At 39.3% G+C, this 72089-nt stretch overlaps 1 protein-coding gene across 1 annotated transcript; it reads right to left on the reverse strand.

Annotated features, from left to right (window-relative positions):
• Positions 1 to 9725: 9725 nt before the first annotated feature.
• LOC109112261 (NLR family CARD domain-containing protein 3-like) lies at positions 9726 to 38045 on the reverse strand. The gene is made up of 9 exons (XM_042723473.1): positions 38031 to 38045; positions 37836 to 37990; positions 37497 to 37595; positions 28238 to 30052; positions 26323 to 26493; positions 25847 to 26017; positions 19982 to 20152; positions 11734 to 11912; positions 9726 to 11391 (listed from the first exon to the last, which is right to left on the reverse strand). Exons 1-9 carry the CDS (start codon positions 38043 to 38045, stop codon positions 11345 to 11347), a joined length of 2823 nt encoding a protein of 940 aa, XP_042579407.1. The 3' UTR covers positions 9726 to 11344.
• Between the last annotated feature and the right edge of the window lie 34044 nt (positions 38046 to 72089).

A 72089-nucleotide genomic window follows, 5' to 3' on the forward strand; every position in this document is an offset into this window, starting at 1 on the left:
TTATCTGGAAGATATATGGCAGAAAATGGTACCCCCAGGGCAGCATCATAAGTCCAATACCCTTTTCAATTAAGATAAATAATGTATTTTCTCAAGTTCAAGGAGACATTGGGCGATCATGGTTTGCTGATGATGGGGCATTGTGGAAACAGGGAAGGAATATAAATAACATTATAGGAAAGATACAAGAGGCAATTGAAGTAGTAGAAAAATGGTCATATGCATGGGGATTCAGGTTTTCAGTAGATAAAACAAAAACAATAATGTTTACTCGGAAAAGAGGCATTGACACACAGATAAAGATGTATGGACAAACTACTGAACAAGTTCTGGGTGTGTGGTTTGATGCAAAATTAACATGGAACGAACATATTCAAAAGATTGACAGTAAATGTAACAAGATTTTAAATATGATGAGATGTCTAAGAGGATCAGAGTGGGGAGCGATTAGAGCTGCAATGAAAAGTATTTATATAGCAATGATTAGATCAGTGTTAGATTATAGAAGTACTATTTACGACTCAGCAGCAAAAGCGTTATTGAAGAAGCTGGATGTGATACAACCCTTACCAAAAAGTAGTATACTTCAAGTTTATTTTATTAAGTATACTTAAGTAAAGTTCAAGTATATTTAGACTTTTTGTAAGTAAAAGTCAAGTATACTTAAATGTCATTTTAAGTATATTTCTGAGAAGTACATAAAGCCCATTTCTGAGAAGTACATAAAAAGTAAACTAAAAGCATACTTTCCTATTTTTAATTTAAAAGAAGTATACTAATAGCACACTTGAATAAACTTCTTTTTCGTAAGGGAAGCTCAAGCTTTGAGACTTTGTTGTGGTGCTTGTAAACGACTCCTGTATCTGCTCTTCAGGCTGAAGTGGGTGAAATGCAGTTACAAATCAGAAGAAAGCAGTTAATGATGAACTATTGGGTAAATCTTCAAGGTCATTCAGAAGACTGCCATCCAACAGTAAAGGTACTCCTTCCGTGCTGGGAAAAGGAAAGGTCTAAACAGAAGTGTTTTGCATGGAATAGTGAAAAAGAAGCATGAGAAATGATTTTAAGTCAGAAACGATACATTCCTGCAGTACCGTTATCAATAATGCCACCTTGGATGTTTCCTCCAGTATTCATAGATTTTTATATGCTGGAGTTAAGGAAAGAACCTGAAAACATTGTAGCTGTTGTTGAAGATAGACTACAAACTGTATACCAAGTATTTGCTCCAGTATATACTGATGGATCTAAAGATCCTAACACAGGGAGAACAGGTTTTGCTTTCAGTATTCCATCCTTAAACATTTTTGTAAATAGGAGAACAACAGATCATGTATCAGTATACTGTACACAGTGGAAATGATGGCAATAGCAACAGCACGACAGTAGATAGAGGAAATCAAATCAAAAATGTTATACTTTGTTCAGATTCATGTTCGGCATTAAAGTCATTGCAGTGATTCACATCCCATAGTAGACAGGATATAGCAAATGAGATATATGAGAATCTGTATAGATTTAAGAATATGAATATCATGATAATATTTATGTAGATACCAGCTCATAGGGGTATAAAGGGTAATGAAAGGTTGATGGATTAGCAAAACAGGCATTGGAAAACGAGGAGATCATGAATATCTCACTTAGTAAATATGAAGCAAAAGCAGTAATTAAACATATACCACTAAGGAGAGGCAACATAAATAGGATACAGGAAATACAAGACGTCAACTTTATGAAATACAACAAGAGGTAGGAGTAGTGAGAATAACTAAAAGAAGCACCATAGAGGAAAATATTTTAACAAGATTAAGTGTTGGGCATACTATGCTGCATAAAAGGGATCATTCCCAAGATGGCGGCGTGGCCACACGCAGCGGCTTCTCTCTGTCCCGACAGAACGGTGTTTTCGTGTTTTTTGTCTTGTGAATCGCAGTGTTTTTGCACGTTGTCGTCACGTCTACCTGTCTGTAAGCGCAAATACAGTCGCGAGTTTCTGCTCGATGTCGGCAGAACCGCATTTTTACAGTTAAACTCCGCGCAAGCGGAACAGCTGCGGGATCTCGATCTGCTACGGAGGCCTTCACCATCATCGACCCCCACTACTGCATCTCGCCCGCAGCGGAGGCGCCACAAGCGGCGTGAGAGGAAGCAGAAGAGGGGAAGCGCGGAGGTATCCGGGCTAGGCTAACGGCTAACCCACACAAGCCATCTGTCCCCACCATCGTACTGGCTAACGTACGCTCGTTGGACAATAAACTGGACTACATTCGTTTACTACGCTCAACTCAGAGGACTGTAAGAGACTGTTGTGTTTTTGTGTTCACGGAAACATGGCTCAGCAACAGCGTTCCAGATGGCGCTATTCAGCTCGACCAGCTGACGTGCTATCGAGCGGACAGAGCTCTCGTCGCGGGAGGAAAAACCCGCGGCGGCGGGCTTTGTGTTTACATCAATGACGCGTGGTGCCGCGATACTGTTGTGATCAGCAAACACTGCTCAACCCTGGTGGAGTTTATGATTATTAAGTGCCGGCCGTTCTATCTGCCGAGGGAATATACTGCTATACTGCTCATTTCAGTGTACATTCCCCCATTCAACATCACCAGCAACAGGAACGACGCACTTAATGAACTGTACCAACACATCAGTGGAGCAGCAGACAGCACACCCGGATGCTTTTCTCATAATAGCTGGGGATTTCAACCATGCTGACCTTAAGAGTGTGTTTCCAAAAATACACCAGCACATCAACTTTCCAACACGAGGTAATAACATTTTAGACTTTGTTTACACCACACAGAGAGGAGCTTACAAAGCCCTCCCCCTCCCCCACCTCGGTGCCTCAGATCACATCACTGTTATGCTAATGCCTGCATACAGACCGCTCGTTAAAGTCGCCAAACCAGTTTACAAACAGATTAAAGTGTGGCCAGAAGGATCATCAGAGATTCTTCAGGACTGCTTCAACACAACTGACTGGGACATGTTTAAACAGGCTGCCACATGCAATAACACCACTGACCTCCAGGAGTACTCAGAGACTGTTACTGCCTACATCAATAAGTGTATTGATGATGTAACGATCACAAAAACTATCACTGTCCGGGCCAACCAGAAGCCATGGATGACGGGGGAGGTCTACAGACTCCTGAAGACACGGAATGCTGCCTTCAGAGCTGGAGATGAGGTGGGCCTGAGAACAGCTAGGGCCAACCTGTCCCGCGGCATCAGAGAGGCTAAGAGACAGCACTCCAGGAGGATAGCTCACCAATTCAGTAACAGCAGAGACACTAGGAGCCTGTGGCAGGGGATACAGACCATTACGGACTACAAGCCCCCACCACGGACCTGTGACAACAACATCTCTCTGCTGAACGAGCTGAACACCTTCTTCGCTCGCTTTGAGCAACAAAACAGCACCACTGCACAGAAGACTCCACCTCCTCCCGGCGACCAGGTGATGACTCTGACCCCAGACAGTGTGAGGAGATCCTTCAGCAGGATCAATGCCCGCAAAGCTCCGGGTCCTGACAACATCCCTGGGCGTGTACTGAAAGACTGTGCAGCAGAACTCACTGATGTCTTCACAGACATTTTTAACATCTCACTGAGTCAGGCTGTTATTCCCACATGCTTTAAAACTACCACTATCATCCCAGTCCCGAAGAAGCCATCTCCATCCTGCTTCAATGACTACCGTCCTGTTGCACTTACCCCCATCCTCATGAAGTGCTTTGAACGGCTAGTCATGCACCACATCAAGTCTGCCCTCCCCCCCTCCCTGGACCCATTCCAGTTTGCATATCGGTCCAACCGGTCGACCGATGATGCCATCTCCACTGCCGTCCACTCAGCACTCACCCATCTGGAAAAAAAAGGACTCTTATGTCAGAATGCTGTTCATAGACTTCAGTTCAGCATTCAACACAATCATCCCTCAACAGCTCATCTACAAGCTGAGTCAGCTGGGGCTCAACACTTCACTGTGCAACTGGCTGTTGGACTTTCTGACTGGAAGACCTCAGGCAGTACGGGTCGGCAGCAACACATCCAGCACCATCACACTGAACACTGGGGCCCCCCAAGGATGTGTGCTGAGCCCCCTCCTCTTCACTCTGCTGACCCATGACTGCACACCGTCACACCAGCTCCAACCTCTTCATTAAGTTTGCGGATGACACGACTGTGGTGGGTCTCATTAGCAACAGAGATGAGACAAACTACAGGAGCGAGGTGAGCCGCCTGGCCGGGTGGTGCAGTGACAACAATCTCTCTCTGAACGTGGAGAAGACGAAGGAGATTGTTGTAGACTTCAGGAGAGCACACACTCAGCACGTTCCTCTGACCATCAACGGTGCGACTGTGGAGAGAGTGAGCAGCACCAAGTTCCTGGGTGTGCACATCACAGAGGACCTCTCCTGGACTGAAAACACTGCAGCACTGGCCAAGAAAGCACAGCATTGTCTCTACTTCCTCCGCAAACTGAGGAGAGCCAGAGCCCCACCCCCCATCATGTACACATTCTACAGAGGCACCATCGAGAGCATCCTGACGAGCTGCATCACTGTGTGGTATGGCGCCTGCAACGCGTCCTGCCGAAAGACTCTACAACGCATAGTGAGAGCAGCTGAGAAGATCATTGGTGTCTCTCTACCCTCCCTCCAGGACATTTATGGAACACGTCTCACCCGCAAAGCCCTCTGCATCACAGGTGATCCCACTCACCCATCACACAGCTTCTTCAGCCTGCTACCATCAGGGAGGAGACTGCGGAGTCTCCGGGCCAGGACCAGCAGACTGAAGGACAGCTTCATCCACCAGGCTGTCAGGAAGCTGAACTCCCTCCCGAACCTGCCCCCCCTCCCCTCTTCTTCCCCAGGCACCACTGAACTATCTCATTCGGCATGGAACTACCTCACTAATTATATGATGACATGCACGAGTCACTTGTGCAGCATTGGTCTGCTCACTCACCGCTCACTACCTCATTCGGCATGGAACTACCTCATCAGTCAGTTAAATAACTGCTCTTGGTCACTTGTCACTTGTCACTTTAAATCAGACTTAAGATATTTTTAATAAGTGATTTTTTTGCACTAAAAAATCTTTTAACTGCACTGTTGTTCACTTCATTGATTTGCACTATATCTGTCATTTACCTTGCGCTGCTTTATTTAACTTTATTTTAAAATTTTATTTTTATTATATGTCTTTTTTTATAATTCCCTTATTGTATAATTGTATCTACATTTTATATTTGATCTAGTTATTTTTTTAGGCTTTAATGTTAATGTTATCTGTATGCACCGGAGTCTGAGAGTAACGCAATTTCGATTCTCTGTATGTATGTACTGTACATGTGGAAATTGACAATAAAGCAGACTTGAACTTGAACTTGAATAAAACCTTAAAAATAATAAGTAAACATCCAACAAGATTATGTGAGCACTGTGGAATGGAGGAATCAGTAGAACATGTTATTTGTGTTTGTCAAAAGTATACTAATGAACGAGAAACAATGAAAAATGAACTTAGAAAGATGGGAGTGAATATCCTAAAGCTTAAAAATATATTTACTTATGGATTAGGGAGTTTATTTTTGTATCTTAAGAGAGCCAAAAACCTTTAGAGGGCAATTTTTTAATTGATTTAAAGAAAATGTTTTTTTGTTTGTTTTTTTTCTCTTTCTCATTATAAAAGGATAGACTCTGGTCCACACTCCAATACAGTAGGTGGCGATAATGCACCTAACAGTGGTGCTACCCACCATAAAACCGAAGAAGAAAAAGGAGACAGAGGGAAAAGAGTATAATGCCCCCCCCCCTTTTTTTTTTTTTTTTTTTTTTTGAAGTAATAGAAGCCTAGACTCTATGATGTTCATGGTATTAAACACTCCTGTACAGTTGGTGGCGGTATACTACAAAATAGTCATCTGCCAAGAATCAAAAGAAGAAGAAGAAGAGACAGAGGGAAGTTTGCGAGTGAAGGGCACAAGAAAACAGACTGGAATGCAGCCTTCTTCTTCTTGTACGATTTAATGCCGGTTGACCACGCAACACTGATCGCAGATCTGCTTATTCTTTTATTTAAACGATTTTCTACATTTACTATCAATTTCATCATCTAAGTTTATGTATATCAAACCAGATATTTAAATGCTTCCACTTCTTCTAAGACTTTATCATATACAAACCCGATTCCAAAAAAGTACAAATTGTGAATAAAAACAATGCAATGATGTGAAAGTTTCAAATTTCAATATTTTATTCAGAATGACATATCAAATGTTTAAACTGAGAAAATGTATCATTTTAAGGGAAAAATAAGTTCATTTTAAATTTCATGGCATTAACACATATCAAAAAATGTTGGGACAAGGTCATGTTTACCAATGTGTGGCATCCCCTTTTCTTTTTATAACAGTCTGCAAACGTCTGGGGACTGAGGAGACAAGTTGCTCAAGTTTAGGAATAGGAATGTTGTCCCATTCTTCTCCAATACAGGCTTCTCAGTTGCTCAACTGTCTTAGGTCTTCTTTGTCACATCTTCCTCTTTATGATGCGCCAATGTTTTCTATGGGTAAAAGATCTGGACTGCAGACTGGCCATTTCAGTACCTGGATCCTTCTACGCAGCCATGATGTTGTAATTGATGCAGTATGTGGTCTGGCATTGTCATGTTGGAAAGTGCAAGGTCTTCCTTGAAAGAGATGATGTCTGGATGGGAGCATATGTTGTTCTAGAACTTGGATATACCTTTTAGCATTGAAGCTGCCCATGCCACACGCACTCATGCAACCCCATACCATCAGAGATGCAGGCTTCTGAACTGAGCGCTGATAACAACTTGGGTTGTCCTTGTTCTCTTTATTCCGGATGATATGGCGTCCCAGTTTTCCAAAAAGAACTTCAAATTGTGATTCGTCTGACCACAGAACAGTTTTTCACTTTGCCACAGTCCATTTTAAATGAGCCTTGGCCCAGAGAAAACACCTGCTCTTCTGGATCATGTTTAGATATGGCTTCTTTTTTTACCTATAGAGTTTTAGCCGGCAACGGCGAATGGCATGGTGGATTGTGTTTACCGACAATGTTTTCTGGAAGTATTCCTGAGCCCATGTTGTGATTTCCATTACAGGAGCATTCCTGTATGTGATGCAGTGCCGTCTAAGGGCCCGAAGATCACTGGCATCCAGTATGGTTTTCCGGCCTTGACCCTTACGCACAGGGAATGTTCCAGATTCTCTAAATCTTTGGATGATATTATGCATTGTAGATGATGATAACGTCAAACTCTTTGCAATTTTTCTCTGAGAAACTCCTTTCTGATATTGTTACTACTATTTTTTGCCACAGCATTGGGGGAATTGGTGATCCTCTGCCCATCTTGACTTCTGAGAGACACTGCCACTCTGAGAGGCTCTTTTTATACCCAATCGTGTTGCCAATTGACCAAATAAGTTTCAAATTGGTCCTCCAGGAGTTCCTTATATGTACATTTAACTTTTCCGGCCTCTTATTGCTGCCTGTCCCAACTTTTTTGGAATGTGTAGCTCTCATGAAATCCAAAATGAGCCAATATTTGGCATGAGATTTCAAAATGTCTCACTTTCAACATTTGATATGTTATCTATATTCTATTGTGAATAAAATATAAGTTTATGAGATTTGTAAATTATTCCATTCCTTTTTTACTCACAATTTGTACAGTGTCCCAACTTTTTTGGAATCGGGTTTGTAAATCAGGCAGGTTATTTGCGAATCTGTCTTTGGTGGCTGGAACAATAGTTCTGCCAGGATGATAATGTGGAGCCATATAGTTAATCAAATCTGTAAATGGATGGTGGTCTATACACATTATTCAGAGCAAGAGATACAATAGATTTCTTTTGCATATCTGACAGTGTAACATTAAGCAGAAGTATTTCGAATGATTTAAACCTGTATTCTGTTTTCTGGGTAACACTGAGAATATCACTATATATTGTTGCAACACCTCCCCCACCACCAGTCTGATGGGGCTCATGCTTATAGCAGTAGTTTGGTGGACTAGACTCATTTAGACCAATATAATAATTTGGTTTTAGCCAGGTTTCAGTCAAGCAGAGTACATCAAAACTATTATCTGTGATGCTTTTGTTTACAATAACTGCTTTGGGTGTGAGTGATATAATGTTTATGAGCCTAAACTTTAAAAATAGTTTTTGTTCATTTGTTTTACATTTTTCTGGTTTAATCACAATCAGATTTTTTCTCGATCCTGCAAAAAATTTATATTTTGACATCACTATTTGGGGAACAGACACAGTTTTAATAGATTGGACAGCGCAAGTACTTCTATAATTTAAATGGGTATAACAAAAGCCATCATAGCAGTTATTTGAGAATTGGTTTACTAGTCATATGGAGCGCAGCATCCTGGAGATGTTGTTTAACAGGAGTTCTGCTTCGACTCTGCTGGGGAGCAGGCCATCAGCGCAAAAAGGCCAAGAACACTCCAAGGAAAGATTCCAATTATTAACAAAGAGCAGTTTCTGTTCTTTGCACCATGACAATAACCAGTAATTTAAAGTTTAAATTCTACTTAACCTTTTGTGTCCTTGTCGATATGTGGCAAGCATCAAACTGGCTGTTATTAAGCCTGTTATTAAAAAAAAAAAAAAAACTTGACCCCAAAGATCTTGTTAACTACAGACCAATCTCGAACTTCCCTTTTCTGTCAAAGATACTAGAAAATTGAAAGTGAAAGTGACGTGTCATACAGCCAAGTATGGTGACCCATACTCAGAATTCATGCTCTGCATTTAACCCATCCAAAGTGCACACACACAGCAGTGAACACACACAAACCATGAACACACACCCAGAGCAGTGGGCAGCCATTTATGTTGCGGCGCCCAGAGAGCAGTTGGGGGTTCGGTGCCTTGCTCAAGGGCACCTCAGTCGTGGTATTGCCAGCCCGAGACTCGAATCCACAACCTTAGGGTTAGGAGTCAAACTCTCTAACCATTAGGCCACGACTTCCCTGAAGGTAATATCCTCACAATTATATTCCTTCTTAGAGAAAAATTATATCTTATAAATTATATGAGGATTTCCAGTCAGGATTTAGACCATATCATATTACTAAGACAGCTCTAATTAGAGCTCTAATTAGAGTTACAAAAGACCTGCTCTTATCATCAGATAGTGGTTATATCTCTCTATTAGTGCTACTGGATATTAGCGCTGAATTCGTCACTATCAACTAAAACATTCTTTTAAATAGACTAAAAGATTATGTTGGCATTAGTGGAAGTGCATTGACATGGTTCAAATCATACTTATCTGACCGTCATCAGCTCATACCAGTGAATAAAGAGGTATCATACCAATCACAAGTGCAGTATGGAATACCTCAGTACTAGGACCATTTTTTTCAGGTTTACATGTTACCACTGGCAGATATAATCATGAAGCATGGTGTTGGCTTTCACGGTTATGCTGATGATACTCGCCTCTATATTTTTTTATGGCTTGATGAAACATATTTGCAAACGGAATGCATAGTTGATATAAAAAACTGGATGACTAGTAATTTCTTATTGCTAAATTCTAAAAAAAAAAAAAAAGTTGTTAATAGTCAGGCCAAAAATCTCTGCATCTAATGACCTAGAACACTGTCTAACACTCAATGGCTGCTCTGTTAATTCTTCGTCATCAGTTAGTAATCTAGGTGTGCTATTTGATAGCAATTTCGAAAGACACGTTTCTAACATTTGTAAAATCACATTTTTCCATCTAGAAAATAATCTAAATTACTACCCATGATCTTAATGTCAAACGCAGAAACATTAATTTATGTTCATGACCTCAAGGTTAAATATTTTTAATGCTTTATTGGCTAGTTGCTCTGCGCGATTAATAAATAAACTCCAAATGGTCCAAAATGCAGTAGGTAGATTTCTTACTAGAACCAAAAATTTGTGTTACACACACACACAAACACTTAAGTGGACTGTTGGATACAAACACTTAAAGTACACACACAAACAAAACACATAGATGAAATCATGGCATTTTTATACTACACATAATACATTGTACTTCTGTTGAATTGATTAAATTCTTTGTTTTTGTCTTTTTAAATTTTATTATCAATGCACAAACTTGATAAAAATGTGTCCCAGTTTACCTAAAAAGGTAAATAGTGTTGGTATGGATTTATTTGTATTTAATACCAAAAAAGTGTCCCGCTATTGCTGACTTCATATAATGAAACCTTGAAAAAAGAAAACAGGAATAAGGCTAGGAATACAAGTTATAGAAAAAGGAGGCGGCTACATACATTTCTTCACTCATACACATTCTCAATGTGACTGAAAATAAAGGAAATGAATGGTGACTAATAGTAATAGGGAAGGCTGTAAGAAGCCACTAAATTGTTATCATCATACACATACATTTGTAATTCTCATAACAGTAATTGTGATCAGAAATGTAAATACTAGATCCTTATGTACAGAGGGGATGTACTCATTTATGCTGTGTACTATACATATTTACATTAGCACAGTGCATTAAAAGTAATTTATTTACATATTTACAGCATCTACATTTGTACAAATGAAACTCATTTATTCCCAATTTCTTTACTAAATAATGTTGAATTATATACAGGGTTTCTGTAGATTTTATGAAAGTAAAATTAAGAACTTTCAAAGACCTTTTAAGACCAAGAAGGCAGTTTGATACATGCTGTGAACCACTGTTTCCAAACAATTGATTCACAAAGGCTTGGAGGTTTTATTACTACTTCAAGTGAATCATTTTGAGAAGCAATTGTTTGAAATTGGTTGAAAGTTTCAAAAGTTTAATATCTCCCATCACTATGCACATGAATGTGAAATATCACAGGCAGCAAAGGATACATATATATTGCCTTCAAGAATTGATCAGTATCCGCATGAGATACTCGATCAGTACAACATATGAGAATAACATTTTACTGCAAACTCTCGTTATAGCACCAACTGAGTGTTTGAAATAACTTCCTTCTGTGAACTGTTGTGGCTTCTAATCACAGAATGAAGCAGAAAATATATTATTTACAGTATTCAATACATAAAGGCTATGTCGATTAGCACTGCATTATAACTATACATTATCCTTATAAAAAATACCTGAGATGTCTTGAAGAAAACTGATAAATCATACACTGTTGCAATGGTGAGCTAATTCTCTTCACGTTTCAGTAACTAATTTTCATAGGTCAGTATAAAAGGAAATAATGACAGTGTGATGCTGTGTGTCTGTGTTGATTGTGTGACTGTGACGTCTCTGTAGCGGCTCCTTATTCACCATCAGCTGATCTTGAAGAAACTGGACTGACGTCTAAATACTGAGAGTCCTACAATAACACACACAGACAGACACATATGAGTATGAAACGTTACTGCTGTCACATCAGCAGATCCATTTCAGAAAACACAGAGTATATTCCTATTACAGCCAGAGATATGAATGAAAAACTGATCATAGATTAATAACAGTAAATGATCAACAACTACTATCAATTACAGACACTGTAAGAGATGAAAATATTAATATATTCATAAATCAGTCACATCACAGAATTAAAAGCACAGAGACTAAAGTGGAGCTGAATTATTATCTTATATTGTCCAATTACACACACAGGAGGTCTGTTACTGAACTTGGGTCAATATAAAAACTTTAAACAAACACTCACGATAGTATAATGTCTGCAGTTTAGAATGTGGATCATCCTTCAGATCAGAGAGTAACTTCACTCCAGAATCTCCTAGTTCATTCTCAGACAGATCCAGTTCTCTCAGGTGTGAGGGGTTTGATCTCAGAGCTGAAGCCAGAGCAGCACAACCTTCATCTGTGACTCCACAATCTCTCAACCTGTAGAGAACAATGACACAATGTGAATTGTGGTTTAAGTATCTTCCGTTTGTTATTGACTCTGGTCTCAGAGCAGGAGAGGAGATATTATGCAAGCATTGCCACATACTGCTGCTGATAAAATGAGATTTCTGCATGTTGATGCTCAGTGCTGCTGTTTGAAATTGTCATGTGCTTCAGGACTGAACAGATATAAGGACGAATCTGTCTGGAGAAACAGTCACTTGTACCTCTAATAAATACCTACAGGAGGGCATTTGCTTCACAGGAGCCATGTGTTCCCCATTATATTCCATTTATTAACACCTGTGCTCAAATACAGAATTGTGTCATGTTTGGTCTCATCTGGCAGCTTAAAATAGAATAGAAATGCATTGGACTCAATAGAGATACTCAAGGTCTACTATTGCCTACACATGCATTGACATCATGTTAATGAGCTTTTCTTCTGGCTCATCACCTGCTTACCGCCAGCTTTATTGTCTTTGGTGTTTGCATTCCACTTTGATGAACTTTCTTTCTTAAATAATGCTTTTCTCAGGATATAAGACAGGGATGGGCAAAAGAAGGGATCGGTCCTGGAGGACTACTGTCCTGCAGAGTTTAGCTCCAACCCTGGTAACACTCACCAGCGTGTAACAGATTTTACTAACAGACTTACCAAACTCTGTGTAAAAATAATAAAATTTCTGCTGCCATCTTTATAAAGTAATTTTAACCTCCTTTAATTTGGCTCTGAATCTCCAGTGAAAATTGTCAACTAACCCCCTTTACAAAATAGCGGACAACTCAATAAATAACCACCTTATTGTTCAACACAGAAGTAAGCCTATGGGCAAGACTTCCGGTTCATTAGCTGCTATAGTGAAATAACCTGAAGAATAACAACGTCGGTAAACTGTAAAACCAGTGTGTTCATAATTATGATAATACATTAAAATAAAAGTAAAACACCAATTTGTAATATTAAGCAGCAAAACAAGCAGTTTTGTACAGCTAAAAATAGCTGGACGCAGATGACACTGGAAGCCAGTCCCATAAAAATTACAAATGGCTGCACCCACTCTTATGGCAAGAATAAGGTGGATACATTTGTGACATTTAATATTTTAGCTTTCATCACTATACATATTTATCTTTCATCAGAAAATTTTTTGACAAATCTGACAGAATGAACCCATAGTAACTCGCATCATCTTTTTTAACATTTTCTATGCGTAAAACACTAGGTGAAGCAGGTTGAGGAGGTGACAAGAAGACGCCAGATAGCAAATCTATTAATAATATCACTGACTAAACCCTCTGCTTATCACTCAATAAAATAATTATATTGCTGAGTGTTTTTGGAAGTTTTGTATTTTGTTTGGTTTAATAATTAACATAACCTTTGTCAGTATGACTCCTACAGTTTTGTGAATTAACAGAACTTGCATGCAGCCACTACAAATCTGTTCACAAGCTTCTAGCGACTTGATTTTGGTAGTCACGTCTTGAAATACATATAGAAAAAAACACGGTGTGTCTGTCACAGTGTCTGGTCTGTGTATCCCTGGGTGTCCACTAGAGGTCTCACTTCCCCTTATCGTCACCCCACTTCAGAACTACATTTCCCACAAGTCTTGTTGGTACTCATCACTGTTCATTGTATTCAGCTGTTCCCACTTACATTGTTTGCACCTGTCTATATATACCTGGTTTGTTTCTGTCTTTGTTACGGAGTCCTTGTTGAATGTCACCCTACTATTTCGTGTTTCCTTGCCCTAGTTTATGTTTCTTGTTTTGGACTGCTTACCTGGATTTTGACCTTTGCCTGGCAGTTTTCTGATTCTGGATTACCCTAATAAAACACTGCAAATGGATCTTCCTGTTTGTGTGCGTGTCGTGACAGAAGGACTCCGTCATGCCTAGATCCAGCGGTGGGGGATTTCGAATCTGTTCCCCAGCCACCATGGAGGAACGGAGGAGGAGACTCCTGAACATAACCACCCTTCGTCAAAGGGGGAGTGAGGTGGGTGGCCTGGCGCAATTGTTTTGGACCATGGCGGTCGGGTTGAGTTATAATGATGCAGCACTGAAGGACTTCTTTAACAATTGTCTGGATGACCCTTTGCCTCAATGGGAGATGAAGGGGCTGGAGATCCTGGACTTTTGGGGGTTTACCAAGTACCTGCGCCATCGTGCTCAGTGGGATACGTCAACCACACCTGAGTCTCCAGCGCCACCGCACAGGAGGGCCGCCAGCCCAGCACCACAGCACAAGATGGCCGCCAGCCCAGCGCCACGGCACAGGATGGCCGCCATGGCCGAATCCACACCGGTGTGGGCCGCCAGCCCAGCGCCACGGCACAAGAGGGCCGCCAGCCCAGCGCCACGGCACAAGATGGCCGCCAGCCCAGCGCCAGGGCACAAGATGGCCGCCAGCCCAGCGCCACGGGCCGAGGCGGCCGCCAGCCCAGCGCCACGGCACAGGATGGCCGCCAGCCCAGCGCCACAGCACAAGATGGCCGAATCTGCACCTGTGTTGCCAGACAAGATGGCCGACTCAACGCCTGAGTCTCCAGACAAGGTGCCACCGACTCGCCATCATAGAGGGCGGAGGAGGAGGAGACAGGCGTCTACCGCTCCTCAAAGCCCGGCGGACGTTCCCGAGCAGCCCGCTGCCGTCCCGGAGGCCGTTCCCGAGCAGCCCGCTGCCGTCCCGGAGGCCGTTCCCGAGCAGCCCACTGCCGTCCCGGAGGCCGTTCCCGAGCAGCCCGCTGCCGTCCCGGAGGCGGCGCCTGAGGCAGAGGCCGATACGGTGCCCGATGCTGTTCCGGAGGCCGAGGCGGTGCCCGATGCCGTTCCGCTACTGATGCCCGATGCTGTTCCGGAGGCCGAGGCGGTGCCCGATGCCGGGGCGGGGCCCGATGCTGTTCCGGAGGCCGAGGCGGTGCCCGATGCTGTTACGGAGGGCGAGGCGGTGCCCGATGCTGTTCCAGAGGCCGAGGTGGTGGCCGATGCCGAGGCGGTACCCGATGCCATGACCGAGGCCGTGACCGAGGCCGTTCCCGATGCGGTGCCCGAGGCCGTTCCAGAGGCCGTTCCAGAGGCGGTGCCCGATGCCGTGACCGAGGCCGTTCCCGAGGCGGTGCCCCAAGGCCATTCCCGAAGCCGTGAACGAGGCCGTTCCAGAGGTGGTGCCCGAAGCCGAGGCGCCTCACGTCTCCACAGGCCTTCCAGAGCGCCTTCACGTCTCCACAGGCCTTCCAGAACACCTTCATGTCTTCGCAGGGCCTCCGGAAGGGCAGGTTCCGCTCTGGTCGCTCAAGTGGCGGGTTCCTCCCTGGCCGTCGGCACAACCGGAACTGACGGATCCTCCGTGGCCACCTGAACTGCCTGGTCCCTCGTGGTCCCCTGAACTTTCGGGTCCACCCTGGCCCCCTGAACTGACTGATCCACCTTGGCTGCCAGTGGAGCCATCGCTGCCTGTCCCTGTTCCCCTACACGGGCCTGGCACTCCATCCCTCCCCCTGTTCTGCCTCCACCAGTCCACCTCCCTCCTGGTCTTTTTGGTTTGTTTTTTGTGTCTGAGGAGCATCTGGAAGCTGCTCCTTAGAGGGGGGGTAATGTCACAGTGTCTGGTCTGTGTATCCCTGGGTGTATCCCTGGGTGTCTCACTTCCCCTTATCATCACCCCACTTCTACATTTCCCACAAGCCTTGTTGGTACTCATCACTGTTCATTGTATTCAGCTGTTCCCACTTACGTTGTTTGCACCTGTCTATATATACCTGGTTTGTTTCTGTCTTTGTTACGGAGTCCTTGTTGAATGTCACCCTACTATTTCGTGTTTCCTTGCCCTAGTTTATGTTTCTTGTTTTGGACTGCTTACCTGGATTTTGACCTTTGCCTGGCTGATTGATGATTCTGGATTACCCTAAAAAAAAACCCTGCAATTGGATCTACCTGTTTGTGTGCATGTCGTGACAGAGTCTCTATAGCCATGGGAAAGTGAATATATATATATATATATATATATATATATATATATATATATATATATATATAAATATATATATATAATGATAACACACACACAAAAAAAAACTTAGTTACATTGAAATGTTTCCAGCAAAGAAATGGATTTTGGTTCTTTTAGCTTGTTAAACAGTTTTATTTGGACATTTCTAGTGTGATGGCTGAAGCAGCAGCAGGACCGCCCCCCCCCCCCCCACACACACACACCAAAAAATAAAATTAAAAACTACGCAGTGTATTGTAAATAACAATGTTTTATACTTTAAATAAGTCAGGTGAGAGAGAGCAAAGTCAATAGTTGTGGAACTCCAGTAAGTAAGGCTGTCAATGCTATTTTATTTACTTAAACATCGGATGAAGTGATTATTTTCTCTTTAATACAGATGATGCCAATCAGAGGCGTCATGCCCATTCAAACCAATTTTTGAGCCAAGTGGATTTTGAATGCAGCTTCCAAAAGAAAACAGCTTCAGTTTTGGAGAGTGCTTGAAAATGTTCTTTGCTTTCTTTCTGTACTGTTGAGAATTCTCACTAGGTCACATGATGTAGCCAGTCACGGGAGAATCTAGGTCTTCTCAGGTGCACCAAATGAATAATTAGCTGCCTTAGTTTGGTGTGTGTGTACCACTGAGGCAGTTTTTCCCTTTCCTACTCTCATGGAGAGAGATTTCCGTAGAGTTGGTGTGTTCCTGATTTTGGAAGTTTATTCCTTTTGTATCTGAATTTGAGGTCACATTTGTTTGGGTTTATCTTTGAATGTTGTGGGTCATTTATCATTCTTACAATGTATCAGTGTTCTTATTTTGTTAAATTGTTTAATGCTGAATTAGTTGGATTATATGATTTGGTATTTCAGTGTTTGAAATACCATGAATTTGTTTTAGAAACCATACAACTGTATAGTTGATTCCCATAATGCAACCTGATAAATAAAGATCATGGATTGATTACTGGATCATTTGTGTTTTAATGGACACACCATACTTGCAGCACTTTCATGAACCAACGCACTTGCAAACTTTACAGTAACTTACAATGATTTTATTAAATTCACATTAAAATACAAAGTCCATCATATTAAATATATTTTATGGCATGACACCCTTATCTAGTACTTGGGCTTTTATGCGTAGTTAACAGATTACACTTATTAGGCTACTTTGCCCATTGCCCATTATAAATCAACTAACATAATCTATAAAGTTACAAAATGCATTTTCTTAAACATTTTTAAGAATCAAGATATTTCATGATGAAATTGTTAACACATTTGGGAATATAAAGGAAAAAATAAATAAAACATAAGTCTATATCAGTTACAAAGTGCTATGGTGGCTGCTGTGTGTCACATGGCAAGCATGACAAGCCCCCATTTTCACTTGTGCCCCCTCAAAAATAATGACTGCATGACGACCCTGATGTCAGTGTATTTTTCGATAAGTCCGCTATGTTAGCAATAATAATGCTACAATGGACATGACTGCTGTCTTGGCGTGACCACAACAGCTTTAAGTTGTCTAATTTGGCACGGTCTCCCTGCTACACTAATAGTAGTAAGGCTTTCCTCTGTGTATGCATATTCTTACAAGTACAATTTTAGCTGGATTATTTGTGTCCCCTTCAAAAAATGCCCTTGAGAAATTTTATGTTTATTGTCCCCCCCAACTGTTAGATGAAATTTACACCCCTGGCTGCAATCGGGTTGCATTGTGGTCTATGAAACTGCTTGAAGTGTACATATGAAGTAGACTTTCTCCCTCAATCAAAATACAGGGGTCAAGTGTCTGAACATATAAACTTCCCTCGTCCACTTCACAAAGTGGAACGCACATTTACAGATGCATCCCAATAAATTAGAATGTAGTGGCAAAGTTCATTTATTTCAGTAATTCAACTCAAATTGTGAAACTGAGGCTGGACTGAGGCTGGGGTCAAGGCATCAAGAGCAAAGAGCCACCACACACAGACGTGTCAAGGAATTTGGCTACAGTTGTCGTATTCCTCTTGTTAAGCCACTCCTGAACCACAGACAACGTCAGAGGCATCTTACCAGGGCTAAGGAGAGGAAGAACTGGACTGTTGCCCAGTTGTCCAAAATCCTCTTTTCAGATGAGAGCAAGTTTTGTATTTCATTTGGAAACCAAGGTCCTAGAGTCTGGAGGAAGGGTGAAGAAGCTCATAGCCCAAGTCGTTTGAAGTCCAGTGTTAAGTTTCCACAGTCTGTGATGATTTGGGGTGCAATGTCATTTGCTGATGTTGGTCCATTGTTTTTTTTTGTTTTTTTTGAAAACCAAAGTCACTGCACCCGTTTACCAATAAATTTTGGAGCACTTCATGCTCCCTTCTGCTGACCAGCTTTTTGAAGATGCTGATTTCATTTTCCAGCAAGATTTGGCACCTGCACACAGTGTCAAAAGCACCAAAAGTTGGTTAAATGACCATGGTGTTGGTGTGCTTGACTGGCCAGCAAACTCACCAGACCTGAACCCCAGAGAGAATCTATGGAGTATTGTCAAGAGGAAAATGAGAAACATGAGACCAAAAAATGCACATGAGCTGAAGTAAATCAACAAAGAAACCTGGGCTTCCATACCACCTCAGCAGTGCCACAAACTGATCACCTCCATGCCACGCCGAATTAAGGCAGTAATTAAAGCAAAAGGAGCCCCTACCAAGTATTGAGTATATCTACAGTAAATGAACATACTTTCCAGAAGACCAACAATTCACTAAAAATGTTTTTTTATGCCTTGACCCCAGCCTCAATCCATTCCTTGTGTAGTTCACTCAAATTCTTGAATCGATTTTGCTTGACAATCCTCATAAGGCTGCGGTTCTCTCGGTTGGTTGTGCATCTTATTCTTCCACACTTTTTCCTTCCACTCAACTTTCTGTTAACATGCTTGGATACATCACTCTGTGAACAGCCAGCTTCTCTGGCAATGAATGTTTGTGGCTTACCCTCCTTGTGAAGGGTGTCAGTGATTGTCTTCTGGACAACTGTCAGATCAGCAGTCTTCCCCATGTTTGTGTAGCCTAGTAAACCAAACTGAGAGACCATTTTGAAGGCTCAGGAAACCTTTGCAGGTGTTTTGAGTTGATTAGCTGATTGGCATGTAACCATATTCTAATTTGTTAAGATAATTGGTGGGTTTTTGTTAAATGTGAGCCAAAATCATCACAATTAAAAGAACCAAAGACTTAAACTACTTCATTCTGTGTGCACTGAATTTATTTAATACACAAGTTTCACAATTTGAGTTGAATTACTAAAATAAATAAACTTTTCCACGACATTCTAATTTATTGAGATGCACCTGTAGATAACTTTTTAGGTAGTTTTTAGACTGTTTATGTGACTTTGATTCAAGAATTTATCTTGTCTGATCTGTTAGTACACACCAGACTCATCTTTTTATTTTCTCTAGATTGAGGTAAGATCTGTCCAGCAGATCCAGTGTAGTCAGGCTGTTCCTGTTTTCCTAAGCTGCCCTACCTGTTTACTGTTTTTTTTTTTTTAATATTTTGTTAAATACCTTTTATGAATTCATTTGTGTTATTTGTTGAATGTTTGATTCATTTGTATTCTTTATGGTTTAAAGGAAGGCGTAACTGGAAATCTTAAGCAGCATCAAGTGTCTTGTGATTTTCTATGTTTGGTTTATAAAAAGTTTTTAAAAATGTGCGGAAAAAAAACTCAATGAGGGTGCTCAACTATTGTAAACAATAAGAAAAAAGAAAAGTTGGCAGAAGTTGGTGCCAACTTTTCTCTTATGTTTGGTTTATAACCAGTGTTTGTTTCAAATATTGAACAAGCTATATAATTTAGTTATGAGCCGTAACAGTGATGAACAAGCAGGTCAAAAGTTTAGTAATTTGTAATCAGTAATGGAATAAATAATAATTTGTAAGTTATCAGTAAGTGATCATTTGAAAAGAGCAGCTCATGTGTTACAGCTCAGTCAGTTGAACTCACAGCAGCATAAAGAGGCTAAACACTGTAAATATACTTTATAATGTGCTTCATGTGAGAGAGTCATATATGATCTTACCACAGTTTCTCCAGTTTACAGTGAGGATTCTGTAGTACATCAGAAAGCAGCTTCACTGAATCTCCTAGTTCGTTCCATGTCAGACTCAATTCTCTCAGGTGTGAGGGGTTTGAACTCAGAGCTGAAGCCAAAGCAGCACAACCTTCATCTGTGACGCCACAATTATACAACCTGTAGAGAACAATGACACACTCTTCACTCTCTCAGATCAGATCAGTTTAGCTGTGAATCCATTATTAAAGATAAAGTACAAACTTAAAGCATAAATCAATATGTTTGATGGATCATTGGGGTCATTGAGGTCTAAAATTTCACAGAACACAAAACATGATCATAAAACATCCAAAGTCTCATTCTTATATGCACTATATCTGTATTTTCACTAGCAAGGATCACGCCACACTGCAAATGTCAGGAAGTAATCTTTATTGTATAAATATAAGGATGAAAGGGGAAGGGTAGGAGGGATAAAGGGAAAGGATGATAGGTTGACCTAGGCATCCGTTGGTGGCCCGGGGAGGCTCTGGATGGGGCTATTGTCTCGGAACTGTGCGGCAGAGTGATTAGGACCCCCTAAGATTGGAGAGAGCTGAGGTTAGCTTGGGCTTGGCGGATGTCGTTGAGATCGTTGCGAATGTAAGATTGGTATGCTTGTGATGAACAGCGTCCAAGAAAGAATGTATCGAATTGTGTTCTGGAGATATACCTGAGGTATAATTTGGTTTAAATGTTTGCTGGACCAGAACCTAATGGCCACTTTCCCAGTTTCTGCGATGAATAGCGGATCTCGGGGAGACGATTGGGCAGGGATTCTGGAGCGAACATACTCGGAAATGGGTTCGAACGGGCTGAGAAAGGAATTGAGATGGAAGATGTAGATTGGGAATGATGCTCCTAATTGGTTTGTTTTACTTCTCTAAAGCATATACAGGTGCTGGTCATATAATTAGAATATCATCAAGTTGATTTATTTCATTAATTCCATTCAAAAAGTGAAACTTGTATATTATATTCATTCATTACACACAGACTGATATATTTCAAATGTTTATTTCTTTTAATTTTGATGATTATAACTGACAACTAAGGAAAATTCCAAATTCAGTATCTCAGAAAATTAGAATATTACTTAAGACCAATACAAAGAAACGGTTTTTAGAAATCTTGGCCAACTGAAAAGTATGAACATGAAAAGTATGAGCATGTACAGCACTCAATACTTAGCTGGGGCTCCTTTTGCCTGAATTACTACAGCAATGCGGCGTGGCATGGTGTCGATCAGTCTGCGGCACTGCTCAGGTGTTATGAGAGCCCAGGTTGCTCTGATAGTGGCCTTCAGCTCTTCTGCATTCTTGGGTCTGGCATATTGCATCTTCCTCTTCACAATACCCCATAGATTTTCTATGGGGTTAAGGTAAGGCAAGTTTGCTGGCCAATTAAGAACAGGGATACCATGGTCCTTAAACCAGGTACTGGTAGCTTTGGCACTGTGTGCAGGTGCCAAGTCCTGTTGAAAAATGAAATCTGCATCTCCATAAAGTTGGTCAGCTGCAGGAAGCATGAAGTGCTCTAAAACGTCCTGGTATACGGCTGCGTTGACCTTGGACCTCAGAAAACACAGTGGACCAACACCAGCAGATGACATATAACCCCAAACCATCACTGACTGTGGAAACTTTACACTGGACCTCAAGCAACGTGGATTGTGTGCCTCTTCTCTCTTCCTCCAGACTCTGGGACCCTGATTTCCAAAGGAAATGCAAAATTTAATTTCATCAGAGAACATAACTTTAGACCACTCAGCAGCAGTCCAGTCCTTTTTGTCTTTAGCCCAGGCGAGACGCTTCTGATGCTGTCTGTTGTTCAAGAGTGGCTTGACACAAGGAATGCGACAGCTGAAACCCATGTCTTGCATAAGTCTGTGCGTACTGGTTCTTGAAGCACTGACTCCAGCTGCAGTCCACTCTTTGTGACTCTCCCCCACATTTTTGAATGGGTTTTGTTTCACAATCCTCTCCAGGGTGCGGTTATCCCTATTGCTTGTACACTTTTTTTCTACCACATATTTTCCTTCCCTTCACCTCTCTATTAATGTGCTTCGACACAGAGCTCTGTGAACAGCCAGCCTCTTTTGCAATGGCCATTTGTGTCTTGCCCTCCTTGTGCAAGGTGTCAATGGTCATCTTTTGGACAACTGTCAAGTCAGCAGTCTTCCCCATGATTGTGTAGCCTACAGAACTAGACTGAGAGACCATTTAAAAGCCTTTGCAGGTGTTTTGAGTTAATTAGCTGATTAGAGTGTTGCACCAGGTGTCTTCAATATTGAACCTTTTCACAATATTCACATTTTCTGAGATACTGAATTTGGGATTTTCCTTAGTTGTCAATTATAATCAGCAAAATAAAAAGAAATAAACATTTGAAATATATCAGTCTGTGTGTAATTAATGAATATACAAGTTTCACTTTTTGAATGGAATTAGTGAAATAAATCAACTTTTTGATGATATTCTAATTATATGACCAGCACCTGTATATGAGGGCGTCCGGTGAGTGCATGGTGATGTCAGATATGCAGGAATGGATGGATGGGTTGATGGAAGGTGGATGAAGTTGGAGCAAATTCAGAGCATCTTAGAAAACTGAAGAATGCGAGCAGGAACATAGACTCCAAGATTCGATCGATGATGGGATTTAGATGTAACGATAAGATGAATATGCTAAGGTACTGGAGTTGAAAGAATGGCCGATTCTGGAGACAAGAGCCTGAATTTCTGAAGAGAGAAACGAGACAGTGAGTCAGCTGTGGTGTTAAGATATCCTGGTATGTGAGCGGCTTTGAGAAGGAATTGATGTTGAGCGGAAATTAGTGTAAGTTTGCCCAAGAATGGCATGAAAGCTGTCATAAATGGCATGATAGCCGCCAAAGCCTATAGAGGGTGCAGCGTAGGTATACATTTGAATATCATCGTGGTTGGTGAGATATTCATTGTAGAAAAAGAAGATGCCGTTCCAGGATGAGAGAAATTGTTGCCAGAGGTGCATTTCTATTTTGCATGCATCGTCTAACATGGCTCGATGGGGGTGCTAGGCCCAGAGGTTTTCTCTTCTGATAAGTGGACACTGAGTTTGTTGACGACTATAATAAGGGTGGAGAGCCCTGATTGTGGTGGTGCTGATGGAGGTGTAACTACTGGAAAAGTCATCGAGAAGGTGGATGACGTAAGAGAGTCTGTAATTATTAAGTAGAATCTAGAATAGCGCTTCTGAAAGAGAGTCAAATATCTTCGGGCTACTTCTGCAGCCGAAGTGAGGTGCACTGTGAAGTAGTAGGCTCCTTTCCAGGAAACTCTGAAAAGATGACAGAAATGTGGATGGATGGCTAAGGCCTTGAAGGCACTGGTGATGTCTGCTTTGGCTAGCCAAGCACCGTGGCCTGCCAAGCGGATGAGTTTGATAGCATGGCCAGTTGTAGCATATTGCATGGAAAAATCTGGAGCCAGGATGATGCTGTTAATGCCTGGAATGTGAATGCCATGAGGAGAAGACAAGTCAATTATTAATTGCTTTTTCCCAGAGTATTTGCGGGTGGCGATTCCTATGGGGCTGATGCGCGTGATGGGCAATGGTGGTTTATTAAAGGGGCCTATCATTAATCATTTTTAACTTCCTCTGCTAATAGCGTATCGACTTTATTGGGTTCTGACATGGCAGACTGGAGATTATGCAATATATGGGAGGTGTCGGAAATTATATCTATGCCTGGGTGGTATCCATTTCTGAAGCCACTGATTAAGGATAGTACGAATTCTCCATCGGGATTATTTCTTAGTGCAGCGGCTAGGGCCTTTACCTTGATTGGGGTGCTTTGTTAGTCATTCTGTTGGTGTTGTAGGATTGTGGGGGCAGGAGCTTCTTGCATGGGCTCTACCACAGAAGGAGCAGGAATGTAGAAGCATGCAGTTGGAAAGGGTGCAGCCTAAATGGTTGAAATTATTGCACACAATCCTTATTATTTGACGGCCTCTTTTATTGACAACTATTGAGGTTGGAATATTTCCTGAGGGGCCTGCTGGCTTTGGGATAATGGGAGGAGGGGGTGCTACTGCAGATAAGCGGCTGAATACCGATGTCTTGCAAGAGAAAGTTGGTTTGGAGGGGGGTGATAATAGAGCAAGCTCACACTGGATGAGAGGGGGCTCCACAAAGTTCACACCGAGCTGGGAAAACTCGGAAGTAGAGTTCAAAGTAGAAAGAGCCACAGTATGTTCCTTGGTTGAACTGATGTAGGCGTCATGTTGCTTTGGTTGCAAACAGAATGTGATAACTGTAAAAGCTAGTCCTGCCAAAGCGGACTGCCATGTCGCCGATGATGGAGTTGTCAAGTTCGGCTCAACAATCTGGATATACAAAATGTATGATATCGCAGAAAATAGAGAAAGCGAGAGTGAATTCAGTAGGAGAGAGATTTTTTTAACGTGAGGGAACAGGATGGCTGAGCTGCATGGGACCTAGGCTGGTTAGCACTTCTCTAGCCTGGCTAGTGGGAATGAGTGATGGCTGAAGAAGATGAGCTAAATCAATGTAAATGGCAGCTAAAATTAGCGCACACAGGGTTGTGGAGATGGGAGAAGGATGATGAGCTGCTGAAGTTGCCGAATAGGTGTCGCCACTGTGGCTAAAGTAAAAGGGGTATTGCTAAATGACATAATGTGAGGATGTTGGGGAAGGGAGGGGTTGGGATGGCGGGGGGGTTAAAGGATATAACAGTTGGAAGAAGAGTTGGAGATTGAGGATATCCAGATTGGCCAGCGCAAAGTATAGCCTCTTGGGGCACTAGCTGGGGTATCTGGACTGGAAGAATAGTGGAAGGAATATAGAAAAAACAGGAGCTGTATTACTGTGTACGGCTGAAGGAAGGGTAGAGGAACGGATGAAAGGATAATTGTGGATGGGGATATGGATTAATTTTTGAACACAGATGAGAAGAAAGATGACATGATTTAAGTGAAATTGGGTGAAGCAGTTGTAGGTGTAGTTATGACTTGTCCTCAGCTGGGGGGAGCTGGCGCTGCTGTCTGAAGCTGCGGTGGAGGGATGTGCTGTGTGATGTCCCGGGTGACGGAAGGTGGCCGGCTTGTAGATGCTTTTGTTTATGTAGAAGTTTTGGTGGATTCTAAGTATAGGTGGTATAGTCTTGCTTTATTATCCAAGCGATTGAAGTGAATACCTTTAAGTGTGCGTTGAAGGGAAGTCACGGTCCAATTCGAAATGTCGTCATTGGTTCTGGGGGATGCATGGCAAGATTGCTATCGGGAGTTGTGCGCTGGGGAAGCGGGTGCTGACAAGGAGAGCAAGAAGGCCAGTTTCCGCATCTGCGATGGGTATAATTGTCTCTGTTAGACGATCTTGATGCTGGAGATGAGGGAGCCTGTGATCATGCTGGAGTTGAAGAGTTTTCTTGAGGGGTATTAGAGCGAGAATGGTCAGGAGGTCGAGGAATGTGCACAACTGATTGCAAGCACTACAAAGTTTGGCTTGGGTTGGATTGCTGCGAGCTAATCCTCGGTGGAGAGGAGTTAGACTCGAACAGATCATCGTCTGCATCAGGTGAGGTAATCTGTATCTCTGGATCCATAGTTGTTCGAGAGAACAAGATGAACAGTGCTGAAGTGTCGGCCTGAAATAAGTACGTTTTGGAAATTGAGGTGATTGGATGAGGTGGCTGAGTGAGGCGTGGCCCTGCTCCTGAAACTCAGTTAACTAATAAACTCACTTTATACAAAATGTCTGTCTTATGCAAAATCTCTCTTCATTGATGACACTATTCACTACATAGCATGTGAGAGTCATATATAATCTTACCTCAATTTCTTCAGTTTACAGTGAGGACTCTGTATTACATCAGAAAGCAGCTTTACTGAATCTCCTAGTTTATTCCACGACAGATCCAGATGTCTCAGGTGTGTGGGGTTTGATCTCAGAGCTGAAGCCAGAGCAGCACAACCTTCATATGTGATGCCACAATAAATCAACCTGTAAAGAACAATGACACTCTCTTCACTCTCTCAGATCAGAATACATTTTTAAAGATAAAATACAATTTTAAAAAACAAATCAATATGTTTGATGGATCATTGGAGACATTGAGGTCTAAAATGTCACAGAACACAAAACATGATCATAAAACATCCATAAAACATCTCATTCAAGCAAGGTAAATCATATTTCTTATATGCACTATATCTGTATTTGATGCAAAATATCTATCTTATTCAAAATCTGTCTTAATTAATGACATAATTCACAACATAACATGTGAAAGTCATATATGATCTTACCTCAGTTTCTCCAGTTTACAGTGAGGATTCTGTAGTACATCAGAAAGCAGCTTCACTGAATCTCCTAGTTTATTCTCAGACAGATCCAGTTCTCTCAGGTGTGAGGGGTTTAATCTCAGAGCTGAAGCCAGAGCAGCACAACCTTCATCTGTGACGCCACAATAAATCAACCTGTAGAGACATGAAAATCATGCATGTTAACCACTATTAAACAGCTATCAAAAAAGCAATCAAACAACCTCCAATGCAATGAATAGCAACTTGCAATTCCAATATAATTAAATTAATTCATACCATGCGAAAAAAACCGGCAGATGTATTTCTTTAAAGGGAACCAATTATGGCCCTTTTTACAATAAGTAAAATTTGTCTAAAAAAATATCTGTTTTGGTGTGTATTACTTTAAATGCAAATGAGCTGCATATTCCCACCCCGTCTGCAGAAGAGGGCGTAGCGTATACATCTCTACTTTGCATACCTACAGCAATAACAGTCAGTAGAAGCAACATGACTGAGAGCAAGAGAACCGGTGTTTAGCCATACAGATGAAGGAGAAACTCTGGCAGAAGAAACACCTATAAGAATGAACCAGGACATCTTGGAATGCAAGAGTTTTTACAGCCCATTTGCAATGATGGAAGAGCAACACACATAAACACAAGCAAAACATAGTACACTGGGATTGCTTACGAGACATTGTTGACATTACAGCTGCTTGAGTGTGGAGAAAATGGAGGACAGCGTACAACCAAACACAACTCACTGATGGCAGAAACTACGGCAATGCAGGGCTGTCAATCTGCCACCGTGGGCGGGGCCTAAGCAGTGTGATGTCATATTGCTTTGAGAATCAATAACATATGCCTAATGAGACTGATTTGGTTTAATAGGGATTAAAAAATAAGTGGGTGGATTTTTTTCATTTTAGGGTGATTGTCTTCACACACTGCAACACACATTTCTGTCCAAACACCATGCAAAGTTGAATTTTGCATAATAGGTGCCCTTTAATGTCAAATTATCCAAGTTTCAAGGGCAAATTTACACAAATAAAAAAAGTTTAGACTGGAATAAATCAACATTTATCTATATTTATCTATTAGTAAAACTGTAATAGTATGTTATTGCAACTGAGTCCAAATGAAATGAATTTAAATCAACTTTTAGGTTTAACTTTAAACTGGTTTAACATGTTTAAAACTGATCCGCATGCTGGACTGTGAACTGACAGACAGTTCATGTTAGGGGTGGGCGATATTCCAGTAGACACAATTAACTGGTAAAAAAAAATTGGACTATTGTCTTTATTGCAGTTATGCACTCACATCACTTTGCCGTGCACTGTGGTCACGAAATGTATCATTTGGCAAAAAAAAGCATTACTGTTTAAAAACAAGTGATTTTTAGCTGCTGGAACGCTCAAATTTGTTGCTTTATTGGCTTCGAAAGGTTTAATACATATACTTGTATGTATCAAAATGCCCATCTTTGCAAGCCTTCTCATAAACACAGTATTTAGTTCTTAAGTGAAAGTAAACAGCTAAGAAACATCATTCAGACCCACAGATCTCGGGGTCTCAAGGCTTCATATTCAGATTGCTGAATAATACCCATTTTCAGTGACTGAAAACCAAATGTTGGTCACCTTGTATACTGCCAATACTTATTTTATTTAAAGAACAATGACTGAAGAATAAATAATGTTGAAAAACTAGAAAACCTGAAATATTTATATGCAACTTCTCTGACTTTGGTTGAATGCCTGATAAAAACTTTTACAGTGTCACTGTATTGCAAACACATCAAAATGCTGAACACTAAAATAATAGCTACAGCACTGAAGATTTATGAGCTTTTAACTTTTAATTTATTTTACTGTTTTAACAGTGAAGTGATTGTTCTCACTGATACTTACTGAACGGATCTGGATTCTTTAATCACAGGCAGCAACTTCTGAAGAACTTTGATATTTTCAGAATTATTCATTCCTTTAACAAATTTATCAAGACGAAACTCATTCAGTTTCTCTTCTGATGTCAACAACACAAAAACTACAGCTGACCACTGAGATGAAGAGAGTTTGGCTTCCTTAATTGTTCCAGATTTCAGATACTGTTGTATTTCCTCCACTAGTGAACGATCACCCAGTTCATTCAGACAGTGGAACAGATTGATGGATTTCTCTGGAGAGTCAATGGTCCTGATCTTCTTCTTGATGTACTCAACTGTTTTCTCATTGCTGTCAGAGCTGCTTCTTTTCAGTGTCATTATTCGCTGTAGGAGAATCTGATGAGACTCCACTGACAAACCCAGAAGGAACCGCAGGAAAAGATCAAGATGTCCATTTTTTCTCCGTAGAGCCACATCCACAGCTCTTTGATGCAGCTCAGAAAATGAAACATGTTTTGATGAATTGAGTTGAAACAAGTTCTTCATTTTAGACCGCAAACTCTGTTTGGTGCTTTGGTCAAACACATTTCTGTTATGGTTTGTACAGGAGAGGTGCACGTATAGAGCTGCTAGATGTTCCTGAATGCTCAGATGAACAAAGCAGAAGACTTTCCCCTGATAAAAGCCAAACTCCTCTCTGAAGATCTGAGTGCACAATCCTGAGTACACTGATGCTTCTGTCACATCGATGCCACACTCTCTCAGGTCTTCCTCATAGAAGATCAGGTTTCCTTTCACAAGCTGCTGAAAGCCCACTTTCCCCAGTTTGAGGATCATGTCTTCATCTGTCACATTCTTCTCATAGTCCTTCTCATGTTTGATGTCGGTCTGAAGGATCAGGAAGTGTGTGTACATTTGAGTGAGAGTCTTGGGAATCTCTCCACTCTCTGCTCGACACAATATCTTCCCCAGAACAGCGGCTGAGATCCAGCAGAACACTGGGATGTGGCACATGATGTAGAGGCTCCTTGATGACTTCAGGTGTGAGATGATTGTATTGGCCAGACTCTGATCACTGATTCTCTTCCTGAAGTATTCCTCCTTCTGTGGCTCATTGAAGCCTCGTACCTCTGTCACTCGCTGGACACACTCAGAGGGGACGAGATCAGCTGCTGCTGGTCTGGAGGTGATCCAGATGAGAGCAGAGGGAAGCAGATTCCCCACAATGAGGTTCATCAGCAGCTCGTCCACTGAGGCTGATTCAGATATATTACACAGTTTCACTTTGCTCTTAAAGTCCAGAGACAGACGACACTCATCCAGACCATCAAAGATGAACAACACTTTATATTCATCATTGGATATCTCAATTTCTTTAGTTTCAGGGAAAACGACATGGAGAAGATCTGAAAGACTGAGTTTTTTTTTTTCCTTCATCAAGTTGATTTCTCTGAAAGAAAGTGGAAAAATGAGCTGGACATCCTGATTCTCTTTCCCTTCAGCCCAGTCCAGGATGAACTTCTGCACAGAGACTGTTTTTCCAATGCCAGTGACTCCCTTTGTCAGAACAGTTCTGATGGCTTTGTCTTGTCCAGGTAAAGGTCTAAAGATGTCATTGCATTTGATGGCTGTGTCCTCTGCTGCTGCTGCGCTCCTGGATGGTGTCTCAATCTGTCTCACCTCATGCTCATTACTGATCTCTCCACTCTCGCTCTCTGTGATGTAGAGCTCTGTGTAGATATCATTCAGGAGTGTTGGGTTTTTCTGCGTCGCGGTTCCCTCGTACAGACGCCCAAACTTCTTCATCATATTTGATCTAAATATGTTGAGGACTTCATGGCTGGAAAATTAAAATACCACATTATTACACAAGTTACAGAGGTACAAATACAGAGCAAAATGTCTTTTTGTTTTCTGTGTAATGAGACACTGAACATGTATGTATTTGAGTAATGTGTGATGAAGCATTGCAGGAGTGACATGTACTACTTTTTTTTTGAGGGGGCATGAGTGAAGGCGAGGGGGTGGGGGGTTGGGGGGTTGGGGGAGGGTGGGAGTGATTATAATACTTGTCAAGACACACAGCAGCCATATGTATAAGTATAACTGATAGGCTTATGTTTTATTTTATTTTTTCCTTTTTATTCCCAAACGTGTTATATCATGAAATATCTCAATTTTGCACCTTTATAGATTAAGTAGCTATAATGGGCGATGAGCAAGCCTAAAAGTGGAATCTATTAACTACGCATAAAAACAGGTTACGTATATAACCATGGTTCCCTGAGAGGGGAACAAGGCACTGTGTCCTCTTGCGGTCGCTATGGGGAACGTCTTCGGCGTGACCGGTGTCTGAAGTGCACATCTAAACATGACAATAACATTGGCCTGCGACAGCCTATGATGTCATTGCCAATGCGACCACAGTATAAAAGGATGACATGAAAACACGTCATCTGCTTCTTCATCTTAAGCTCGTGTCCGAAGCATGTTGAGGTTTCTAGAGGGCGCAGTGTCTCATTCCCTTCTCAGGGAACCATGGTTACATACGTAACCTGAGACATTCCCATCCAAGGTAACATCAAACTGCGCCCTCTAGCGGTCACTATGGGGAATGGTATGCCCATGCTGCCATGCTAAGGGAAGTGCATGCCAAGCACCAAAGCGAGCACCAACTCTAGTACCAACTCTGCTAAGCTATGGGAGTTGCCCCAATGACACCTTGATGGCTGTCAGTGACATTATCCCCTTGAGCAAAAGGCCTGAGCTGCATACCCCAATAACTTACCTATTAAGGGCTGGGCCTGGATGCATGAACCCAGGGCAGAGCTCGAAGGCTTTGAATCAGAAGCTAAGAGATTTCTTTAAGGGGATACGGCCTTTAAGGACAATAAAACTAGACTCTGACCTGTCACCCAAGGGGCTACCGCCAGCTCAGCATGACCTTTCTCAAAGGAACTGACTCGACATGTCCTTGGTAGCAAACACCCTGCTCAGAGAGGAATCACCAAAAATAGATAAGTAGACTAGGGCCCAAGGTGAAAACCCGGGCCTGAGCCAACTCAGAGAAAAGGCACAGGGCTGGCAGGGCGTAACCCATACTATACAGTATTTTAGAAAAGTGCGCAGGACTCTTAGCATGCACACTTACCACAATGTGGGTTTTTAGAAATTGCACAGAAGCTCAGTGTTTGCACCTGCCATAATATGTATTTTTAGAAACGCCATTACTAAGGGGTGAGCCTGGCCCAAGGAACTGCCTTGACTGGTTCTCAGTAGCAAACACCCTGCTCAGGAAGTTATCACCAGAGATACATAAGTAGAGGAGTTTAAAAAAATGCGCAGGATGCTTAGCGTGCACACTTACACAATGTGGATTTTAGAAAGTGCACAGAAGATCCGCGTGTGCACTTACAATAACATGGATTCAAGAAACACTGTTACTAAGGGGTGACCGAAGAGGCGAATGATCAATACCTCAGGGGCAAAGTTCCTAGCTCTCTAAAGAGAGGAGGACTCACATGATCTGCCCAGGAGCGGCAAGCTCAAAAAACACCCTACAACAGCAAAGAGAACACCACAAATAACATCCAGCATATAGACAGAAAAAACAACACTTTATAGAATCAAACAATCCAACAACAACATCACACAACCAAACAGCAAAAGGATCCAACAATAAAGGCAACTAATCAAAAAAACAACATATATGTGTCTAACAACTCGGGGGCGAGTCACTGGTTCGACCATAAGAGCAGTGTGACAGGGAGGTCAAAGTGGGCCTAACCATCTATCGAATCTGCAGAGCAGAGCTAAGGAGAAAAGCCACTTAATGCCTCAGTGAGAGGAGCTCTACTCAGAGAATGTGCATGATGGTTGAGTGGATGACTTAAATCTCACGAGGCCCCTCGGGGTGAGACATGAGTATGATCAAGGAGGCTCCTGCAGAAGCCTAGTGACTTGGCTGCATGATCTAGCAAGCATGAGGCCGAAGATGTAGGACTATCTTCCAGCCTGGATGAGAGTGAGACCATCGCCACAATTGGTTTCTGACTTCAGCAAGGGAGGTGCTCACAGAGATCCTAACCCTGTAACAAAGTCAAAGGTACAAAGACATGTCCAAGTAAAGTTGTGGAGGAACGTTAGTTAGTGAGCCACGTAAAAACTAGTCATAGAGAGATGAAATAGATCGTACACACCCACCACGGCTCCCCCGCATGACTCAAGTTCACAGATATATTCTGAAGATGAACGACAAAAAACACTTGGGTCTTGAGCATCAGTAGGTAGTTCTATGAGACATAGGAACTAACCAAAACATCATAGGTCCAGCATGAGAGACTGCAATGCAAGCGCAGGAGGCTCGAGCCTAACCCTCCTCCAGGTGAAGTGATGGTGGCTTCAGGGGAATTAAGGGGAGGAAGATGAGAGCAGATGTTAATACCCTCAGATGGAGGTGAGTAGATGTTTCAAGTTTACTCTGGTCTGGACGAGGGTGTTGAGAACAGGTTGAGAGAACTGGTGAGAACTGAGAGAATGGATTGAGAGAACTGGTTGAGAGACTGGTGTTGGCCTACTTGAAGGATATTACTGGACCATTACTGGACCCCCTGCAGTTTGCTTACTGAGCAAACAGGTCTGTGGATGATGCAGTCAATATGGCACTACATCCTCCAACATCTGGACAAACCAGGGACTTATGCAAGGATCTTGTTTGTTGACTTCAGCTCCGCTTTCAACATCATCATTCCAGACACCCTTCAGAACAAACTCCCACAGCTCTCTGTACCCACCTCCATCTGTCAGTGGATCACCAGATTCCTGACAGACAGGCGGCAGCTATTGAGGATGGGAAAACTCAGATCCAACACCTGCACCATCAACACCGGAGCTCCTCAAGGCTGTGTTCTCTCCCCACTGCTCTTTTCTCTTTACACAAATGATTGCACCTTTAAATACATAGGAGCCAGGAGAGTCAAGATGGTCCAGAGCATAATGCAGTCCTAAATTGACCGCATCATCTACCGAGCGGTTTGCCCTGTAAGCAAACTGTAGTTGATCAAGATAAGGAGCTGTAATAGGTTTAAGATGTGACAAAACCAACCGCTCCAAACATTTCATGACCACTGATGTAAGGGCCACCGGTCTGTAGTCGTTTAGGTCCACAGCTTTGTTTTTCTTCCGCACTGGAATAATGGTTGATGACTTAAAACAACTCGGAACCCTGCATAAAACAATTGATTAAAAATGTCCGTAAAAACTGGAGCTAGCTGACTAGCACAGTACTTCAGGGTGGCAGGTGAAATCCCATCAGGGCCACTCGCTTTCCTTACATTTTGTCGGCTAAATAGCCGATACACATCCTTCTCCTCAATTTCAATGTCAATATCAGAGGTGACTTGATCTTGAGGGCCAATGTTCTCCCCCTCTCTCTGAGTGTAACACCCCCGGAAGGAAAAGGGTGAGGGCATGGAGATTTCTCAAATCTTGTATAAAAAACATTGAATTCATTGGCCAGTTTAGCAGATGGAGTGACTTGTTGTTTTTTATTTTTATAGCCTGTCAAGTTCTTCAGCGACCTCCAAGCTGAGGAAGAGTCATTAATGCCAAATTGTTCCTCCATATTCACTTTATAGGCACTTTTTGCTTTCCTAATAGCTTTATTTAACTTTTGTCTGGCCAGCCTGTATTCATCTCCATTTCCCTTCTCTGTAGGCCTGTTCTTTGGTTTCCCTGAGCAGCCTAAGGGATTTTGTGAACCAGGGTTTGTTGTTATTATATTTCACCACAGTTTTGGTGGGAATACAAGCTTGCTCACAGAATGAAATATATGAACACACAGTGTCAGTATATGAGTCCAAAGAGTCACAAGAAGCACGCATGGATTCCCAATCAGTGGTATCTAAACAGACCTGTAACATCCCAGTTGCCTCTGTCGTCCATCTTTTAGATGTATACTGTACCGCCCTTGCTAGTTTTAGTTTTTGTTTGTAGATGGGTACCATCTGAATTAAACCATGATCTGAGTTCCCAAGAGGGGCACGGGGAAGTGAACGATATGCTGCTTTGTGAACAGAATAAAAATTATCCAGTATATTTCCTCCCCGAGTCGGACAACTAACTAGCTGTTTAAATTTGGGCAGATCATGTTTCAAATGACATGCATTAAAGTCACCCATAACAAGTAATACAGAGTCAGGGTGCTTATCCTCAATGTTTATAATCAGCTCCGTTAGAACGTACTGCGCTTCCCGTGTGTTAACTTCAGGTGGAATATACACACAACCAAATATAACAGAGGCAAACTCTCTAGGGGCATAAAATGGCCTGCAGTCTATAGCCAGGAACTCCAACAAAGGGCAACAATGTTTGTATAATACTGAAACGTCAGTGCACCAATTTAAATTAATATAACAGCACAGACCTCCGCCTGATGTCTTCCCACTTCGTCCTTTGTCGCGGTCGGCTCTGATTAAGTTAAATCCAGGTAATTCCACCGCTGAATCCGGAATGTCCATGTTCAGCCAGGTTTCGGTAAAGTTCAAAAGCCGAATTCATACGGAAATCACGGCTGGTCCTTAAAAGTAGATTAAGCTCTTCGATTTTGTTACTGAGAGAGCGCACGTTAGACAGGCAGACAGCAGGGAGAGGAACCCGGTGTCCCCGCTTCCTCCACCTGTGGAGAGCCCCAGCTCTCCTCCCTCTCGCTCGGCTGCGTCGCTTAACTCTTGTCGCTGACTTAATGATATCCTCCTCAAAAGTCAGGAATTCGGGGATCAAGCTGACAGGCATTGTTCCCCTAATGTTCATAAGCATGTCACGATTGTAGCTAAACCGCATATTTAGAAAAACAACAGCGAACAACAGCAAAAAAAACAAACAAACACACAGCACTGAAACGCCGCGGCTTCAAAAAACAACTGTAGCAGAAACTAGATCATCTAAGCATAAAAACATTTTTTTCCCATGCCATCTTCAGCTTAAACAGCTAACACATGAATCATTACCTGTGTTCTATAATTAATTTCTGTAATTCATTCTCTATCTTTAATCATTGACTCTTTCTCAAGAATTATGTAAATACATATGCATATCTCTTTATTTATACAGCTGTACATAGAGTAAATAATGCACAAATAATGCACAAAAAATTGACCTTTGTGGAATGAAGGACCTTAAGGCAGTTATTGTCATAACTCGTGTGCTGAAACTTATGGATGTGGGACAAAAACAGACTTTTCCAGGCCTTCTCAATCTCCACATGGAGATCAGGAAGAAATAGAAGGCTCGCTTGAGCTGGAGGGCTATGGTTGGAAAGAAAACGCTCATCGAAACAACCCTGAGGTGCCACTTTCTTGGCCCGCTTCCACAGCGAGGCTTGACTTGCTGTGTTCCATAACCTCAAGCAACTAAGCATATCCAGGGCAGGAGGAATGAGGGGACTTAGTCTCATCTTCTTCATCCTCATCTAGCAACTCCTGCTCTTTCCGGCTTGGAGAAGCAGTGCACTAGCTGCTGGATCAGACGATGTGAGAGAAATAGCATCATCGTCCAGCAGCTCACTCTCGTTTGTGACCGATGAGCGTGAAAGGTAAAGTCCCTTTACCAACTCATCAGCCATCTCCACAAGCTCACTTTCCTCCGTGCCTCAGCAGCGGTGGGTCCTGAACCACGGGGAGCTGAATGCTGTCCCTCTTTCCTCAAAAAGAGAGACAAACGAGATCAGAGCTTTTTCATGTGAAAACCCTCAAAGTGCACGCCCTCCGAGGACATCGCACACCTGCTCTTCACCCAAACAGAAGACGCAAAGATTGTGTGTCATCAGGTGTCAAATGACGAGGACACAGATCTGCAGACTTCTTAAATGCCTTACTAGTGCTCACCATTGTAAAGAAGAATAATTGTTCTTACCAGAATGCACACTTCAAACAAAACAGTCCCTTGAAGATGAACAAGAGGATAACATGTTCTCCCGGCGCCCTTTTAAACTGTGGTTGCGCCTGCGATGCAGTCATATGCTGAAGGGAACCCATCTTTTTACTTAAAGGTCCCCTAAAGTGCCTTGAAACACGCAGCATTATTCTATGTGGTGACGTAATTTCAACTGAAAAAGGAAGAGAGGGCGGAACATATCTAGCAGCCCCGCACCCTTTTTAAAATGGCCAATAGCGTTTTGTTTATATCTGCTTGGGCCAGAGCCATTGAGCTCGGTAAAGGCGCATTTGACAGGCACAATATGAAACTCTTAGTAAAAAAAAAATAGTGGTCATAATCATGCTGAGGCTGTGTAGTTGTAAAAGTTTTTAATATATGCTGAGTTTTTAAATATATGCTGACTCAGACTGTGCCCGCTTCCTCGGTTTGCATGAAACAACGTGAAACCAGACCTCATTTGCACGAATCAAAAGCTTATTAACACTGTCTGAATCATTCGCCTACACTGTGCACTACGAGCCATCAACTGTACAGGAAATACTATACTGTGAACAAGTGACTGATCTCAGCCAAAGCTTCAGCGTCTATAAATAGTGCAGGGGGCGGGCACTTCGGATTCTAGAAAGCATTTGATTGGTCAGAAGATTAGATGAGAAAATGAAGTACGATGTGACGTCAAAAAAATAGTTCAGCCATTTTGGTGGAAGTAACGAACTACAAGCTTTGAATGCTTATATCTTCTAAATGTGAATTTTGTCACTGTTTTGGAGCACGCTGCCTTAAAGATAACCTTAAGACTAACATATTGATACTAACACCCAAAAAACTTGAATTTTGATTTCATGGGGACTTTAAGATATGGGTGTCATGCCATAAAATATTTTTAATAAAACTGACTTTGTATCCGTTTTATCTATTTCATGTGAATTTAATAAAATCATTGTAATTTACTAATTATAACACTCAGTGAGTGAGTGAACAAAACACAGGCATTTCAGAGATTACTCATCTGAACGCCTCTGATTGGTCATTGCATTCATACGCTCAACAGAATCGTGTGTGATGGTTATAATGCTGTAAAAGCGCTGTAAAAACGCACCTGTTTCTGGCTCAGCACCAGCCAGAGCACAAATGCAGATTTGAATTTGGCAGATGATGCTGTGTCGCACTGCACGTTCTAATCACGCTGGAGTGATTGTATGAAATATAAAAAATATTATTCAGCTATTTTTTGTCTTTTGGAAGCTGCATTCATAATTGACTTGGCTCAGAAATCTGAGGGGGCACATGCATGATTTACATGGGCATGACACCTCTGATGCATTGCATTAAAAAATACCACAACTTACCTTACATCAGGATACGTGCTGTCTTGTGGTTGATTCATAGGCTGGTCATATTTCTCACAGACAGGTTTTCTGACATCTGATCTGTGTTGCAGGATTAACCTTGAATCCAGAATCAAACACTGTGACATTGGTGACATTTTTCACATTACCTTTATAACAGTTGTTGTGACTTTATTAAAAATTGCACTTGCTCAATGTCACAACTGTAAAAAAATAAAAAAATAAATACCATTTAAATAAATGTAACTAATAATTCTACTCTGACAGTTTAATTTAAAATGTTACTATAATCATATCTTTTTACAAAAAAATAAAAAATAAATAAACTTGAGGTTAAACCTTGTGTCTTCATTCTTAAAATTAAATGGATGATGCATAGATTTATCACTCTTCATAGACACACAGCTGGGCTCTGGATCTGATTTCTTCTGGTGAACTGAACTATAACAGAGAGAGAATAAAGATACACTAAGTACTTTCACAGATGTGTCTCTCTGTGTGAGCAAATGTTAAAATATCAAATGAAATAATCACGTGATAAAAGACCATAAATATTTCAATTATGTCTGTTAATGAAATATTGTACCTGAATTGTTGTGGATGATCTGTAGACTCATCACTCTTCATAAACACACAGCTGGGCTCTGCTTCTGATCTCTTCCAATCAACTGAACTATAACAAAGAATCCTTTCAATAACTGTATTAACTTTTAATTTAAAAAACAATTATGAGCTTTTCATTTTCACTGTGTTGATACAGAAACCATAAACGGGACGGTTCTTTCATACAGTCTCGGCCGACAATAACTAATATGAATACCATAATAACATGAATACCTAATATAAAACAATTTTTTACTTTTAATTTTAACTAGTTACCACACACACACACACACACACAAAACGATGGCCTCCTTTCAAATAAATGGGTTATTTAATATAGTATACATTTAAATGACCTGCATCCTGGAGAAAAATCTTTATCTCGGGGTGTTTGTGTGTCATCCATGATGAAGCTGAACAGACCCTCAAACACTTCTGAGTGAGATCTCCAACACTTACTGTTCACTCAAATACACAATGTTAGTCTTACGTTAACACAAATACTAATTTGAACGACAGAAAACACGAAACAGCAACGGAGGATTAATATGAATGCGGAAGTCACCTGCGGTTAGTGATGTGACGTTTGAACCACATCTTTCCGGAGCTCGTGTAGACTAAATGAGCGGGCCAGATGATGCCTCGATTCAGGGCTTGTTATTAACGTAGAAATCAGTCATACAAGTAATATGGAGAATACAGATAATTTCTGGAAAATATGCATATATGCAATTCATATATGTGTGCACTATTTTTCTGTTCATGTATGTGTACACTATTCTTCTATCTATGAAATGTGTGGTCTCTTCATCCGAGAAAGCTTCTTTCACAGGCTTTTGGTTGCTTTATTTTATACTAACCACGAGATGGCGCTGTTATCTAAGGAAGCCCGTTTCCGCCACAGTTGAGAAAAATATGATTCTGTAAGTCATAATAATGAGAAACTTTCTATTAAAATAATAAGGGGGAAAAACTATATATATATATATATATATATATATATATATATATATATATATATATATATATATATATATATATATATATATATATATTGTCAGCCTTTCTATATTTTCTATATTATACACACAGTCAAATATCCATTATAAAGAAGCATAAACTATTCAGAACTATTCATATTCATATCTATCTATCTTTATTAAAATAAAAAATAAATAAATAAATAAATAAATAAAATAAAAAACAAATAAATAAATAAATAAATAAATAAATAAATAAATAAAGAGGTTTCACAGACAAAAATTTGCATTTATGTAAAAAAAACTGGCTAGAAAAAATAAATTAGAAACTACTTGTCTTTCAACTTATTGTTGAAGTTATAAAAACTTAATAACATCCTTAAACACCAAAGAATAACTGTTACAGATAAAAAACACATACAAACAAACAGAATTTCCTCTAAAACATAGCTATACGTCGACACAATCCCAAAAAAAGGTGAGGGACAGACTCATCTTCCACTCCACAAAAGCATCAAAGGGGATCCTTCTCAGGAAACTTTTTTTTTTAATATACAGATTGACAGGGTCATACAGGAACAGGGGTGTTACAATCGGAGGGGAAAAGAGGGACAGAAGTTGAGAGGGGACCCATAGATAAACCTGTGCAATGGGCCCCTAATCCATAGCGACTCCACTGCCTTTCAGTTCCTCTCAGTTATCAACAGTCTGCACAACCGTGAGAAGAATTGTCACACAAACAAAAAATGTCCTACATCTTCGAGCTTTATTAGGTGGTTCACACAATTTATACTTTGCATAGAAAGAAAAAAATAACATTGTTCTGGGTTTTCCCTCCAGAGGGTGTAAAACCTTAAAAGGAATCGTTTCTCACTCCTTAATACATGTGCAACATGACAAATATTTAATGTTACCTTGATGTACTGTAACAAACAAAAACTTGGATAAGGCAGCTAAGAATAAAAGAAAGGCAACCGCTAAATACAAGTACAAAATACTATGTGCATTTCTTCACTCATACACATTCTCAGTGGTGACTGAAAATAAAGAAAGTGAATGGTGACTGAAAATAAGCTCAGGAGGAGACGCTCTAATCTCCTTATTCAGTGTTCATGGCCTGATTGTACAAGATTCTGTCCCCAATCCTGAAGCTTTCTAAGTTTTGCTGTGGACCATGGTTTGTCATTGTTAAATGTTAAATAAGTCCTGGTAGGAATGCACATATCCTCACAGAAACTGATATATGATATTACAGTCTTACAGTTACAGTGTTGTTGCTCCGTGTCTGTGATTGTGCATTTGTAAAATAAAGAAAAAAAATAGGGTGTGCTTTCTGCCGTCTCAGTCCCCGCAAATATCTTCCTGAAACTCATCACTCAAATAAACTACATAAGTTTACATATCTCTCGCAGAATATGGAAAATGTTAAGCATTAAAAAAAAAAAGAGGGATCATGAAAAATGCATGTTATTTTTTATTTAATGCTGTCCAGAATCAGCTATTTCACATAACGGGTGTTTCTGGGCGATCCACAACTGTTTATAATAACTGAATTTATAAAAATGAACCCACTCAAATGTCCACATAACCTCAAATCCCAACACTTCATCACAAAACCTGGGTGATCCACAACTGTTTTTGTGTTTAGTGATAGTTGTTCATGAGTTCCTCGTTCGTCCTGAGCACTTCAACTGCCTGCTGTTCTTCAGAAAATATCTCCAGCTCCTGCACATTCTTTGGTTTTCCAGCATATTCTGCATATTTGAACCCTTTCCAAAAGTGAATATATGATTTTGAGATCCATCTTTTCACATGGAGGACAAGTGGGCGACTCATACATAACTATTATATAAGATGAAAACATGTACTGATGCGTAAAAAGGCAACACAATGCATTAAGCTGGGGGTATAAACTTTTTGAATTGGATGATCAGGTAAATTGTACTTATTTTGTCTTCTGGGAAACAAAGTATTTACGATGCTTCTTATGTTCAGTACCAAATTAAAAAAAAAGAGCTTTAAACAAAATAAGAAAAAATTACACATCATCCTGTTCAAAGGTTTTCACCCCTGGCACTTGATGCATTGTGTTGCCTTTTTTAGCATCAGTAAGTGTTTCCACCTTTTGTGATAGCTGTGTGAGTCCCTCAGTTGTCCTTAGTGTCAGATGGATCTCAAAATCATACAGTTACTGTTGGAAAGTGTTCAAATATGTAGAATATGCTGGAAAACCAAAGAATGTGTAGTAGCTGGGGGATTTTTCTGAAGAACAGCAGGAACTGCTCAGGACCAACGAGGGACTCATGAGCAACTATCACAACACAGAAAAACAGTCATGGATCATCCAGGAAAAGACACAAATTATTAAGATTCAAGGGTATGTAAAATTTTGAATGGGGTCATTTTTATAAATTCAGTCATTATTTTGTCTTGTGGAGTATATTTAAACATCTGTTATTCAATTCAATTCAATTCAAGTTTATTTGTATAGCGCTTTTTACGATACAAATCATTGCAAAGCAACTTTACAGAAAATTAAGTTTCTACAATATTTAGTAGTAGCTTATCAGTGGTGACTGTCAGTCTATGTGTATACGGCAGAAATGTTCAGAAAAATCAATAAAAGACGTAAACAAACAGACGATTAACACTATTAACAGCAATTATGCAATCAAACTTATAGCAAAATTTGGTAGTTCTGTATGTTGTCTCCGGGTTAGCATCATCTGAGGTCCTCTGAGGGGTTGGCATCATCTCTTCTCAGGTGTTCTGGATCCAGACTGGAGCTTGTGTAAATCCTAGTTACCACGGGATGTAAATCCAGCAGAAACAGAGAAACAAATAGAGACATAATTAGCGTAGCTGCTGTTCCAGCCAAGTAAAATTAATTAGTTTAACCCAAGTTAAAGAATAATAATAAGCATTTGATCAGATATAACTGCAGTCCAAAATTATGAGATGCATTATTTGAATGTTTGGCCAAAGAGGTGTGTTTTTAATCTAGATTTAGCAGAGGAAGTGTGTCTGAACCCCGAACATTATCAGGAAGGCCATTCCAGTGTTTGGGAGCCAAATGCAAAAAAGCTCTACCTCCTTTAGTGGACTCTGCTATCCTAGGTACTATCAAAAGTCCAGCATTTTGTGACCTTAGGGAGCGTTATGGATTGTAGCGTGGTAGAAGACTAGTTAGGTACGCAGGAGCTAAGCCATTAAGGGCCTTATAAGTAAATAATAATATTCTGTAACTGATACGGAACTTAATAGGTAGCCAGTGCAGAGACTGTAAAATTGGGGTAATATGATCATATTTTCTTGACCTGGTAAGGACTCTAGCCCCTGCATTTTGGACTACCTGTAGCTTGTTTATTGAGGATTCAGGACAACCACCTAGCAGTGCATTACAATAGTCCAGTCTAGAGGTCATGAACGCATGAACTAGTTTTTTCTGCATCAGGAACAGGTAACATGTTTCGTAGCTTGGCAATGTTTCTAAGATGGAAGAATGCTGTTTTTTGTAACATGGGAAATATGATTTTCAAAAGACAAGTTACTGTCTAATATAACACCCAGATTTTTGACTGTAGAGGAAGTAACAGTACATCCATCTAATTCCAAATTGTAAATCTACGAGATTCTGTGTAATGTTTTTTGGTCCAATAAGTAATATCTCTGTCTTATCTGAATTTAATAGGAGAAAATTATTGGTCATCCAATCTTTTACATTTTTAACACACTCTGTTAGCTTAGATAATTTTGAAGTTTCACCTGGTCTTGTTGAGATATATAGTTGAGTATCATCAGCATAACAGTGGAAACTAATCCCTGTATTTTCTAATAATATTACCAATGTATACTGAAAATAGCAGAGGACCTAGGACAGATCCTTGTGGCACTCCATATTTTACTGGTGATAAGTGAGATGACTCCCCATTTAAATAAACAAAGTGGTAGCGATCGGACAGGTAGGATCTAAACCATCTTAAAGCCTGCCCTTGGATACCTGTATAGTTTTGTAATCTATCTATGAGTATGTCGTGATCTATGGTGTCAAACGCAGCACTAGGATCAAGTAAAACTAGAAATGAGATGCAGCCTTGATCTGATGCAAGTCATTTGTAATTTTAACAAGTGCAGTTTCTGTGCTATGATGGGCCCTGAAACCCGACTGAAATTCTTCATAGAGATCATTTTTTTGCAGGTAGGAGCACAATTGAGCAGACACAACTTTTTCTAAAATTTTAGACATAAATGGAAGATTTGAAATGGGTCTGTAATTTGCCAGTTCACTAGGATCTAGTTGTGGTTTCTTAATAAGAGGCTTAATAACCGCCAGCTTGAATGGTTTTGGGACGTGACCTAAAGATAACAACGAGTTAATAATATTGAGGAGCGGTTTTTCTGCTACAGGTAACAACTCTTTCTGTAATTTAATGGGTACAGGATCTAATAAACATGTTGTTGGTTTAGATGCAGTGATAAGTTTATTTATCTCTTCCTGTCCTATAGTTGTAAAGCACTGCAGTTTATCTTTGGGTGCGATGGATAAAACTAAAGTATTAGACGCTGTAGAATCTACATTTGTTATTGTATTTCTGATGTTATCTATTTTATCAGTGAAGAAATTCCTAAAGTCATTACTATTTAACTGTGAGGGAATATTTAGATCGGGTGGCGTCTGGTTATTTGTTAATCTAGCCACTGTGCTAAATAAAAACCTTGGATTGTTTTGGTTGTTTTCTATGAGTTTGTAAATATACTCGGCCCTGGCAGCTTTTAGAGCCTGTCTATAGCTGGACATACTGTTTTTCCACACAATTCTAATAACTTCCAAGTTAGTTTTTCTCCATTTGCGCTCAAGACTACGAGTTTCTTTCTTGAGAGAGTGGGTATTACTGTTGTACCATGGCACAGTACGTTTTTCTCTAACCTTTTTCAATTTGATGGGGGCAACAGCTTCTAATGTATTAGAGAAGATAGTGCCCATGTTGCCAGTCATTTGCATGCAAACTTCATTGCATGTCTCCTCAGAATGAGAAAATCCTCAGAACATACGTACATAGAGTTTATAGAATTCAAGCAGAGGGAGGTTGTTATACTATGCTTTAAACTCATCATTGCTTTGCAGCTCAATTATTTTGTGTTGTAGGTTGTCTGTTACAGAGTGAACTGAAGAAGCGAGCAGATCCATATGCAGAGATTTATTCATTATCATGGTCAGAAACAGGTATGGGTCGATACACAGCAAACAGATAGAGATGAGGAAAGACAAGGAGTATTCCTAGGGCATGCGTGGGTCTTCAATCAGCGAACCATATCCAGAGGCCTTGACAAGTGGGGTAATCCGATAACACAAGCATAAGTTCAGGCGAGGGTCAAACAGAGTCCAAGCAGAGCAGAGCAAAAGAATAATCTACAGACAGGCAAGAAATCAGAAAACAGAAGACTAGGATAAACCAGAATATCAGGACTGGCTCCATAAAGTAGCTATCACTTGGAGAGTGATAAATGCTAAACAACACTGGGTGTTGAATGGTGGTTTGAGACTGATCTATATAGTGTGTAATTGGATACAGGTGAGAGTGTGATTAGTGAAATGGAATATGGGAAATGTAGCAGGTTGACGTGTACCAGTCTGTGTAGTGTGAGAGTCAATGTAATCAGAAGGCGACCTCTGGTGGCGAGCAGACGGAAGACCACAGACAGAATTTATAACAGTCAGGTACTTCAGATGGTTCCACATTAAATGGCATAGCAAATATCTTCAGTTAAGTTCGTTTACTTTTCATTTCCAGAAACCTGAAACATTTAGCCCTATGTGACATCTGTTTTTATATTGTTTATCAACAGTATACATTTTTATATTGTTTGGATTAACTAGCCAAGTAGACAGATATGAATGTTTATTCATAACCATACTGAAAATAAGTAAATATTGTTAGCTGATGCTAACTGTCTAGCTAACAAACTTGACAAAAAAAAAAAGAATTAAATTTTAAATAAAAAAAAAAAAAAAATTATAAAAAACTTAAATATAGATTACATCTGGGGGAAAGAAAGGCTGTGATGTTCAGAACATGGTACTACAGTAATTATCAAAGTGGGAAGTGATGCCCTCTGGGGGTATTTGGCCAGAGGTGTTTTAACACCACAGACAAGGTTTGAGAAGAAAATAATCATTATGGAAATATAATTATATTTTCCTTAAAATGTTCTTGCTAACTTCAGGCCTTATTCTCATGTCATATATAACTGTGATGTACTGCTAAACAACAAACTTTAAAACACTTTTTTCTTCCTGGTGAAGATCAGATGGTCAAATCTGTTTTCTCTCAGGTACATCACAGTGTAAACTTCACAGTGAACATTACTACATCACTCTCGTCAATTTAGTTCATATCAACAACACAAATATTGGTTATTTTGAGAAAATCCCAGGTATTTTGAGCAGTAGTATTATAAAAAAAAATTAAAAAAATAAAACTAAATAAAATAACAAAAAAAAAATAACAAAAAAAACCTAAAAAACTGAACTTATCAAAAAAATTCAAAACTTATGTAAAACAAAAAAAATACATGGCGATCTGTCAAAACAAAACCTATGTGCTCCCAATGACAAACAAGACAAGAACAAGAACCTGCCGATCAGACTGAAGTCAAGACATATGCGATTAATTATTATTATTCTTAAGTTCAATGGGCAGAGTAATACAGCGCTATACTCATATCACTGAGTGAACTAATAAGAAATGACAACAGCAAATACGACCTGGATCTTCATGCAGCAGGAGAGTCATTGTGATGTGAATTTAACAGCTTTAGCTGTAAACCATACAAACCTGAATTAACCTGTAATAACCTAGCTTTATCTTCCAGTTCTAGCTGGTCTACCAAAGAAGTGGCCAGAACCCCTCAAAAACCACCCAGCTAGGACCAGTTTTCAGCCAGCCAGCTTATAGGCTGGTTTTAGCTGTTTTTTCAGCGGTTATTCTAAACCCTGTGGAAGTCTCGACAGTTTACGGTTTATTGCGTCAATCTCTGCATATATGAATTTCTGCTTATTACTTTTGTGAGGCGTGTTGCTTCCATGTTGGCTTCTTGGTGCTTGCTTTGTGGAACATTGAAATTGTCGCTGCATCTTGTATTAACGTGTGAGGCGTGTTCACGCAAGGGGGGTAAGATTTTCACGGGGGGGTCGGATTTCAGTACAACAATCCTCTAAACATATTTTATATGTTAATGACCAAAAGTCTTACACATTTCAGTACATCCTGCTTCAGATCCTGAAATATATTTCCTACGGAGTCGACTGGTCTTTTGCAGGTCAAGAGGTTCTTCTGGACAGCTGTTGGCAGAATGATGTCTAAGCGCAGGATCTCGTTCATAACGTGATATGCACAAGGATCATCTACAATGAAAATAAACACTTCGAGAGACAATGTAAAAATGTTTGCTGAAATATTGTATGTTTTCAATCTAAATCTAGCTGACTAAGCAAATACTTGACCTCATTTGAAATAAAAATTAAATTCTATATTTAGGTCAACCTCATTCTTTCCTGAAGATTTCATGAAATCAAGTGTCACTTAAAGCACGTGGACTTATGTCACCAAAAACAACACACTTTTTCAGCTTCCGCATACAGTTCACCACAGACTGGTCATATTAAGTTGAAAATGTCACAAACACTCACAGTCAGTGAAACTACATTTAGTGAATGCAATCCAACTTAGAAGTGTTATACTATTGCTTGAAAATCAACCAAATATAAAGATACCATCCAGGGACGTCGTTGGGCCTATTTTAGGGGGGCTGAAGCTACCCCAAAATGTTCCTAAGCGGCTTAGGAACATTTTGGCTAAGCCCCTAAATGATAATAAGAACAACAATAATTCGATTTATCAACAACTGTATCCTCATTCATATTTAGACGCAACAAATGATATATATCCAGCTACAAAAAATAGCCGAAAAGTCGGAAGTTGGACAGGAGTACAAAGAGTCGTTGTGCTATCAAGATGATGCACCGCACCGTCTCGTTGCATTGGTGTGAACTGGCAGCTTTCAGAGCGTTGCAGACCAGAGCGCTGCAAGTAACTGGAGGATTCATCTCGTCTCGTCGTTACTCTAGTTTGGTCTGAACTTGCTATGCACCCTCCCGCCCACACACACCGATACACACCGATACACACGCTAATGGTGAAAGGAAGATTGGTAAGTGTCGTGATACAGAGTGAAATTGTACGTTGTTTTTAATTACCTGCTTACCTTTAGCTACATTTTCTTGAGGTAAAGGAAAGGGGATATTTTGGTTTGCTATGGAAAACTGTAGTCTAGCTAGAGTGAACAAGCAAAATACAAGAAATGGTTAACTAAGCAAGCTAATCACAACTCTTTATTCTTTCCCAATAATATAACCTCTATAATAGGCATATTCTAAATCAATATCAATCCCCATAGAATGTTGTTGTCACTGAAAACTAAATGTCATAGGGTGTAAATGCTATTACCGTTGTATCCTTCAATTCATTGAGCATGATGAGATGGATATTTGAAGATATTTTAGCAGAGAGAAAGAGAAGCAGCCGCAGGAGATTGGCAGGCCAGTTGATTCTGAGGGAGCCGGTGTGATTGAGGTCAGTAATTGTCTATGTCTAAGGATTGTTTTGTTTTCTTCTAACAATAAGCATTTGTTGGCAGGTCTAGTAGGCACTATGCATAGCCTAAACTAAATTATTTCATTATATTTATTATATATGCTAGCTATATTCTAACTAGGGCTGAGACGATTATAATCCTGATTAATCGCATCCAAAAAAAAGTTTGTATTTACATAATAAATGTGTATGTACTCTCACTGTGTATAATTATTTTATATATATAAATACACACACATGCTTGTATGTGAGTGCAAAGATTTTGCAAATGCAAGTTACGGATGTTTTCAAAATCAGTGCTATACAATGTAAACAGCAGAAAATACATCCAGTAAGCTAGTAGATGAAAATGTCAAGACTTTCAGATAGGAACTGATGAGTTATACCGAGTTACTCCTACAGCATCTTGCACCAATCACTGCGAAACCCTGGATGGGTGATTTCGGAGTAAAAGTCTTGCATCTCTCCTCGTTTTCCTCTTCGAACATAGTCAAGTCAAGTTAAGTCAAGTCTCCTTTATTTATAGTGCTTTTAACAATACAGATTGTGTCAAAGCACTTTACAGTATTAAATAGGAAAATTGTGTGTCAATAATGCAAAATGACAATAGTAAACACTCAATTTTTAGCTAAAGGCAGTTCATCATTGAATTCAGTGATGTCATCATCCAGCTCAGTTCACTTTAAATAGTATCTTTGCAATCAAGTCGATGATATAGCTGGAAATGAAGTGTCCACAACTAAGCAAGCCAGAGGAACCAAAACTCCATCAGTGACAGAATGGAGAAAAAACCTTGGGAGAAACCAGGCTCAGTCGGGAGGCCAGTTCTCCTCTGACCAGACGAAACCAGCAGTTCAATTCCAGGCTGCAGCAAAGTCAGATTGTGCAGAGGACTCAACTGGTTCCTGTGGTCTTGTCCCGGTGGTCGTCTGAGACATGGTCTTTACAGGGGATCTGTCTCTGGGGCTCTATTTGTCCTGGTCTCCGCCTGTCTTTCAGGGCTGTAGAGGTCCTTTCTAGGTGCTGATCCACCATTTGGGCTGGATACAGACTGGATCCGGGTGACTGCAGTGACCCTCTGACTTGGATACAGACTGGGTCTGGTGGCTACAGTGACCTCGGAATAAGAGAAAAATAGACTAATATTAGCGTAGATGCCATTCTTCTAATGACGTAGCAAGTACATCGGGTGTTATGGGAAGTGTTCCCGGTTCTGGTTTACCTAATTAATGCAGCCTAAAAATAACGGATTTGGATATTAGAAGGGTATTAGGGTATTAGTGTGTTATGTGTAAACCAGGTTAAACAGATAGATCTTTAATCTAGATTTAAACTGCAAGTTTAGAGTGTGTCTGCCTACCGAACAATGTTAGGTAGGTTATTCCAGAGTTTAGGCCATCCAGTTCCACATAGCCTAGAGGATTCATAAGAAAATGGTGAAATTAATACCTAAATTGCCTTATTAACAGTAGACATGCATGCACAGCCATATTATTATTCCTATTGCATTTTGTCATCATGTACCTAGCAGTGATCACATTTCCATGCATATTTTGCACACCTGGTAAGCAGTTCTTGTAAACCTCATCACAGTGTCTGCAGGGCTGCAGTGTGTACATTTTGAAGAATTCCTGGCATGGCTCAGACTCTGTTCTCCATTATGTTACACCTGTATATTGAAATGAGGAGCATAAAAATAGCATTATTACAAAGATAAACATTTAGACATGGCAACTGAGAAATTGAATGGTATGGCACCATTTTAAACCTCTAATCAAACATGTAAAAGAAAATACATACTTGTCAAGCCAGCAGAAGTGTGCCCTCTTTCGAAATGAGTCTGTATCCACCAGACTTCTGAATTTGGAACAAACCAAAGACAGATTTAATAATGCAGAATCACCCTCCTCCAGGACCACATGAAGAACAATTTCTGACAGGACTGCACCTGGCAACTATTGGGTATTATAAACATCCAAAAATATTACTGCAATTTCCAAACATCACGGCTTAACCTCCCTTAAAACAGAATGTGCATCCTTTGAGAGCAGGTAATACTTAAAACATTTAACAGAATCAGCCTGATTTCTTTTGATGACAATTGTTATGGATGTGGGGTCAGGGGCGTCGGACTGGGGGTAAAACCAATACTGATTATCAGGGCTCCAAAGGAAGAGAGGGCCCTTGAAAAGTCTGAAATATATTTTATTTTACCGGGATATTTTCAGGGGGGGGGGTATGGGGGCCCATCAGTATGGGGGCCCATCCCTGGACTAGGGCCTGGGATCTTGTGCAACGCCCCTGTGTGGGGTTATGCCCAAGATGAATGTGATGGGGAAACAAAACCACTTATTACCATTAGCATTAATACACCGCAATCCACAGTTCAGTTTGAAATCACAGTTCACAGGGTTCAAGGCTTAAACTAGTCCCAGACTAAAAAACAGATATTTGAGTTGTTTTAATGCTCCTATATCTTCTTCCTGATGGAAGGAGATTAAAGAGATGGTGAGCAGGATGAGAGTGGTCCGCTATGATGTTTTTAGCCTTTCTGATTATTCTGGTGGAGAAAAGTGAAGAAAGTGAAGGGAGACTACAGCCTATAATTTTTGATGCTCTGCGTACTACTCTTTCCATCTTAGTTTTGTCCTGAGCAGTTGTGTGACCGAACCAGACAAGCATGGAAAAAGTGAGCACGCTTTCAGTAGTTGACCTATAAACTATAAACTATAAACCATTGCAATTGGTTTTTGAGATGTTAAGTATCAAGTTATAGCTTTCGCACCATTTCACCAGCCCCTCCACTTCTCTGCGGTAGTCAGACTCATCTCTGTTAGTAATAAGACCAACTACAGAGGTATCGTCAGCAAACTTAAGCAACAAAACTGAACTGGTGTGTGATTGACAGAATTGTGTGTATAAAGAGTACAGAAGTGGGGAAAGGACGTAGCCCTGAGGGGCGCCAGTGTTCAAAAACTTTGACTGTGAGATGTAATCACCCATTTTAACCACCTGCTTCCTATCGCATAGAAAGTTGAAATTCCATTTGCAAAAAAATTTTATAGTTTATTTTCAAGCTTATCTTTATAGGAAGCCTTGGATTTCAACACAGCTCGCTGAAATTCATATTTCAGTCATTTGTATTGTACCATATCACCACTCTTACATAGCACTCTCACTACATTATTAAACCAGGGCTTACTGTTATTAAAGACATGAACAGCTCTTGTAGGAATACAAACACTCTCACAAAATTGAATATAGGATGTGACGGTATCAGTAAAGATGTTAATATCCTGACCATCAGACCAAAAATTACTCCATACCGTGGAGTCTAAGCAGTCCTGTAATGTGTCTATGGCTTGTGGGGACCATTTCCTAAAAAGTTTGACAGGTGGTTTCACCACTTTAAGTTTCTGGCGATATTTTGGTATAAGAAAAATAGTGTTGTGGTCAGACTCACCCAAAGGGGCCATGGCTACAGCATGATAGGCCTCAGAAATAGGAGAATAGCATTGATCCAGTGTTTTATCCTTCCTGGTAGCGATCTGGATTTGGGGTTTGTATCTGGGGAGTGCCTTCCTCAAGGTGACATGGTTAAAATCACCCAGCACAAACATGGCAGCATCTGGATTGTTCTTTTCAACCTCTGTGATATTATCTACAAGCTGCTGCAGAGCAGCCGGAGCAGAGGTGTCCGGGGGAATATAAATAACCATCAGGACAACAGAAGAAAACTCTCGAAGCAAGTAGAAGGGCTTACATATCACAGTGAGAGACTCCAACTCTGGAGAGCAGGTTTGTGACAAGTTTTTGCAGTCCGAACACCAGTTGCTATTGATGTAGCAGCCAACCCCACCTCCACGTAGTTTTTGTGAGCATGCAGTGCAGTCTGCACGGTGTAGAGAAAAGCCTGCTAGTTGTAACATGGAGTCCGGGAAACTTTCAGCCAACCAGGTCTCAGACAGGCAGATAGCGGCGGCGTCCCTGAAATCTCTCTGTGTACGAATGAGCATAGAAAGTTAATCCATTTTGTTTGCCAGGGAGCGGACATTGGAAAGAATCAGGCTAGGTAGAGCTGGGCGGTAGATGCGACGCCTAAGCCGGACAAGAGCGCCACCCCTCACACCCCGCTTCCGAGTCTTCCAACGTTGTTTAAGCCGCTCCTTATGTAGTTGGCAATCCGGCGGTAGATCGGGCAGGAAAACGGGCATGCTGTCCCGAATATGAAGTAATGCAGATCTGTCACTGAACAATACCAAGGCTGGGTTCTAGGAACCTGCAGGACAACACCAAACAAACAAACAAAACAGAGAGTAGTACCGAGTCGCCATTGAACGGCGCCATCTTTAGTCTTGGGGGCAGCCAAGGCTCACCAGCGCCTCTTCTTCCTCAGAACACTGAAGAAGAACTAACTGTCTTAAGCCATAGTGGTGCACTTTTACCGGTGTGCGATCGACAGCATCCTGACCAGTTGTATTACAGTCTGGTATGGGAACTGCTCAGTGGCTGACCGCAAAGCACTGCAGAGGGTGGTGAAAACTGCATCACACGGACACCACTTCATGCTATTGAGGACATCCAGAGCAAACTCTGTCTACGTCGAGCTCGCATCATTCTTAAGGACTCCTCTCACCCTGACCATGGGACAGTTTAACCTCCTGCCCTCCTGGAGGCGCTTCAGGAGCCTCCGGACAAGGACCAGCAGATCCAGGAACAGCTTTTTCTCTACAGCTGTCTCCTTGCTGAACTCTGCCCTCTGACACCCCCCACACCATACACACAGACTCCTCCCCCACTTCATCACTACATCTGACCGATTTATTTATTTACAACAAGCAAAAAAACAGTAAACTTGCTATTACGTGTACTACTGTCTGTTCATCCAGAAACACTGAATAATCCATTTGCAGACTGAAATATTTTCTATGCACTTTACTGACCATTGCACTAGTGTAAATGATGTTCATATGTTCATAGTTCTGCCTATAATGTACATACAGTTACATAATCCATCTGTATAGTATGTTCATAGTACACCTATCTGTATATCATGCTGATAGTATTTAAAATCTGTAAATTATGTCCATAATACTTATCTGTATAGTTATTGTAGTTATTGTTAGTTATTGCCACGCACTCGGGCATGGTTAAGATTGACTAGTTTGAGTATGGGCGGCCCAGATGATGCTTTGTTTCGAGGCTTGTGATATTAATGTAGAAATCAGCAGACCAATGACAAACGAAGCCTCACTTTCTGTCCAATCATGTGCGTGATTCACTTTGTGTCGGAATTCTCAAACCCCCAGATTTTACTTTACGAGTAAGTTTTCATTCAGACTAATTCAGTCACATTTTTATACACAGTCATACAAGTAATATCGAGAATACAAATAATTTCAGGAAAATATGTGTATATGCAATTCATATATGTGTACATTATTCTTCTATGAAATGTGCGGTGGCTGCTTTGTCAGATAGAGCTTCTTTCACAGGCTTCTGGTTGCTTTATTTTTTACTAACCACCAGATAGCACTATTTTCAATGTTCTCGAAGCTTTGACTCTTTTCCCGGAACAATCAGGCTTCATCATGAGGCTGATTTTTAATTGTACAAATCCAAAAACAAAAACACAGTCAGTAACTCACAATAGACATTAACAACAACAAAAAAACTATGAAGAACAACGATAAATGAATAAATAAAAACCTTGAGTCCTCTTTCTATTTTTTCTTTCCATATTTGCCTCTCTCCCTCTCTAATATGCAACACACAGTCAAATACACATTATAAGGAAGCATAAGTATTATGCATTGAACACAGTGTAAAATATTTTAGGGCTTTGGCATTATTGGAGATCTAAGTTACATTTCATAAATAAAAAAAATGAATAGAGGTTTCACAGAAATATTGTACAGAAAAACAAATTGATTTATTAGGAAATACTTGTTTTCTATAAAAACCAGATAACCCATCTTTAAACACCAAAGAAAAACAATCTAAGAGAGAAACATTTCCAAACAAACAGAATTTCCTCCAAAATGTAGCTATGTGGACACAATCCCCAAAACTTACTGCAAATTGTCTTACACTGTGTCATCACCTTGTGAACAAACCATTTTTGGTTTCTTTTTTGTTTTTGCAGTACAGAAGTTATTGGAAAATTGAACTTGGATGGTTAAATCAAGTTGATGTCAGTTTTCTCATTATCATTTTGATTATCTATCTATCTATCTATCTATCTATCTATCTATCTATCTATCTATCTATCATCATCATTATATTGTTCTATCTGAATGATCCTTAGATCCTCACGTGCAAATTGTGTTTTTATTTTTATACATTTATTCAAATAATCATTTTTTCATCATTAGTCATTCATATGATTGATTATTTGATTATTTGTATTATTTGATTATTATTATCATTTGATTATTTTTATTATTTATTATATTATTTAAGTATTTTTTATTATTTATTTATTATGTGTATTATTATTATGCATTTTCATTGTTGTTCAGTCTCATGCTGGTGGGTCTCATGAACTGATTCGTCTTTATGAATAAGAGATAGATAAGAAGTTTTGGTATAACAGTACATGTTGAATCTGTGCTGGTCAGACGAAGTTTGAACATTGAGACATACACAACTAAGATTGTTCAATAAACTCTCACTTCGTCTCCTGCTTCTGCTCTTCTCTGGCTTTCCTCGGTCCACGTCTTGACCGACAGAAGACTGTTAAACACCTATTTTGGGTATGAACAGCGCTGCTGACTAGTTGTTCTCTTACTGGACCAACTGATATTTTCTGACAGGATCTGCTGGAACGTAATTATTATCTGGCGTGGAGACACAATCTAACATATCTATCATTCCACATGCTAAAATAGATAAAACATAATAGATTAATTTGTAGTGTAGTCTATCTGTGTTAATGAATTTTGGAAAATGAAGAAATAATGAACTTAAACAGTAATAACAAATATAGAATTTAAATGTTCTTATATGATTTAACCTTATCCATTTTTTTTTGGCAGTTGCAGGAATCCTCTGTAAGTTTCTCAGACGGAAGCAGTGAACTGAATAGACATCTCATCTATGAGATTTCTTTTTACGCAGATGATGAAAGCTGTGTATGAGCATTAACTCACACATACAGAGGTGACTGTAAGGAGTCCAGTGTGGTTTCTGGGTGACAATTTACTTAATTTTAGTATTCTAAATCACAGAGAACTTTCACATTTTCCCCGGGCTGATGATTCTAAAATAATGCATACAAGATTTCAATAAGTCTTCTGAACACAGATTACAAAATAATGGTCAAGGTACAAGCTCGCAGGAAATTGTGCTACCATGTATTATTAAACCAGACCAGACAGGATTCATAAAATCACGTTTTAGCACAGATAACATACGTTGACTTTTAAATGTACTAAACTTAACTCAAAACGTGTAAACTTTCTGCACTTATTACCTTTTTACTTTCACCTTTCAAAATACCAACAAATGGTTTTTACTGTATTTTTATTAAACCAGTATTGGATGACCTTTTTAATAAAAACTACTCTCCTCTCATCGACGCGATCAAAAAAGATCTTAATACTTGGCGTACACTCCCCATTTCCTTCTTGGGCAGAATAAATGTGATTAGAATGAATATTCTTCCTAATTTTTTATATTTATTTCAACCCCTCCCCAGTTAAGGGAGGTGCTGCCTTACCAAACTTTACATTTTATTACTGGTCAGCATAGGTGAAGACTGGTCAGTTGGTTTAATGAAAGAACTGATTCTATGTGGCTTAATATGGAAGCTACGGTTTGTGCTCCCCTTCCAATAAAATTTCTGCCTTTCATTATAAATATTAAAAAACTTAAATGTATCTCAACAAACTTTATTATTTCAAACACTCTCTTGGCATGGAGAGATGTCAGAACTTATCTTAAAAGTCCTGCCAAATTTTCCACGTTGTCCCCTGTTGCTTTCAACCCCGACCTTCCTGTTTCTTTGCATAATATATATCTTTCTTTTTGGTTTAATTTAGGGATCTCAGCAGTGTCTTGCCTTTTCTCAGGTAACAAATATCATATCAATATAACACCACAATCGCATTTTTTCAAATATCTTCAAATATCTTCATTTTATAAAACATTTGTCTGATAATGATAATGGCAATCTGAGATTTGAACTTACTTAACATCAAACAAATTGTGACTTAGTTTTTCCAAGGGGTTCATTTCTGTTGCATATGATGCTTTGTCTAACACATGTATTTAAAAAACTTGTGTGAGTATTTGGGAACAGACCGTTACATCTAAAGAAAATTTACAAAAACTCGTCTGGTCTCTGTTTTAATTGTAAAAAACAAAAGGAAATATTTCTTTATTGCTTTTGGTATTATAATAAAATCATCCCTTTTTGGACTAAAATATATAAATTTCTACAAGAGCTCCTTATGTTGCAATTCTGTTTCTCTCTGGAATTGTGTTTGTTATCTTTTGGAGTGGAGACAATATTTGACTCTCATCCTAAACACTTGTTTTTAATTTTGGTCTATTTGGCAAAGAAATGTATATTATAATTGTGGTCATACCCTCATGTGCCTTCTTTCAAAATGTGGAAGTCTCAAATATCAGCATTACTCCCACTTGAGAAACTCACTTATGACACACATCAAAGTTCTGGACACCTCTTTGAGATTATGTAAATAACCTGCCCTGATTCCCTATTCTACTGGGTATAATTACACTCCCCCCCCTTATAATATAAAAATTTTTTTTTAATTAAATTTATTTCTTCCTCCCTCCCCCCCCATAATGTACCTTAAATAAAAAAATCAATATTTTTCTGGACACTGCAGAACACTCTAAGAAATAAATCTGTAAAATAACAGAAAAATAACTGTCAACCCATAGTAAAAAACACATCAAATTCTGTATCTATAGTAAAAAACAGTGCAAATATGGTGTATCTATAGTAAAAAACAGGGCACTTTCTGTCATTAAATGGTGTACATGAAATTTCAGTAAAAAAACAAAAAACATTCCACTCATTTAAATGTAAATCTATATCAAAAAAACTGTTATGTAATGGGGTGTATCTATAGTAAAAAAAAAACTTTCTGTCAATCTATAGTAAAAAAAAGGCCACTTTGTGTCAAAACTATAAAAAAAAAAAAAACTTTCTGTCGGGCACTTTCATGTAATGGTGTATCATTTAAAAAACAGGCCACTGATGTATCTATAGTAAAAAAAGGCCACTTTGTGTCAAAAAAAAAAAAAACAGGGCACTTTGTGTCATGTAAAAGTAAAAAACAGGGCACTTCTGTAATGGTGTACTTTTCAGTAAAAAAAAAACACATTAATTTAATTCAGTAAAAATAAAACTTATGAATTTAGACAATATACCTACAGGAAATAGAAATTTTACGTTTCTGTTAGTTAACAGTGTACCTATAATGATAATAACTCTTGGTTGAAAACATTCCAAACAGAAATATAGACCCATTTCCCTGGAAGTGAGAGGTTGGCCTTCTAAAGCTCTTGGTGTCATCTTGGAGATGTAATGCAATAAACTCATTCATTATTATACATTCAGATCCAAAAACATGTCAAAACACTGTTGTATCAAACATAAAAATAATATATAAACATTTTCTAAACCCTGTTAGAAAAGGGTTAGAAAAGACAACATAAACCCTGTTGTCCAGAATAGCAATGAAACAAACCCAACCCAGTTCAGGAACAGAGTGCAGATTAAGCGAGAAAAAGTGATACATGCATTCTACAGCTACTGTGTGAAAAATAATCAATATGCTGCCAAAAAACATGTAAAAGTTTGTTATATCACAGTAAATGGAATGAACTATTAAGAACAAAACACAATTTAACAATTCCATCGTTTTGAGTGCCTAGTTAGTGATGGGAGTACAATAGCATGCCTGTTCAGACTGAGACACACAAACACACCACACTCCTTTCTCTCCATTCCAGATGCTACTTCTATGGCTGTAAAACAAAAACAAAATATTAATTAGCAAATGGATCTTGCTGAGGTGCTTTAAATAGCATTGAACATGTATCCCAAGAAATTAACTTGGAACATAAATGGCATTTCACTTCCTCCTTATCTATGACTTTAGTTAAATCAAGCCAAGCCTTTCACTGCATGGTACATTCAGCCATCCTAGCAAACAACCAATTGACCAAATGAGAAATGAAGCAAGCAAGGGTGTAAGGGTGACAGCCTGCATGATAGAAGGAAAATCTGTGATGTGCGATAACATTGATGTATTGAGATGACAATATGACTTGCCATAAATAAACAAACACTAAGGTGTGCATATTAGCTCCGTGGTTGTTTTTAACATATTTTCATATTTTAATTATAACTTGCTAGAGCAGCAACAATAAAGTTTACAACAGCAAAGTCACTATACAAACTCAATATCTGACATCACAATACTGGGCAACATTTGCAAAAGAATGAAGAACTTGGGCATCAGTCCTTCCTCCTCCTCTCTCTCTCTCTCTCTGCTGTTATGTTATTTCCTGCCTGCGGCCGGTTTGTCTCAGCCAGCAGCTGAGTTAACAGAGTTGTGCCAAATGTACAAGATTTCAACAGAATAAGTGTGAGTAACAGAGGAGTTTGTGTAATGACCTTTAAATCTTCCAAGGATTCTTGTAGTCAGTCAGGTCTGACAGGAATCGAAGCAGTTTTGGTGGAATGTTGTACTGTTTTGTGCCCTTTTTTTCTGCTTTAGACCCACGTTCTGGATTGATACCCAGCAGGCTCCTGTGGCAACATGTCACTTTGGCATGGCATTGCAAAACTAAGTATACTATAAAATAGACAAAGAACTTTGTCAAAACATAGGCCTACCTCTGGATAAATTCCAGAGTCAGGGCTGCTCCCTTGGGGTACATGATGTTCAGCACGTAGAAGAGGCTGAACACATAGCTGACAGCAACCAGAGAACAGCTGATGATGTGGTTTACTGTGACTTCATCCACTGATATTTTGTATCTTCCTTCATCTGCAAAACATGTAAATAACGACAATACATTTTTAAATCAATGAAACAAATATACAGCACTTTCAAATATTTAAGAGCAGACATGAATATATGATGCACGGGTTATTTGGCAGTCCCGCTAAGGCATCCTAAAAGAGAGGTGAAGACACAGACATATCTGAATCACAAAATGTTGTTTTTCTGTGGAATTTCCCTGCAATGCTCGTAACAAAATTACAAAAAAATCACTACTAAACCATACTATTTTCTTACTTATTGGATCTGTAGTTACTCCTCTCATTGGTGTCTTGCCCTTCTCCTCAATTTGGTTCACAAGTTTGGTTTGGACAGAAAATCCCAGCAAAGAAACTCTGTGATGGTCTTGCCCTTCTCCTCAATTTGGTTCACAAGTTTGGTTTGGACAGAAAATCCCAGCAACTGTCTGGCAAAAGTGAAAACTCCTGTAATGATAGAGATTTTTTGATGCGCACTCTTGTCATATATTAATCCATTACTCTTTCAACATATATTTTTCTGCAAAATCATCAACAAATATGTATTCTTGAGTCTTAGACCTTTCCAACGATATATAGCTTGCCATGATTCGATTAGGATTTAGTAGTAAAATATTGAAGTAAACTTACAGTTAAAAGACAGTTAAACAGCAAGCAACAGTAATTTAACCTTACTAACGAATGTGAATGTTGGATTTAGTTAGGGTTTTCGCTCACTCAAAATGGCCCATAATTACATTAAAAGAGAGCCTTCATTTAACATTCAGCCCCCAAAAAGACACCACTGATGTCGCACGTCAACACATTAACGTTAACTACTGTCTTAACCACGACCGAACATTTAACAGTTAACGTTTGCAGCTTACAATAGTCAAGAAAACACTAACGTTAACTTCTATGACATTTCAAAATGACCTTTCACACACAAAGTGGAGCTGGAGATGAAGCTTTTGCACGGTCACAGCCAGCTTGTTAACACAGCTTGTTTTTTCTTCCCAAGCAGTCAAAATCTCCCGCTCCAAATAAAAATACAGACAATAGTTCCGTAAATTAACAGACCCACTGCCACAAAGAAAGGAGAAGTGAGACATGACCAAATAAGGAATGATAACGTGCTCTGACCTAATATTACAAAAAACAACTCATTTGTTTTTGTTGCAAAATTCGTTTTTGAAGTTCTGCTTAAAACGTCCGTCTCTGTCCAAGGCAGTTGGCAGTTGCAGCAGAGATCAAAGTCCCATAATGCAATTTGAAATGTAAATAAACAGAAATACACCCGTGAATGACATTATATGGACAATTTCTGTAAAAATATGCAGTAATACAACTGTTAATAAAGAGATATTTCTTAGAGTAACCAACGAAGTGTACTAAACAATGGGCCTAGAAATAAGACAAACACTGCAGCTACAATCTTACAGTAATATTAATACTGAAGTCCTCTGATGTCATTCTTACTGCATAGACACATGTAAGTTACACAGATTAGCCTACTTAAGAAAGCACTCAAGAATTACTTAAGAAAGCTGTAAAATAAAACAGAAACAGATGTAGGCATGCAAGAACAACACATTAAAGGCACTTTTTAATTGTGATGTACATGGTTTGTAAACACCAAGTGTCTGAGACAATGTAAATATTGTATTTTTTTCCCATCTAAATTGTCTTCATAGCTGACTAAGCAAATTCTATATTTGGTCAAACTTCTTCTTTCCTCAAGGTTTCATGGAATTAAGTGTCACTTAAAACACATAGACTTAAGTCACCAAACAACAACACACTTCTGCTTCTGCATATTCTACATTTCACAACAGACTGCTCAGAATGTCACAAACACTCACAGTCAGTGAAACATTACACAACCAACTAAACTACATTTAGTGAATGGAATCCTACTGAGAAGTGTTATACACTGGCTTGAAAATCAACCATTTATAAAGACACATATATATATATTATTCAACCCAAATATATGAAATCTCAATATCAGTCTGAGCATTTTTATTATTTTTGGGGGATTGTTTCACCCCTATATACATTTCAGACGGGGACTCGATTCATCTTTCAAGTATGAAGTTTCAGACATTGCTCTTATTGTAGCTCTTGCCATATTTAATGATTATAAATCTTTGATAATCTTTATACCAACAAAATGCTTCTTTACAACTCTTGAATTCTTTACATTTTATTTTAGTGCAGGTTATTACAGGAAATAAGTGAGTGCTACAGAATTTCATCAGTTGTCATTAACAGAGTAATGTTAGCATGAATGAGCTGAACTTTTCCATGACTTCCTATTACACCGTGTGTGTAAGCATTTTGGCGGTCCCTGACATCATGCTTTTAGCGTGAAGACTAGCGGTGAAAGCCCAACCCATGACATGAAATTTGTGGGTTTCTTCTCTCCAGAGTGACTGATATGGATTATTAGTATGTCAGTTTAGAATACTGTCTGTAGCTTATGTTTCACTTTTTTAAATCTGGTTAAATACAGCTCTAATGCATAAAGAAAAAAACAGAGAGTGAAAAATGATTGCTATAATGCTTCACATACATATAGGAAGACACATTATTATTGGGATAGTTCACTCATCTCTCTCACACATATCCCCTCCACACACACAAAACACTCACTCACACGCATATGATATTTTTAATTATAAACACTGATTACAGTACCCTTGCACAATAGCTTGGCTGAGCAACTGCATAATTTCACTGTCTTGCTGTGATAACTCTGTGTATGTGACAAATCAACTGTGTATCATTCTATATTAATGGAAAGATCACATAATGATTGTCAATGTTTGTTTGTCATGTTGTACAGCATTCTACACATTTTTGGCCCAAACCTGATGCAGACTAGTTCTGCCAGAATGAGGGATCCCTGTAAAGAAAATGACTCGTGAGGACCACATAAGCACTGAAGTGGTGCGTGGAGGAATGGTGAGAGCATTTCTCTTGATATTGATTGATTTCTGTGGTTTAAAATCATAAATATTCTTGTATGTAGAATGATGAGGTGAATACTGTTTAGTGGACACATATGCCCCCCCAACACACTCGTATTCTGTATTTTTAACAGGAGCGCCAAGAGGACATAAAGTGGAGGTTTGTAAGAGACATTGGTCCAGTGTGTGTGAGTCACTGTGAGTTATTCTGTGATGAGGTGAGAGAGCCTCTTCTCCAGATGCACAGTACAAATCAACAGAATGCCATCAAAGACTACCTGCATGAAGCAATAGATGTGTTTTTATTCATCTTTAAGTATCTAGCGGAGCTGGACACATTCATATAAAATGTTATTGATAAACAAGGCCTAAAAGTCCATGGCATGTTCTGTGAATAATTTATCAGAGCGAGGAATCTCTCTATGCAGCTTATGTATGTATGTGTACTGCATTTTTAAGAACTGTTTATCTGGTCATTCAACTTTTCATTTATAATAGTTGCAACATATCTTTTATATATATATATACAGGTCCTTCTCAAAAAATTAGCATATTGTGATAAAAGTTCATTATTTTCCATAATGTAATGATAAAATTAAACTTTCATATATTTTAGATTCATTGCACACCAACTGAAATATTTCAGGTCTTTTATTGTTTTAATACTAATGATTTTGGCATACAGCTCATGAAAACCCAAAATTCCTATCTCAAAAAATTAGCATATTTCATCTGACCAATAAAAGAAAAGTGTTTTTAAAAAAAAAGTCAACCTTCAAATAATTATGTTCAGTTATGCACTCAATACTTGGTCGGGAATCCTTTTGCAGAAATGACTGCTTCAATGCGGCGTGGCATGGAGGCAATCAGCCTGTGGCACTGCTGAGGTGTTATGGAGGCCCAGGATGCTTCGATAGCGGCCTTAAGCTCATCCAGAGTGTTGGGTCTTGCGTCTCTCAACTTTCTCTTCACAATATCCCACAGATTCTCTATGGGGTTCAGGTCAGGAGAGTTGGCAGGCCAATTGAGCACAGTAATACCATGGTCAGTCAACCATTTACCAGTGGTTTTGGCACTGTGAGCAGGTGCCAAGTCGTGCTGAAAAAACGAAATCTTCATCTCCATAAAGCTTTTCAGCAGATGGAAGCATGGTGAAGTGCTCCAAAATCTCCTGATAGCTAGCTGCATTGACCCTGCCCTTGATAAAACACAGTGGACCAACACCAGCAGCTGACATGGCACCCCAGACCATCACTGACTGTGGGTACTTGACACTGGACTTCAGGCATTTTGGCATTTCCTTCTCCCCAGTCTTCCTCCAGACTCTGGCACCTTGATTTCCGAATGACATGCAAAATTTGCTTTCATCCGAAAAAAAAAAGTACTTTGGACCACTGAGCAACAGTCCAGTGCTGCTTCTCTGTAGCCCAGGTCAGGCGCTTCTGCCGCTGTTTCTGGTTCAAAAGCACACGCCTGTGCACGGTGGCTCTGGATGTTTCTACTCCAGACTCAGTCCACTGCTTCCGCAGGTCCCCCAAGGTCTGGAATCGGTCCTTCTCCACAATCTTCCTCAGGGTCCGGTCACCTCTTCTCGTTGTGCAGCGTTTTTTGCCACACTTTTTTCCTTCCCACAGACTTCCCACTGAGGTGCCTTGATACAGCACTCTGGGAACAGCCTATTCTTTCAGAAATTTCTTTCTGTGTCTTACCCTCGCTTGAGGGTGTCAATGATGGCCTTCTGGACAGCAGTCAGGTCGGCAGTCTTACCCATGATTGCGGTTTTGAGTAATGAACCAGGCTGGGAGTTTTTAAAAGTCTCAGGAATCTTTGCAGGTGTTTAGAGTTAATTAGTTGATTCAGATGATTAGGTTAATAGCTCGTTTAGAGAACCTTTTCATGATATGCTAATTTTTTGAGATAGGAATTTTGGGTTTTCATGAGCTGTATGCCAAAATCATCAGTATTAAAACAATAAAAGACCAGATGTTTCAGTTGGTGTGCAAATCTAAAATATATGAAAGTTTAATTTTATCATTACATTATGGAAAATAATGAACTTTTATCACACTATGCTAATTTTTTGAGAAGGACCTGTATATATACAGTATATATATATTTGAATAAACTTTTGAATTTAATTGTTTTTGTAAAATAATAAATATAAAAATACCCAATGAAGCAAGGGATGTCCGTTTATTCATCTTTAAGTATGTGGAGGACCTGGACACATTTCATATGAAGTTTGTTGATGAATAATTTATTTTTCATGCTATCAGAAAAGACTTCACTTAGTGTAAAAAGACACTCCGTTAATAAATATACATAGTTTGGGCTTTTTCATTTATACCACTGTCTTTATCTTTTGAGCTGTGTATTTTCTTAAGGTTTTCAGTGGGGCACAAAACACTTAACGTGCAATTTAGCACAATTTGCTGTCATATTCTGGGCTATACTGCTTGTCTATAAATTGAAAGCCTATATGTTTATTATTAATAAGGTGTATCCTCCAGTGTCACTGTCTTAGTAGGATACATTAATCCATGTTAAGAGTTTGTGAAACAGTCTCCTGTCACACCCCCGCGCTAATGGTACAGCCCACAGCACAAATTGTAAGTTTAAAAAATGGAAAAATAGAAAATTGATCGGCTTTTATTTATTCAAATTATGATTTCTGAAGTCACAATTTAGCAGAAGCAAATTTGAAAAAAGGAAAGAAAATGGCAATTGTTCATTTATGAAGTAGCGGGAAAAAACAAAAAAACATTTTGGTTTCATTTTTGCATGTGCTTCATATGGTCTGAAAATTAATTTGTGAAGCGTTACACGGACCCTCACAGTTACAACAGACATTAATAACAACAAAACATTATGAAGAACCAGAAAAATAAAGTGCTTTATTAGGAAATACTTGTCTTCTATAAAAACCAAATAACACATCTTTAAACACCAAAGATATACACATTCTCAATGGTGACTGAAAATGAAGGAAGTGAATGGTGACTGATAATAAGCTCAGGAGGAGATGGTAAAGGAGGCTGTAAGAGGCCACTAAAAATCTTCTATTAATCATCATATACATACTTTTGTTTATTTGTTATTCTCATGAACTACAATTTTGATCATTTCGAAATAAAAATATAAATTTGTGTAAATAAATGAGAAGTATGAGAATATTAAAAGTCTTGCATCTCTCTCCATCCACAGGGAACATGTGTACACTCAGCACACAACTGAACTCACACAATAAACATTACAGTGTTCAAAACTTTCTTGCTCCCAAGATTACAGTTTTCATATTTTGTACTTCTGCATCAGAAGGCAGCTGCCAGTTACATGAATGACACATGTTCACGTGTTTAAATGGTGTCAGCAGTTTCATTATTAGAATGCCTGTTATTGTTCAATCTCAGGTTTGACAGTTCATATAAGTCTCTTCTCCAGAATAAAAAGGACGAGTTGAATGGTTTTGGTCACTCTCCTGTACGGGCTCGCTATTTGTAGTTTCCACTGTGGGTGATGCCTTCTTCTTACAGCAGAAAAGAAGAAGAAGAACGCAAATGAAGAGTGAGAAACAAATAAAGATCAGTCAGTCCAAGGCGAGTTAGTTTTTCTTTGCTGGTGCTCTCAGTTTGGTCTCCTCCTGCACTGGTGAGCTTCTCTGCATCAAATCAAAGAACAGAACTAGCACTCTGTGTTATTAAAGCTTGAATATAAAAACAACCAAAATTAAAACAAAAAATAACTATAATTAAATTACAAATCAAACAAAATAAAAATTAATTTTTAATAATACAAACTGAAGAAATCATAAAAAAGCAACAAAAAAAAGTGGCCGATTTGTGATTTCAGCTAGATGCCAACCAATTATTTTCAATGTACCTTTAACTTGAAAATTAAAATAAAAAAATTAAAAAAAAAAAGTAATTATTTTTCAATGACAGCTAGATTAGTTCAAATTAAAAAATAATTAAGTTAGTAATACTAATAAAAAAGTAACCAAAAATTTAAACAAAAAAATTTAAATTTAAAATATTAAAAATGACAAAAAAAAATAAAAAAAAAAAAAATAAACCTTGACAAAAAAAAAACACAATTTACTAAAACGTAAAAAAAACATAAAAAATAAAAACCAATGATTTAATGCTGCATTCATTCCCATATAAAATGTGTAACATTAGTAGTAAACCCAGCCAGATAAATTAATGTTAATAATGTAACATTCACTTTATACCTAACTGAGAACTAACTATACAACAGGCGTTGCACATAATGATTTAACAAGTGCATATAGTCATATGATGAGTCTTACCGATAACATGCAGCATGTAGGCGTGTGGGTATCCTCTGTCCGTCTCATCTCGAACGAAGCAGCGGTATAATCCTGCGTCTGTCTGATTGACACCAGTGATGGTCAGAGACACATCACCGTCTCTGTATCCGTCCTCTGTCAGCGATACTCTCTCCTCATAGCCCAGGCCTGGGATTGTGGCTCCTACTGCAGTGTAGTGCAGAGCTTTTTGTTCATAATGTAGCCACGTCACATCACTGACACCGCTCTGAGTATCCGCATAACACGGAAGAGTGACGTTTCCCAACTCAGCAACTGTCACGTTTATATGAACTATAGGGAAAATATAAAAATTAAGCTACATTTCTTACTACTTATGCTATTTAAAGCATTATCTAAAGCGTCTCTAATGTGAGGCAAACAAACACTCACCTACAACATCCAGTTTAATTTGCTTGATTAAGCCATCACAGCTGCACTCGTATTGCCCCAGGTCATTGTATTTAGCTGCCTTGAGAAATAGAGAGTTGTTTTCACGCTTGACTGCAAATCTTTCCCGAAAACTTTCCTCAATAATGCATTTCTGCTTTTGGCATGTAGCAACAGTTGCTTCTATGGGGAAGGTCTTCCTCCACACGACTTTTTCACCGCTGCCACAAGGAAGTGATGCTGGGTGATTCAGCATCACAGTAATGGAGTAAGAATAGCACCTATAAATAAAACAAAAATAGTTTAGAATTGTCATAAATACAACAAAATCACATACAAAATGAAAAAACTACAAAATGTTTATCTATCTTTATGTTTATCACAGTATGTGATATATTTTTTGCCTTTATATGAAAAAACAGCAAGGGAAGCAGACATAAGAAGAAGATGCAGGATAGTATTAATAATGTCACTGTCACTCAATAAAAGAATCACATTGCTGGGTGTTTTTGAAAGTTTTGATTTTGTCTGGTTTAATGACTAACATTACCTTTGTAAGTATGACTCTCACTCAGCTTGTGAATTAGCAGAACTGAAACAGTGACTTTCTAAAATGCTGAACCTGAATAACACTTCCCGTGGCTTAATGTACCAAGACAGTGATAAAGACAAAATTGTAAAGCATATACTATGTGCAGATACGCATATAAGCCCAGAATGTGAACGCAACGCGTTTATTTACACATTAAGGGTTTTCCTCTCATATAAAGAAAACATCTAGTCTTCAGCAAGTTTTTGATTGGCCTCAGTGCTGGGGGTTGGTGTCTTGTAGTTTGTAATGTCTTTCAGGTCTTTCCACACTGAAGCAGGATCATTATCAGAAAACTGGTTTTCCAGCTTTTTAGTGTAGCTCCTCTTAGCTGCTCTAATCTCCTTATTCAGTGTGTTCATGGCCAGATTGTACACGATTCTGTCCCCAATCCTGAAGCTGTCTGAATTTTTGCTGTGGACCATGGTTTGTCATTGTTAGATACTAAATAAGTCCTGGTAGGAATGCACATATCCTCACAGAAACTGATATATGATGTTACAGTCTTACAGTTACAGTGTTGTTGTTGCTCCGTGTCTATGATTGTGCATTTGTAAAATAAAGAAAACAAATAGGGTGTGCTTTCTGCTGTCTCAGTCTCCGCAAATATCTTCCTGAAACGCGTCACTCAAATGAACTAAATGAAAACTCAGTGATTACTTGACACCCAGACATTATAAATACAGTTGTGCACATAAGTTTACATATCCCTCGCAGAACATGGAAAATGTTAAGCATTAAAAAGAGAGATCATGAAAAATGCATGTATTTTTTTTATTTAATGCTGTCCTGAATCAGCTTTTTCACATAACAGGTGTTTATTTATTCTCCACAACACAAAATAATACCTGAATTTATAAAAATTACCCCATTCAAATGTTTACATACCCTTGAATCTTAATACTGCATGTCGTTTCCTGGATGATCCACAGCTGTTTTTGTGTTTAGTGATAGTTGTTCATTAGTCCCTCGTTTGTCCTGAGCACTTCAACTGCCTGCTGTTCTTCAGAAAATATTTCCAGCTCCTGCACATTCTTTGGTTTTCCAGTGTCTTCTGCATATTTGAACCCTTTCCAAAAGTGAATATATGATTTTGAGATCCATCTTATTCTCACATGGAGGACAAGTGGGGGACTCATACATAACTATTATATAAGGTGAAAACGTACTGATGCGTAAGAAGGCAATACAATGCATTAAGCTGGGGGTATAAACTTTTTGAATTGGATGATCAGGTAAATTGTACTTATTTTGTCTTCTGGGAAACAAAGTATTTACAATGCTTCTTATGTTCAGTACCAAATTAAAAAAAAAGAGCTTTAAACAAACATAAGAAAAAATTACACATCAATCCTGTTCAAAGGTTTTCACCCCTGGCACTTGATGCATTGTGTTGCCTTTTTTAGCATCAGTAAGTGTTTCCACCTTTTGTAATAGCTGTGTGAGTCCCTCAGTTGTCCTTAGTGTCAGATGGATCTTAAAATCATACAGTCACTGTTGTAAAGTGTTCAATTATGTAGAATATGCCGGAAAACCAAAGAATGTGTAGTTCAAGTTCAAGTTCAAGTTTATTTATTTGTATAGCGCTTTTTACGATACAAATCATTACAAAGCAACTTTACAGAAAATTAAGTTTCTACAATATTTAGTAGTAGCTTATCAGTGGTGACTGTCAGTTCATGTGCATGAAATGTTCAGAAAAATCAATAAAAGACGTAAACAAACAGACGATTAACACTATTAACAGCAATTATGCAATCAAACTTATAGCAAAATTTGGTAGTTCTGTATGTTGTCTCTGGGTTAGCATCATCTGAGGTCCTCTGAGGGGCTGGCATCATCTCTTCTCAGGTGTTCTGGATCCAGACTGGGGCTTGTGTAAATCCTAGTTACCATGGGATGTAAATCCCGTGGCAAAGGCAGCGAGAAACAAATAGAGAAATAATTAGCGTAGCTGCTGTTCCAGCCAAGTAAAATTAATTAGTTTAACCCAAGCTAAAGAATAATAATGCGCATTTGATCAGATATAACTGCAGTCCAAAATTATGAGATGCATTATTTGAATGCTTGGCCAAAGAGGTGTGTTTTTAATCTAGATTTAAAACAGAGAAAGTGTGTCTGAACCCCGAACATTATCAGGAAGGCTATTCCAGAGTTTGGGAGCCAAATGCGAAAAAGCTCTACCTCCTTTAGTGGACTTTGTTATCCTAGGTACTATCAAAAAGTCCAGCGTTTTGTGACCTTAGGGAGCGTGATGGGTTGTAGCGTGGTAGAAGACTAGTTAGGTACGCAGGAGCTAAGCCATTAAGGGCCTTATAAGTAAGTAATAATATTTTGTAACTGATACGGAACTTAATAGGTAGCCAGTGCAGAGACTGTAGTATTGGAGTAATATGGTCATATTGGGGTAATATGGTCATATCTTGACCTGGTAAGGACTCTAGCCGCTGCATTTTGGACTACCTGTAGCTTGTTTATTGAGGATGCAGGACAACCACCTAGCAGTGCATTACAATAGTCCAGTCTAGAGGCCATGAATGCATGAACTAGCTTTTCTGCATCAGGAACAGGTAAACATGTTTCGTAGCTTGGCAATGTTTCTAAGATGGAAGAATGCTGTTTTTGTAACATGGGAAATATGATTTTCAAAAGACAAGTTACTGTCTAATATAACACCCAGATTTTTTACAGTAGAGGAAGTAACAGTACATCCATCTAATTCCAAATTGTAATCTACGAGATTCTGTGTAATGTTTTCTGGTCCAATAAGTAATATCTCTGTCTTATCTGAATTTAATAGGAGAAAATTATTGGTCATCCAATCTTTTACATTTTTTTTTTTTTTTTTTTTTTTTTTTTTTTTGCTTTTATTTGGTTCATCTTAGGTCAAACAGAAAGTAACAATAACGTAAATATAGTAATATGCTATAAATAATAGATATACACATTTACACAGAGAACATGCAACCATACAATTTGCTTGATTAAGCCATCACAGCTGCACTCTTATTGCCCATGTCATGGTATTGTAGCTCCTTGAGAAATAGAGATTTGTTTTCCCGCGCTTTGCCTGCAAATCTTTCCCGAAAACTTTCCTCAATAAGGCATTTTCTGCTTTTGGCATGTAGCAACAGTTGCTTTCTATGGGGAAGGTCTTCCTCCACATGACTTTTTCAACGCTGCCACAAGGAAGTGATGTTGGGTGATTCAGCATCACACAGTAAATGGAGTAAGCACCTATAAATAAAACAAAAATAGTTTAGAATTGTCATAAATACCTCACAATCACATACAATTTGCAGAATCTACAAGATGTTTATCTATCTTTATGTTTATCACAGTATGTGATATATTTTTTGCCTTTATATGAAAAAACAGCAAGGGAAGCAGAGATAAGAAGAAGATGCAGGATAGTATTAATAATGTCACTGTCACTCAATAAAGAATCACATTGCCTGGGTGTTTTTGAAAGTTTTGATTTTGTTTGGTTTGATGAATAACATTACCTTTGTAAGTACAGTATGACTCTCACTCAGCTTGTGAATTATCAGAACTGGACCAGGGACTTTCTAAAATACTGAACCTGAATAACGCGTAATGTGGCTTAATGTACCAAGACAGTGATAAAGACAAAATTGTAAAGCATATAGTGTGTGCAGATACGCATATAAGCCCAGAATGTGAACGCAACGCGTTTATTTACACATTAAGAGTTTTCCTCTCATATAAAGAAAACATTAAGTCTTCAGCAAGTTTTTGATTGGCCTCAGCGTTGAGGGTTGGTGTCTTGTAGTTTGTAATGTCTTTCAGGCCTGTCCACACTGAAGCAGGTTCGTTGCCAGAAAACTGGTTTTCCATCTTTTTAGTGTAGCTCCTCTTAACTGCTCTAATCTCCTTATTCAGTGTGTTTCCTGGCCTGATTGTACACGATTCTGTCCCCAAATCCTGAAGCTGGTCTGAATTTTTTGCTGTGGACCATGGTTTGTCATTGTTAGAATACTAAATAAGTCCTGGTGGGAATGCACATATCCTCACAGAAACTGATATATGATATAACAGTCTTACAGTTACAGTGTTGTTGTTGCTCCGTGTCTGTGATTGTGCATTTGTAAAATAAAGAAAACAAATAGGGTGTGTTTTCTGCTGTCTCAGTCTCCGCAAATATCTTCCTGAAACGCGTCACTCAAATGAACTAAATGAAAACTCAGTGATTACTTGACACCCAGACATTATAAATACAGTTGTGCACATAAGTTTACATATCCCTCGCAGAACATGGAAAATTGTTAAGCATTAAAAAGAGAGATCATGAAAAATGCATGTATTTTTTTTTTTTTAATGCTGTCCTGAATCAGCTTTTTCACATAACAGGTGTTTATTTATTCTCCACAACACAAAATAATACCTGAATTTATAAAAATTACCCCATTCAAATGTTTACATACCCTTGAATCTTAATACTGCATGTCGTTTCCTGGATGATCCACAGCTGTTTTTTGTGTTTAGTGATAGTTGTGCATTAGTCCCTCGTTTTGTCCTGAGCACTTCAACTGCCTGCTGTTCTTCAGAAAATATTCCAGCTCCTGCACATTTCTTTGGTTTTCCAGTGTCTTCTGCATATTTGAACCCTTTCCAAAAGTGAATATATGATTTTGAGATCCATCTTTTCACATGGAGGACAAGTGGGGGACTCATACATAACTATTATATAAGATGAAAACATGTACTGATGCGTAAGAAGGCAACACAATGCATTAAGCTGGGGATATAAACTTTTTGAATTGGATGATCAGGTAAATTGTACTTATTTTGTCTTCTGGGACAACAAATGTATTTACGATGCTTCTTATGTTCAGTACCAAATGAAAAAAAAGAGCTTTAAACAAAATAAGAAAAAATTACACATCATCCTGTTCAAAGGTTTTCACCCCTGGCACTTGATGCATTGTGTTGCCTTTTTTAGCATCAGTAAGTGTTTCCCCCTTTTGTGATAGCTGTTGTGAGTCCCTCAGTTGTCCTTAGTGTCAGATGGATCTCAAATATCAGATCAATTCAAGTTTATTTATTTGTATA

The sequence above is a fragment of the Cyprinus carpio genome, chromosome B5 (genome assembly GCF_018340385.1).
Source record: "Cyprinus carpio isolate SPL01 chromosome B5, ASM1834038v1, whole genome shotgun sequence".
Taxonomy (NCBI): Eukaryota; Metazoa; Chordata; class Actinopteri; order Cypriniformes; family Cyprinidae; genus Cyprinus; species Cyprinus carpio.

Bases quoted from the DNA above. Each gene is read 5' to 3' on its own strand.
- LOC109112261 (XM_042723473.1), bottom strand. The intron at 37,596-37,835 runs GTTTAACCTCAA...TCTGGATTCAAG, and splicing joins TTTAAGAATGAAGACACAAG to GTTAATCCTGCAACACAGAT. The intron at 11,392-11,733 runs GTGAGTGTTTGT...GTGTTATTGTAG, and splicing joins ACTGCAGACATTATACTATC to GACTCTCAGTATTTAGACGT.